General features: G+C 39.0%; 1 protein-coding gene across 2 annotated transcripts; it reads right to left on the bottom strand.

The window, feature by feature from the left end:
- Positions 1-12,094: 12,094 nt before the first annotated feature.
- LOC134538492 (exonuclease mut-7 homolog) lies at positions 12,095-67,164 on the bottom strand. Of its 2 annotated transcripts, XM_063379861.1 has the most exons (16): positions 67,027-67,147; positions 59,176-59,431; positions 57,886-58,058; positions 55,017-55,154; positions 49,143-49,357; positions 43,469-43,671; positions 42,039-42,220; positions 35,272-35,488; positions 30,300-30,444; positions 28,060-28,255; positions 27,122-27,268; positions 23,899-24,033; positions 19,863-20,014; positions 17,099-17,320; positions 14,710-14,844; positions 12,095-14,064 (listed from the first exon to the last, which is right to left on the bottom strand). In XM_063379861.1, the coding sequence occupies exons 3-16, from the start codon at positions 58,049-58,051 to the stop codon at positions 13,696-13,698; spliced, it is 2,622 nt and encodes an 873-aa protein (XP_063235931.1). In that variant the 5' UTR covers positions 58,052-58,058; positions 59,176-59,431; positions 67,027-67,147; the 3' UTR covers positions 12,095-13,695. The 2 variants fall into 2 exon arrangements, with proteins under 2 accessions (XP_063235931.1, XP_063235930.1); XM_063379860.1 differs by lacking the exon at positions 59,176-59,431 and having other exon boundaries at positions 67,027-67,164.
- Between the last annotated feature and the right edge of the window lie 4,925 nt (positions 67,165-72,089).

Raw genomic sequence — 72,089 nt, 5'->3', positions numbered from 1 at the left:
CATTATTTAAAAATTTACAGCGCTAGTAGTAGTTAAACCCCTCAATAACATTGTGTTAGATGGGAGTTTTGTATAAAATATTACAATATTCCTAATTCCACCCAATTATTGAATTTATCTCCCAGATTACTTTTTTTTGACCTAATCTGTACAAATGCCTTAAATTCTCCTGCATTTGTTTGTTTAGTTGAAGTGTTTAGAGAGAGAGAATGCCCAGCTCTTGATTTGCACCTGGCTGTAATCGGGGGGCACGGCAGTCAAGTCGAGCGCGAAGCAAACACTGCCGTACCATCCTTTACTGGAACAATTTAGCCGCTTTTTCAGGCCCCTATTTGAGAACCTCTGGATAAGACCAGAACGCAGAAATTTTCGTCATCCAGTAAGCTATAAAATCACATACTTAAAATAAAATTTCAAGACTGTAGGTCATTTAGTTCCGAAGTTAAGCGAAAGCAAAGTTTCGCATTTATGACACTCACTCACGATCATCAGAATAGAACTAGTACTTCCCATAAACTCAGAGAGCTGAAATTTGGTACAGAGTTAGGGTTTAATGGCCACATAAAGGGAAAACTATAAAAACTAGGATAATCGAAGATCTGGAGTACCTGGTGACCCTTATTTGAAAACAAGAGCCCAACCAAACTATTAAAGATCGACATACCGCCTTTACAAAAAATATTCAACTTTGTTTGCCTCTTCATTTGAAGTCAAAAATCGAAGGTCTGAAGTATCTGATGAAGAACCTTCAGCTTGTCTTAGCTGTATTAGAGATATGGTACATAAAAAAATCGACTGTCATTGCAAAAATCCAGCGTAATGGCACACATCTTCTAATTTAATCTAGCCTATTGCTTCCCACTGCTGGGCGAATGCCTCCCCTTCTGCTTTTAATACGCATATAAATAAAATTAAAGGAAAACTCTGGATAAGACTAGACTGGCTTTTATACTTATACTTACAAGTTTACAAGAAGAAATAGTCGAACGATTAACTTTATTCTACTCTAACATTACACAAATTAAATAAAAAAATTACACTAAATTATTAAAAAAAAGAAAGATTTGTAATAATAAAAAAAATTCTCTTAAAAATAAAAAAAATGTGTCAAATAAGAAAATCTAATAAAATAAATCAATATGCCCACGTTTTTACAAAAAGAAGTGAAATCCCACCAAAAACATTCTGTAAAAAAAATTAGCCAAGTCTCCATTGAGCTGCTTGTTTATCTCTAAAAAGTAATGAAATCTAGACAAAGTCGTGCCAAGTCTAAGGTTCCTTACTGCGATTTCTTTATTATTATAGTTAATGTTGTGTGACTTGGCCGTTGAAGGGTACACAAGGGTACAAAACCAGGTGCTCCATGACACAATTGCACCAATCTGTCGCCAGAACCGCTACCCACTGACGATGGAAAATTGCCACTTGGAAAACGTTGATTCAATAACCAGTCAATTGTAGGCTTGATAAAGCTGCGTATTTCAATAATACTTATGTGTAGGCGAGCCTGAAACAAACAGTATAAAAAATTATTTCTAGTACAGACACTTCTAATCATTGATAGAAGTCCGTCTGTACGTCTATTTTATGTTAGATCGGTGGTCGATTTGACGCTCCAAAAAGAAGAGTGCAGAAGTCAGCATTGTCAATGCTGAATGCATGTGTTGCAAAATCAACAACAGCCTAAAATGATACACTAGCGTCCAATTACCAATACCAGTATGGGCTATTATCTCGCTTAACAAACAGATATAACATTACGTGTAAACAAAATTGACTTGTACCCACTAACGTATAAAGAATGTTCAACGGCCAAGTCACACAACATTAACTATAATAATAAAGAAATCGCAGTAAGGACTAAGGAACCTTAGACTTGGCACGACTTTGTCTAGATTTCATTACTTTTAGAGATAAACAAGCAGCTCCATCGAGACTTGGTTAGTTTTTTTACAGAATGTTTTTGGTGGGATGAAAGTTACAGCTTAAAACCATAAGAGTTTTTTCTTTCTTTTTTATACCTACCTAATGATCTGGTTAAAAGAAAGAAAAGGCAAGCTGCAAAACAGGAAAATTTAGAGTTGAAATCTTGCTAAAGAAAGGGTGTGAGTCAGGGCTCACCGATTTGGCATAAACTGTGAGTAGAAGCAGATAGGTGTCCCTTTCAACATGCTGAAGTATCTCACCTGAGTGGGCTCTAAGAGTAGATAATTACTTGTTAGATTTTTCATAATATTTTTTATTTAAAAATAAAAATCCTGTAATTATTTTAAGTTAAATTAATATTGCAAGAAATAAAAAAATGAGTGTACTCAATGGGAACCAAACTTGAGTCTGCAAGTTGATAAGCCTTTTAATAAACAATAATTTAAAAATGTTTTATAAATATACTTTAAAGTCTGTAAAAAAAATTGGTTGTCTGTAAAGTTGGTTTACGGACGATAGTGCGATGCTCACTGCACGGCCACGAGGCCGTACTTGAAAATTAATAGTTTCAGATGTTATATACATATTTATAAAAATTTTGTTCACGGTAGGGGAATAATATTATTACGATTTTATAACACATACGCATCCCAAATACACCAAACTTATTTATGTGTTACAATATTTTTTAAAACATTGAGCAAAAAATCCTGGGTGTATTTTGAATTATGTGTAACTGTAAAACACCATTGTTGGTTCAAAACGTATTTGAATATTCAACATTACTTTTAAATAACCATACCGATTGTTCTGAAAATCGGTGGACGATCGTTAAATAACATAACATTAATAATTCAAAAGACGAAAATATGATTGAGAAGTCAAATCGATGGTTGTTCCAATCTAGTGGAAGAGAGATGCCACGCATGAGTACGATGAGCAAACAGGACATATCCGTAGTGGGACATCTGTAGTGGGACACTTTTTCGTGCGTGCAGCCGGCGTTCATCGATTTATTAGACGTCACGTCAAAAACTTTTTTTTTTGCTTCCTAGGGCACACTGGGGTGAGATATTTCAGGATGTTGCATGGGGCACCTACCTGCTTCTACTCACAGTTGAAGCCAAATCAGTGAGCCCAGACTCTAACCCTCCCCTTAGTAAGATTTAAAAAAAATCTCATTTGAAAGAATAACACTTGCTTGAAGATTAAATGATATAGCAAATGAAAATTCTTGATTTAAATATGCATTTAACGTTTAAAACATGCTTCTTAATGGGACATCCCAATTTTTCTGGGTTCTGCATTCTCTACACTCCAACTTTTAACCGACAACTGCGACAAAGTTACAAGTTACTGCAATGTATTTAACCCCGAAAAAGCTCCCAAATAAATGCTAAAGCAGTAACCAAAATTCAAACCACACAGTTTGAAAAAAATATGCCCACTTTTATACAAAACTCTCATTTAACACAATGTTAATAATGGGTTCAACTGCTACTAGCGCCATTAGTTCGCAAGCCGCTGTGAGCTTCACTAAGCCGACGGTTGCCAGACCTATCTCCATGACAGTGGTCAATGTACAATAATAAATAGCATGTAATGTGGCTCCCATGCAAAAAATTTCCCATATCCTTGGTATAACATAACAAAGAAACATCAATCATTAATAATTTTATTTTTACAAATGCTATTTTTACAATAATATAACAAAAATCTCTTTATGTGGGTTTAAATAGTGATATACATTAAATACAGCGTACTTATAATCTGTTCGTACAAATTACGCAAATCACTAAATCTATCAAAATAACATTTTCATTCCACAAAAAAAGAAAAAAAAATGTGTGTGTGTACTTACGTATTTTCGTTATTTTTTTTTATTTAAGACACTGAACTATTTTGAAATTTTTACTGAACATATATTAAATATGTATTCAATATTAATATAAACATGTGTAAAAAATTATTTGATCTAAAAATAAGTTAAATATTAATTAGAAATGAAAATCAATAACAATGCTTTTCATTTACTAAAATTTTTATTAAACAATGTAATATATTACAATTACACATGTTTCTATAAATATTGAATTTTGCATGTTTATTTTGTTTGAATTATTTATTGAAATTTATGTTCATTATTTTGGTACATTGATGCGTGCTGTTTTAACACGGTTGCTACAAGCTTGAAATTCCAAAATTCACTGACATTTTCAGGTTTCCAGATCTGATTCAAGTTTCCCTGACCTTCCAGAAACAAAATCATGCTGTAGCTCACTTGGTGTTGCTTTTTGGAGGAAAAAAAGACATGTGCTTTCAAATGTGTCACCTTAGAAAAATTAATGTCATTTTAGATAGATACATGTATTTGTACAAAATTGCAATAGATTCACCTAAAGTTACCAAATGTAGGCTATCAAACTTTATGTAAACATCCAGAAATTAGTCTCTTTGTGTTCACAGTTAAAAGATCAGGATTTCAGGAAAACAAAAATCAACGAAATTTTTAGTTAATTACCTGACTTTTCGAGGTATTTCCTGACTTAACATATTTTCCCAGTTTTCTATATCTGTAGCAACATTTTTTTTCATTAAGTACATCGAAACATCCCCTACAAAACAAAAACTGGAACATCACAACACAAACAAATTGCGTCAGGTCTAGTGGAAATTTTTTCTTTCATATACATTTTAAAATCATAATTCATTGTTATATCACAAGTTTTTGTAATGTCCAGGATCATGCCATCAGGATTATAGGTACTTGAGTACCTATGCAATCTGGAACTTTTAAAAAATTATCTTGACCAAATATTCTACTAATATTTAACATAACTACGCCACTATGCAAAAAACCTACAATTTCTCAGTTTAATAAATATTGTAGGGAAACCAAACTTTAGTATTTGGCATCAAATTAAAAGTAAAGTTTTTCAAAAAACTCCTGAAACAAACTAAGATAACCCAGTCGCTCGCTAACACTTGCCCTGATGAAGTTCAGCTGCCAGGTCATCTGCACGCAAAACAAAACGCCGAGATCGTCACAAAAATTAACGCAGAAAAACAAATTTGTGTCTTTTCGGGTTTTTTTTTTAATCATATGACCAGCCATGATAAATCAACAAAAATGCATTTTCAAATACATTTTGTGGATGCAATAACAACACACATGTTCTTCACCCGCCACCAGTGCCCTATTTCATAGAACTCGACAGGCGTGACATATGCGACAATTATGTCAAATTTTACAAATATGTCAATTTGTAATATTACAAGTGTATGTTTCATATAAAAAGAGGTTGACAGGCAAAAAATCTTAAATAGCTACAATTAAAAACAACTGTCTCATAAACACAACCGTATGTGACAATTAATTGTAGGTCAAATTTTTTTTGAGTGATATGGCCAAAAACAATCGCCTGCGGCCATGTGTATGTCAAAACATTAGTTGGCTTTCAAGTGGTGCATGCGATAATCGAACCCTGCCATACCTCAGCATTTCAAGAACAATCGATTTGTACCACAACAAAGTAAGCAGTACAATATTTATGCGACATATATAACCTTCACACATAGAGTACAATTAACAGTGTGGATAATATAAGTATTTTTAACCTCATTTGTGAGGAAAAGGAGGTGTTGTTTGGAAGATTTTTCATGCAATTTGACACATGAACAGAAAATGGACACATGGAAACGTGTAACTGAAAAAGCGAAAGCCATCGGAGCCTTAACAAAGGGATTGGAAGTATCTTAGGGATACTACATGGCAAAACTGGCGCAAGAGAACAATTGTAAGTACAAATTGTATGTGTACATGATTATTAATAGGTTACGTATGGACACAGAGGCATGTTATTCATGTGAATAATTTTTAGGTATAGCTACTCATTGTATACCGGCTAAACTATTGATAATAGAAGCAAGGTGTATTAATGAAATTGCTTCTTTTATTACGAAAAGTTGTCGCGAGAGACAAAAAGAGCATGTTACAGATGTTTATTATTAAGATTTTCAGAGATTTTCCAAGTCCCACAAGCAAAAAGAAATGTATGGACTTGTAATTCGTACACAGACACTAACATAACCTAAACCAACCTAACATCACATAATGTAACCTAACCAAAAGTAACCAAACCTTAACAAACCTAACATAAGCATACATAATCTAATGTAAATAAACCTATGTTAGGTTGGGTTAAGTTAGGTTATGTTTGGTGATGTTATGTTAAGTTAGTCTAGGTGTACAAATTACATGTAACATTTAGCTTGTTTTGATTGTGGAACAGAAAATCTACGAAAATTGGAAAAAAAATAAATATGTGCCACATGCACATTTTTACAGGTGACTCATTTTCGTAAGAAACAAGGCATTTTTCTTTAATAAATCCAGCTTATATTATCAATAGTTTAGCCGATATTCGTTGAGTAGGTAGACTTAACAATTACCTTCATGTGTTTGCAACAAGTAGCCGCTAATATAGTATGACACTTCATATTTAGCCTCAGTAGTCTAATTAATATGGTTTAAGAAATAAAAAATAAAAAAATTTGAGCTTTTGTATCTGCCTGTGCTAGTAATGGAACACTCCTTAGTGATATAGGATGTATATTATAATTCAATTACTAAAACCTAAATCTTTTTCATGCCCAGAAGAAAAAAGATATCAGAACAAAGACGGGAAGTTTAGGTGGGAAGAAATGTATTTATGACGAGGCAGATCTTATTATCTTGGACGTTATTGGAAAAGAATCACCTGTTATTGAAGGAATAATGGCTCCTGAATCTTCTCGGACTGACACTGCTGCAATTACATTTGCATACCACGAGGATTTAGGCAATCAGACTGGAGAAGTTATTGTAAATAATGCAGATGGTGTTGCTGAACCAACGTGTTCAAATGCATCTGACAATTTGAGCGGTACTCATCAAACACCATCTGCAAGCACAGGTGGCAACACAAGGAAAAGAAACATAAACTCTGCAAAGAAGGAATATGAATTGTTAAGAACAAAAGAAATTAAACTGTAAGCGTTATTACTGGTACAGAAACTCGAAGCAGCAAAACGAGAAACATATAAAATGGATCTAGAGTTACTGAAAATGGAGAAAGAAGCAGGCCTTCCGCCATCTGAATTTACAGCTCATTTGATAAATTCAACAACATTTCCTGTTAACACCGAAATGTTGCAATTTGGTGCTTCAGACAGTGTAATTGAAGATGCTATTGTCATTGTTAACAATACATGTGAAAATAACTAATATATTTATTCTACACATTAACATCTGATGTATATAATCTTGTGTAATGAAACCAAAATAATTAAACGAACATTTCAAGACAAACTTATGTTAATTTTCAATAGTTATGTATATTTTGTACCTAATTATTCGTTTCAGTTTTTGTAATAGTGGATAAATAATTGTTGATTTAATTATAATGGAAATGTCAGTGCATGATACAAAGCAAACTCATTGATATGTATATGGCTAGAAACAAAGAAACCACTTAATGTTCAAACGCATGTATCAGTTCTTGCAATACTGCAATAGCCTCTGGATGAGCTGCGTCAACATCCTCATGAGATTCCCCATCCTCGCCTTCTACATTTTCATAGTTTTCATATGGTTCATACACCTCTGATCCTAGGCGTTTCTCAATGTTATGCACAATTATACAAGACAAGATAATGTTACATGCTGACACTGGCTGCATTCTCAGAGCCAATGCAATGCGCACAAAAGTTGTTCTTGAACAGTAAGAGCATGATATATTTTTGTTTCTGTCCGCAACTGTTGCCCTAACCTATTTATAATGTATTCAGCTGTTATCTTGCTAATGAGGAATTTCTCTTTGAAGACAAAGTCACTGAAATTGAAGGTTAGGTTAATCCGTGGCCTAAAAACTCTTCGAACTCGTCTTTCTCTTTCTTCATCACTCCCGCTACTGCTAATGCTGCTACTACTGTCCATAATGTCCAATCAAATAAAATTAACCCATTATTTTAACACACTATTGCACTGCTGTTATTACCAATCATTAGGTTTACCTGTCACTTCCACTCTGACAATTCTACAAATTTGTAAAAGTGTTGAATACAATTTACATATCTGTGTTTCATAAAACAGTATTACCTGTCAGATGTGACACATTTGTCACATTTTTACCTGTCAGCTTTAAACTTTTATGAAACAGCTATGTCAAATTGTCATACATTTATACATATTTGTCATGACATATGTGTAGACTTGTCAAATTTTATGAAATGAACATATGTCTGACAATTCATTGTCACCTGTCACCTGTAGAATTGTAACGTTTATGAAATAGGGCCCAGAATGTGCTGGCGGCACGTACAGTTGTTTGCCACCGCTGCTCAGAGCGCACTCTTTTCATCCTTCATGCGTCGTGCACGCTCATCGTAAAACTTTGCTCTCAACATTTTTTCGTAACATGCTTAAAGAAATATAATTTGAAAGGACAGTTGTACTATACTACCCTGTTTTATCGCATAATTGTCACACCTATATTTTAGGGCGTCAAAATTTGGATAAAAAAACCTCTAGTGTAAACGTCGCATGATGTTTTTGGTCCCGCTATTAGATTCCGAGCGCTTCGTGTAGGTATCTTTTCAGTATAAAACAATGTGTTTTAAAGTATAAATCTAATTTTTATTCTGACATTACCACTTATTTAATTGATGGAAATACAAAGTTGTCTGATGCGTAAATTTTCTTTTTTAGACGTATTTAGATGTTACAACCTTTATCTGTTTGTCTGTGTCGCCGCGGTGTACCGCTTATAAAAATGTAGCCAGCGCTAGTTGGCATCATTCATGTTTGGTTATGTTGCTTCCCCTATAGAACGCGCACACGTAGTCGAATATCGATAGTGATATCTTGCCGACTGCATGCAACGCGCGCTCTCTGTCGAGTGCCGAGTTAACTACATTTTTTGACCCGTACTCTTTCGTGGTGTCTACTACGACGATAGTTATGCGTTAGTTCAGGCTCACATTCACATTTTGCTTTTCTATTTAAAGTTAAAGAAAGGCTTTTGTTGAATGACATATTAATTTAAATTGTTCGGCATGCTTTTATATACTCCACTTTTTAAATAAACGTACATTCCATGAATGGGTTTTGTTTTTAAGAATAACTTAACCTAACAAAAAAAATTTTTTCGCATAAAAATTGCACCTCTACTTTTCTAACTTGATTTTAGTACAAAAGGGGCGATGATTATGCAATAAAACAAAGTATAAAGTTTTATTTTTTAATACCTTTGCAAATTTATGGGTATTCATTTCTTAATAAACCAAATTAATTAAATTATTTGTTAGGATAAAATCCTCTGTTTATTAATGATCTAGAATGAAATAATCCAATGAACTTAGATATCTATTAATAATATTATAACAATATTAAAAAAAATATATTCATATATTTGCTTAAAGAAAAATTTGTTAAAACAAATAATGTGTAATTAACCCATTCGCTCACTTTATTTTTCACTACAAACTTGGCCCTTTTACACCAATTAATTTAGTCCAAAATCACAAAAATTATCATGAGAAAAATTACTGGTTGAATATTGTTTCGATTACAACATATTAAAATTTATTTTAAGAACCACTTATTAAAGAACTGTGCATTGATTAAATAAACATATCAAACCATAATTAAGATTCAATAATTGGTTTTTGTATGATACATCTCAAAACATTCTGGCACGTGAAGTGCAACCACACAGCGCTTGCATTCCCACCGTGTTTCACTCCTTTTATTATGAGCACTGCACACAAAACAACGTCTGGATGTGTTTTGCTTGCCAGGATTCGGTGGAATGAATCTTGGGAAATGAGCCCAGTGAGCAGCTTGAAGCCTCATTGGAGTGTCACCCGCAGATCTGCATCCCTGCTGTTGATAGTGATGTCCTTATAGTCAGTGATGCCATCAGTTCTTCCATGACATCAATTATGAATGCACTGTACTTGGCCTTTTTTCCAGTAACTGACATCCACAGCAAATAGTATGTGTTGTAAAGTGCCATGTCCATTACATAAAAGAAAACTTTTTTGTAACCTTTTACATACCGCCGCATGATGGGAAAGAATGCTAACTGTTGGTCCAAGTATTGTAGTTGATTACAACTCTCGGCTTCATGACAGCCATCTTTGTTTTTCCTGTCTACCTTTTTTGTCATAGCATAGTCAATTTCACTATTTCATGTAGACAACACCAAAACTGGTTTTTTGTCCATCCACTTTACAACGCTCATACTTTCACTGTACCTGATCATACTTTCCCCTCTGTGCAACTTTTGTTTGAATTCAGCATCTTTAGGAATGTTTTTTTCTGTTATGCCTAACAGTGCCAACAGCATTAGTTCCATGATTATGTAACTCTTCAAAAAGTTTTGGCGAACTGTACCAGTTATCCACAAACACTGTGTGACCAACCCCTTGATATTGTTCCATCAGCTTCATTACAATAGCTTCACTGGCTAGTGTAGCTTATTTGCCTTCTGTTTTCCCTGTGTAATTAGAAAAGGAAAAACAGTACCCAGTTTTTGAGTCACAAAGTTTGTATATTTTTATTCCAAACCTAGCTCGTTTTGAAGGATTATATTATACAAAACACAAACGGCCTCGAAACTTCCATCAGGCACTCGTCCAATGAAAGGTTTTCCCCTGGACAATATAGCTCAGGAAAGTTTTTCCTGAAATAATCTAGCACTGGTGCTATTTTACACAAACGATCATGTTTGTTCAGAGCATTGTTGTTTTGGAAGTGAAGATACCTGGATATGTCCGAAACCTCTTCAAAGACATAACTTCACGAATGCCTGGTGTACGAGTCATACCTTAGCCACTCCAATATGAACGAATGCTGTGTTTTTTTGCTTGTGCCATCATAACGCACAAAGTGAAGTATGCTTGTATTTCATCGCAAGTGGTGGGAAACCAATTATAATTTGGTTTTACTGCAATGCACTCTGTGGCATATTCATTGGTTTCAGTGCAGATTGACTGCCACAAATCATGTACAAACACTAACCGAAAACAGTCTAATTTTGTAGGGTTTGGTGGAAAATTGTGGGTGAGTAAAGCCACTGGATTTACACCAACATTACTTTGAAATTGTATTTTAGTTATAATTTTATTACCTTTTTCGTCGGACCATTTCCGACAACTGATAGGCGCAGATATGCCAGATTTTGACAGATTGTCGCCTTGGCCCCTCTCTTCTACTTCTGAAATGTTCACTGATGAAGTATAACTACTACCACTATTATCTGACATTTCCACATCAGAATCACTTTCATCCACCGCATTGCTAATGTCATCAAAAATCCGCTTACGTTTTGAACACATTGTCACGTGTCACCAAATGTCATCACAAAAACACGTGCTTGAATAAAAACAAATATATTTGTTTACAGCAAAGATTAGAATAAGACTTAATCACTAAAGCAAAGAATAATACTTAGGAAAAAGAGTAAACACGCATTCTAGTGAAAAATTGAGGAACTAAATTTGTAAAAAAAAGTTTAAAAATGCTATTGATTTCGGACGTCTGTCAGACCGACTCGTGCACGAAGGTCATTTTGGAATGCGATGGCTGACAGACCGATCTGTGCACGTATGGGTTAGAGAAAATCAATCATCGCCGTGGCGAGATCTGAACCACATTCCTTGAGGTCTTCAAGAGGCCACGCTAACGTAACGCTACCAACCTTGCTGAGGTTACAAAAGGAGAATGAGCATCAGAACATTGTAACGCCAGCATCCTTAGGTTTTTAAAAACTTGAGATTACTTTTTACTAGGACTATTTCAGTCAAGGGTAGTTTCACTATCAAAAAATTTCATTTGGCAAACCGATACATTTGGTATGTCCCCTAATGTTTATAAAATAAACTATACAGGTTCATTGTCCTGTGAAAATTTCATATGGTGTGCGCGCGCATCATTAAAATTTCATTATTTTTCCATAACATGTCTAAAGAAGTATAACTGAAAAAATGGTTTGTTTTTGTTTGCATCACATTCATCAATGTGTTAAGTCTATGTCAATATAAAATTTAAATAAAAATTATTCAACCATAACTCCCAATAAAAGTAGCATAGCCATCAAAGGGTAAAAAATAAAGGAGTGCAATATAATGGACAGGTATGTGATCAGTTTATTAACAAATATGGAAAATAACAGTGAACAAGGTCCCACTCGTCCATATGCCCCGTTAATCCAGACAGGATATTTTTTAAAAACAGTAGTATTTACTAATTTTTGCAGGTTAAAAACTTTAAGTCTTCTTATAAAATACAGTAGAACCCTGTTATAATGAATCTGAAGGGAGTAGTTTATATGTTCACTATAGAGGGGAAACTTTATATCTGGGAAAACTTTTCTATTGGCTATACATACTCAATATCAAAATCTTAACTACACATAGGCCTAAGACAAGAAAAGAATGAATGAAAATACTCAAAGCAACAGTTTTATGAGCAAATGCAGATATTTTTAATGCACTATACATGTACAAACTTTCTATTAATGGTTTTTCAACATCTGCGTATTTTCCTTTTTTCAGGCGTTTAATAGGTACTCTGTGACGTATTCGCAGCTTGAGAAAGAAGATTGTTCAGCTTGTTCAATATTGTACTTAATGTGGATGTAATTCCCAGTTCCTTTGCTATTAACACGTGCGGGACAGTGGGGTTTAAGTCTGTCTACCTTTTCAATAATGTCCAGTTTATCTCTCACAGATAATGCCTTACGTTTTTTTACCGCGTTTCTCACCCTTTTTATGTACGTATTTCTTATTGAAGCACATTTGCAGCTTAATAAAACAAAATTCTTTTTACCGTCAAAAGTAAATAAACGAAAAATAACGAGTCTGGCGCATCAAAGATCACTATGTATCATTTAGTATCGCAGTTGCTAAAGCTGGAACGAAATTTTCTCACTTTCTATGGAAAAATTTAGTCCACAGAGTTCTATCTAGTGGTAGTCTTATGAACTTTACTCGATCAAAATGTCCGAAACGTGAACGATAAAAATGATACGTAAAAATATTGAATTTGCTGCTATAATGTACATACATATGTGTGGCGGTAATTTATTTTTAATTTTGATAACATATTAAATGTACACGCGTTCGCCCATTCTTGAACTATGCAGGGAATACTATTTTTTATTTTCACCAAACTGATCACCATTTCTGGCTACACGTAGCATACCGAGGCCACTCGAATACGACTTGTTTATAATATGAACAGTAGGCAATCGAGTAGCGTATTGCGGAGAAAAACTTCAATGTGATCCAGAATAGACGTTTTGTGAAAAAACTTGTAATTATATGAAAATTTAGAGATAAATGTGCATTATGTCTGCAAAGTTTGTTCGTGGTACGCGGGAAAACGTATCAACATTGACAAAAGTTGTGCGCTATATCCAATAAATTAATACATAACCTCACATCATTTTGCCGGGACTGAGACGAAAATTCACAATAAACGGGAATTCATTATAGGCGGGTTCACTATAAACGGGTTCTACTGTAGTATTAAAACCAAAATTAAGTGCAGGAAAAGTTGCCTTACTGGAGAAAAAAATTAAAAAAAAAAAAAACTTGCATTACTCACAGGTTAGGGTAAATTCTGTTTAATCTGTACTTTAGTGACCCAGACTACTGTCCGGATGAGTGGAATACTGCTGATAAATGGCTGAAGCTAGTATAGTTAAAACGGTGTCACTGCCGCTAGGAGTGGGTCGCCGGGAAGACGCTGCCCGCGAAGTGCGCCAGGCAGCGGTCGTAGTGGCAGCCCACCCAGTACACCTTGCCGCAGGCGCTGCACACGCTGAAGTGCCGGACCCTGGCGAGCACCTCCGGGGCCAGCTCCTGCACCAGCACGGTGGCCCCCCGGGCGGTCACGCCTGTGTCCGGGTCCAGCCGCCCGCCGGCCAGCTTCAGGGCCGGGCCGGGCCGCCGCTCCGGCTCCGGGTCCCCGTCGCTGTCGCTGGAGCAGTCCTCCTCCTCCGCCGGCAGGTAGCGCAGGCCCGAGTGGCGCCACCGCAGCGCCTGCATCTCCGCCTGCGTCGCCTCCACGAACTCGTCCCCGTTGCACACCTGACAACCACCACCACGTGCAATCCAGTTATCATCATTTGTAGGGGCATGCGTACTTCGCGAAAAGATTCCGAGACCAGTTGAAAGTTAAAAAACACTGTAGCATCAGCTGTGTTTCGTGATTGGGTAGTTTCTTTCCGATTTATGTCGATCGTTTCATAACCAATCACAGTAATTCAGTGCGCGAGCAAACACGTCCTGAGTGGCCCGGTCAAATATGGCAACGACTTCTCTCGCAGACGGCCGCCAATCACAAGTATGAAACCGCTGGTGCGGGTACACCTTTTTGCAGTCTATAAGGCGGTCAGATTTTTTCGCGAAAAATACATGCCCCTAATAATTTGTTATAAAGTTTTTGTCATATTTAAGGTTAATAATGTTTGCAGGCTTTCACGGCCATTGTCTGTAGTAGCTTGGCTTCTGGGCTGTAGCCGTGTCCTTGGCAAATAATTCATCGACGTTTCGGTCGACATTGCAGTCACCATCATCAGGGAGCAGTTACCTACTGAGGTTCTTACCAGTTGTCCTGCCTTTATATACTCTTGCCTGCACCTTCCCCTCAGGCAAAAATTTGTTCCCCTCAAGTATTTTTTTTATTTATTTAAAAACTGGTCGGCTGTCCAGGCAAGTGCAGGGGCCCCTCACCTGGCACCTGCTGAATATGTCGCCCTCCGAGACGTGGACGTTGAAGTACTGCAGCACCTCCACCAGCTGGTCGTCCACCACGCTCTCGATGTTCCTGATCTGGTAGCAGTGGCCGGCAGGCACGTACTGCTTCAGCTGGAACAGCGCAGCGCATCCCGTATCTACCGCTCCCCGCCCACTTGCAAGCACACCGTCCGACTGGTAAACTGACACGTGTCGTGCACGAAGCTACAGACTCCGATTCCCTTCATCATCCTCCCCCACGTGTTCTTGGCCGCAGTGCCGGTCACCATCCCAACTCAGAGCTGCTGCGTGACCTCGAACCGCCGAGAAGGGTAATGCTTCTTCCATCCCTTCCCACCGACTCATCATGCACCGCCAATCAGCGTTGCCCTCTTTACCCTTACCCTTCCTCCCGGCCAGATACACGATCAAAGAATCAGTTGGCACTCCAGGGACAGCAGTCAGTGTTAATTAAACGGCCAGGCACCGGTTAATTGCCTCGACTAGTCGTTTACCTACTGGAACCTTGCGCACGCTCTGGCGGGGTTTTCCGTCGAGTTAACACCCCTGGAAGAGACTCCTTCGCGTCACCCGCACCACCGCTGTGCCTCCGGTAACTCCAGCCACCTCGTGGACCCCGACAGGCATCTCAACCCCTCGTAGTCCCTTCCAGAGGAAGGTAGCTCCAGAGTAGAGGGCCAGAAATAACACTGGAACGTCATTTCACATTTTTGCATAAAAAGCACTTGATCTTGTAATAAATTACTGGGTTTAAGCTGTGGAACTGAACACTCTTGGGTAGCACATACTCTCATGCAATATTTTAACATGTAGCTGGTGTTAAAAAAAAAAATTCCCTGATTACAATGTTAGTGTGTATCCCGTGGATAAATTCAGGCAAATGACTGAACTTTCACAGCACCAAGCAACGTTTTATGAAATAAAACAAACTGAGTTATAAAGAATTTTAAACGGTTTTATTTGCTCTATATTTGGTATTAAAACAGTTATTTTGTCATCAAGAACTAAATAGAAGGGTGTTAATTTTATATCATAGAAGAACATAAAAAAAATGCAAATATACTAAAAACTAATGATAAAGACAAATCATTTTTGTTCTCATTTGCTGTAATGATAAAATACTGTAATCAGATTACATAATTACTTTTTCCAACTTACAAAGAAAAAAGGCAAATTCTTTCAAATTTAGCTTAAAATCAAACTAATGGCATCATTGCTACAAACCTTTCAGGAATAAAATACAAAAACAAAAAAAAAGAGCAAGGATTGTGGCAAATGAACATGCTTGAAAAATAAATTACAAATAAACATTAAAAACCTGAATATAAGTATTGTAAGGGTGGTATTCTAAGATGTTTGGGTAAGGTATCGAATACACACTGCCTTGTTGGGACACAACCGTAACTAACTCGCGGGCCATATTCTAGAACATGTCCAAACCAAATCCCAGTAAGGAAACAAATCAGCAACTTTTTTAATAAACTGTGCGCTGCGCAAGGCTAGAAACTGGTTCCAATGCATTCTAGCAGATGTTTAGCATCCATCCATACAATTTTTACGACAAAAATCGCACAAAAAATGGAACTGTCTTTCTAATTTTCCAAATGGCATTAGGAAATGTCAAGTGAAAAATCGGTTTAGTGTTGCACTGTCTACTGCAAATACTCCTCATACTCATTGTACTAGATCTTGGCCTAAGTATGATAATAAATAATAATAATTTAGTAATAACTGTAGGACCACAGAATTATATTTTATCTCATCGTAATACATATCCTATAAAAGCTGTTACTATTGTTAACACGAGTTCACGAAAGTGACTACATACGAGTTAATTGAGTCAGATGAACGTCCACCATCTGGATGAAATCACCAGAGAAGTGAGCTAGGTCATAGATAGGACACCAAAAACCATTCCTTAAATATAAGGGACTGGCAGTGTCCCACCTCAGGGTTTGGGAGCAGTTTTGTGCACTTGGAATACGGTTCGGGTACAGGTGTAGCATACAACACCTAAACCCTTATTTTTCTAAAACACATACAGTAATAACATTATTGGTGAATTCAGCATGCACCACTGTCAAATAAAGCACTACGAATAATGTTCGCAGGCTTTCACTGCCATTGTCCGAAGTAGCTTGGCTTCTGGGTTGTAGCCGTGTCCTTGGCGAATAATTCACCTACTGTAGGTGATGATGGCGACTGGAATGTTGACCGAAACGTCGGTGTGAATTATTTGCCAAGGACACGGCTACAACCCAGAAGCCAAGCTACTTCAAAGCACTACGAAGTTCAGGAAAATGTTTACCATGCGCGATGTGTTTCCTCCCCAGCCGACTAGATCCACAACGCTAGCGACCCTCACCTTGTGGTAGGCAGCGCCCGCTGTGATGATCATCCTGCCCTCGCTCATGGCGACCTTGGCGCAAGTGTCGTGGCAGTCCGCGGAGCCGAGGATGACTGTGTCGACTCCGCAGCGACGCAGGACCCTACCCAGGCCTTGCAGCATCGAGTCGCACACCACGCGCAGCGACCGAGGCGAGATACTCTCCGTGAACGGCGCTGGGCCCACCACATCTTGCAGATTCTGGTTCCATACAAACATGCATCACAAATTTATTTTTTATTTTCTAAGCACATTAAACATCACAGATGAATTTTAAACTTCTGTGAATGTCAAGTTACTTATAATAAGCATAATATGTTGGACACACTGCATTACTAGAAAAACCTCCGAAATGCATAGAAAAGATGAATACTTAAACACATGGGGAAAAAAAGCTAACATTAACTGATGCTTAGAAAACAATACATATTTGTAGAAGGAATTCAGTACGAAAATAAAAAAAGACAGCACAGATGAACACAGTATTGCAACCAGTGCGGTACACATTGAAAAACAACGGCTCTGGACAGCACAGCGACACAGCTATGACAAAACAGTGGCAACGTTTCGGAAACTGGGGAACTGGTATCTGCTCTCATCATCATGCATGTATCATTTGATATATGTTAATGTTGGCTGGTGTTCTGTGTGTTTATGTGTTCATATTTTCTGACCATTCCGATGATTTTTAAATGACAACTAGCATAACCCAGCAATGGCGTATGTACAACATCCAGTAACACACTGTTGACTTCCTCAAGGTAGTTAGAAATTCTGACTTATTAACTGGATAAAATTGTATTTATAGGTCAAGTGCTAAATTCATTATTCATTCTAGGTTTTTTTCCCACTATTTTTATGGTTTTTCTAATAAATTTCGTAAAATGTAACTGCATCCTAATAAAAATACATGTAACTTAGCTAACGATGTTGGTTACATGAGATCATTTAATATTAAAAATATATCATTTAAAATTATGTAAAATATAAAGTATTCCTGTAAGACTATATTATTCTGTGAAAAAAGTGTATTTCCTTAACATAATTTAGTAGCTCTTGTATGTTGTTTAAACTATGGCAGTAGAAATCAACAGCAAACCATAAGGGCATAATTGAAATTACTTCAGTAGCAGCCAGGGATCAAAACAGTTTACGCATTAAAATTTTTACTACTAAAATAAACAATAGAATTTTCACAAGTATTTTGTTTGTTCAGTGCTTTAGAAGATTAACTGTTAAGTGATATAGTTCCCTCACCATCGCAAATGTCCCATCATTTTTTTTTCTTTCGAAAAATGTTAGCTGCAGTTCATTTATGTTTTCCACTGCTGTGTTCAAGTTCAAGACACATTCAGTGACTTTCAAAAGGTTAGAATCTTGCTGGACTCAGATAGTCAAGCTTATTTCATATCCGAAGAAGCTTTGTCACGTCTAGGACTGTCCCATCAGAAGAAAACTCTGCTTCTCAGGTTCCACTTAGTGTAGGCAGTAGCAGATGAGCACCAGAAACGTGATTCGCAGCTGACTGAATCTGTGTGAAATTCTCTAGGGTTCGCCCCACAGGCATGGGAAGTCTGCCTGCAGAAAGTCTCTCTCAGTCCGTTCTCCACACTGGTGTGGTACATGGAGACTGTTTCTATCGCCGTGGCAAAGGTAAGGAAGTTCTGTGTCTTGTCGTACACTTGCTTTTTGGTTCGTTCCACAACTGAGACAGTACACATAGAACTCGAATCAGACTTGCCTACAGATGCTTTCCTCGCTGCCTTTCAGCGTTCTGTTGCATGACATGGCCACTGTACCCACTTATACAAACACCGTGGCACTAATTTTTCTGGAGCAAACCGGACATTAACTGAACTAAGAGAGTTTAGTGTCACCTGGCACTAATCCACCGCCTGCCCCCTCACTTTGGCGGACTCTGGGAGGCAGGGATCAAAAGGGTAAACATACTTGTGTTCAAAACAATCTGTCTGCAAATCCTCACATACGAGGAGCTAACTACTGTTTTGGCTCAAGCGGAAGTCTTGAACTCGCGCCGCTTGTATCCCAGTTCAAATGATCCCAATGAGATGTAACAGGACTGTAACAGTGCATCCCAGCAAGGATGGAGTCATGCAAGTGGCTGAAGTCTGCATACCACAGGGCACAAAACCCTGGCCTCTATCGGCTCAGTAACTCGCCATGGGCGATACTGATGCATACAAAGTGTAATTTAATTGAGTGAAGATTAGAGAAGGGTGTGGAACTGTGTGTGTAAGTGTTTTGTTGAGCTGTGAACAACTTCAAGGTAGCAGGACGTCTGGGCCAAGACTCATGTTTGAATTTCCCGCTCGCCAGACTACAGTGGCGCTGCTGGTGGCAACACTTCAGAAACTCAGTTGAAAATATGGCGCTTCCACTGTAACATTGACTTGTGGGCCTCTGCGAAGTTATAATAAAATACAGTCTGAGCCCAGACAAACAGATACAAAGTAAAAGGAACCAACACAAATGCAAACATAAAACTCTAAAATTAGATTAAATTAAAAACATTATAATTTGATGTAAAAATACACATACATAAATTACAATAACAAACAACTATCTCGAGCATGGACAGAAGGAAGGACGAGCTAAAACATAACTATAATATTTAATCTCCAATTATTAAAGACAAATTCTTAAGTGAAATAACTAACACTTGAGCTATACAAAACAATTAAGTATTTAACAGCCCTACTACAGAAACTAAACTAGTATTTACCTGCTTCCGTATCTTCTTGTTCTTCTTTGAAACTGACTTTCTAACAAGATTGGCTGAAATCTCCTTGCAGATCTTTTCGATTGGAATATTCTGTTCGTGAGCACACTGGACCATAACATCATAAACTTCTAGCAAGCAGTACGCATCTAAAGCTGTGAAATGCAACACACATTTAGTTTACAAGTAATAAAGAGTACAAAATGGAAAACAAACATTTAAATATGAATTCAGACAAAATCTCACTGTTTTTAATACCAATAAATTAGAGTTGCAAATTGTATTGTCATAACCACATGTTAAAAAATAATAATAATTACTTGGACTAAGCTTTTGGAACTACGTATATTCCCACTCATAACAATACGAACATAATGGTATCAGACTGATACTGCTTACTACTATCTTCACCCAGTGAAGGAGAAAAAAAATCTTATAATTCTGGACACAAGCACATACATCTGTGCACGAGAATGCACCAAATACCGACCATGAAATGGAGTGTTTTTCTCTCCAACCAGCACAAAATCATTAAACAAATACTGTTTTAATCCTCCTTGGTGGTTCTTGCTTGAACAACAGTATTTATTTATTCATAACACTCACTTCATTCGTTACTGCTTAGATACATATGAACTTTAAGCTTATAGGTCCTGTGCAGGACAACGTAATACATAGTAAGTTTATAGAAGCAGTACGCTATGCGAGAAGATGAACATGCACGCGTATGACCACATGAGTACACAGTGTTGTAGTTTTCATGTTTTGAGTATGATCACTCGTAATAATAAATCAGACACGTGCATTCCTATAGCTCGTCCCACTCTTAGATTGCAGTACACGGCTTATGGCACGCGCTGTATGATAAATAAAATACGGTAATGGAAATTCTTGGTCGAGTAAGTTATGGGAAAAATCCGAACAATTGGTTCGAAATGGGGAAGATTTTTTGAAAAACAGAAAAATCGCAACAACTCCCATAATATAAATAATATCGCATCCGTTTTAACGTATGATAACTCGGAGTAGGTACCTAATGCCGAAAAATGTTTTCTAAATAAATTTTTGATACGACCAGCCATAACTGCATGGGTTCAAAAAAAATTTCACCGGACAAAAAAAAAGTAACTGCCTTAGTAGACACCTTATCAAATCTGTTTAAATTGTTTGTAAATATCATAATTATTTTCCAAAACTTTGTACCATGATCGCTATTAAATTCCTTCGTATTTATTTTATACATTTTACATATTATGTTCAAGAATCGATTAAAATATTTTTGTTGACTAAAGAAGCCATGTATTTGAAATTGCTTGTATGACAGAACCCCACTTATCTAAACACACGACCCTGTTTCCTCTTACGACGGCAGCGCGCGCTCTTGTACTGATAAGACATCTTTAACAGCTATTTCCACGGAAACTGTAGAAGCAATTCAGATGGAGCTGCTTTTAAAAACTAATTCAATTCATTGTGAACATTTTTCACGCTTTCGTCCCCCATCTATCTTTAATAGAAAAATTTTTTTCCGCTGGTCAACATTTAATGTGTCAGTTTGTGAGAAAATGCATTTCAATATATTAAAAAAATTATTTAAGTGAAACCTGTACAGTTTTTGTCTTAACATTTGTTCGGTGGCGTCCTAAGGCATTAATTTATTAATAAAAAAAATCTGAATGAAATACACATGTAGGTTTTATTTTTTTTGATGTGAAACATATCGGAATACTTCAAAACAGTTCGCAGCGAATAAGTTATGTTTTTTAATTTTTTCGGACACTTAAAATATTGTTAAGTATTCAAAATAAGCATTGCCTGATGTGTATTTCGATGCTATACAATATGAAAAAAGCTTGGTCCAAAAATTAAAATTTTAATTTTGTTTGATATTTGGCAACAACGCACGAAGTAACAAGGACAGTGCTAACGGCAATCGGCGTGTGTTAGAGAGAGAGAGAATGCGCCCATTTACTTCCACACTGCAATCTAAGAGTGGGATGCTCTATAGCAAATCTCCTTACTTGTGTCAGTTAAGAGAGAATGCAGTTTCCCCCAAATGCTAATTTTTGTCACTAATTAATTGTGAAAATTGCTACAAATTTCCTTTTTCAAAAAACAAATCCAACACTCAAGACATGGTAAAAATTAAAATGAACAGTAGAATAAACATTTTAATGAGTTAACAATTGAAGACGTCTAATAGTTTTAGACAGTGAGGTGGGAACGTAATAACATTGTTACTAAAGGAGAGATTCTTGGTTTGTTAACAGTTTTTGAATAGCTATTAATACACTTATACAAACAAATGAATTTAAGTATTCATTATTGTCAAAAGATTCTATTGGATGTCTGGCAATGACATTAAATACGTTAACTGAATCTTGGAAAATTTTTCAACATTTATATTAAAGTATCCTTGATATTCTGCATCTACGCAAATGAGAACGGTGTACTTTTCACTGAAGCTTAAATGCATCCACATAAAAAAAAATTACACAGACACAATATTTTGTACGGAACAATTATATTTTCTCTGTTATAAACAAGTATAAATGCTTTGACATGTGGTGCAAAGCATTTTGTTCAAACATGTTTATAAGGTTCCTGATAATAACATTTTCCTGCTGGCAACACTTTTATTTTACGCTACCAAATTTTTTTCAAAAGAAGGATAGTTTCTGGTGTTATAACATTTTATGTTTTAACATTTCCTGCTTACACTATAACAAAATAAACATTTAAAAAGGTAAAATCATTGATTGTAAACAAACTATGTATGTACCTACATAGTCATTTTCTTCACAATATTACAATCCTGCCACTTTGGAATATTTTTTTGGGTGTTTACTTTCAGGATGCATTGTTGCCACACTATAAAATCACAATAGGAAAGCACAAAAGTTATGTGCAGGGTTTCCGTTCCAGATATTATTATGAACTAAATGGACACCAGGCAATGGGACATGGGTTTTCAATAAAAAAAAATTAGTGCAAGATTGGAGTAAGCCAAAATCTGAGTCGCACACCTCATCCTCAAACTAAATTTTATAGTAAAATGTGATACTTCCCCCCCCCCCCCCCCCTTTTTCTTGTCAAGGAAATGTCAACAGAGTTATACTGCAGTCTGTACTACTCATGTAGGTGTTAGCAAAGTTCGAAGTTCGGTGAGAACATTAGATTGTTTACACAAAATACTATCAGACCAATAACATATTTACTAGCAGAGGATCAAACTAAAATTTGGGAAATAAAAATCCAACATTTTCATTATAAGGGTTGCCCTCAAATATGGGTCATCTGTCTTTAGTAAAATTCCATAGATACAAGTCCAAGTCCCAACTTATTAGGGTGTAAGAAATACGGCACTGGTATTAACACACTCCGCCCTCTTTTTTGTCTGCTTACTGTAGGAGGTGGGATTCTTGCGCCCACTTTTCTCTACTGTCCCTCTTATTTATGACCATCCTATTCACAGAACGACAAAGGAGAAGAATAATATTTTTTATAACTGTGTATCCTTTCCTTTTTTCCCCTGTCCTCTTCCCGAATAGATAAAACTGCATCAAGCTACCCTTTCTTGCTGTTTTCTATCATAAAACCTAGCTCACACTTCACAGTCCGTGAGAAATTTGTGTGGGGCTGTAGAGGCTGGAGCACCGTAAAAGTCTTAAAGGTCGCACTTCAAAGCACCAATAATGGCTCCAGTTTCTCATGGAAATGTTGCCTTTGAAAGCTAGGAAATCTCACACAAAAATAAACAATAATGTTGGGTCGGCGCCATTCATGGTACTTCTGACGCACTGCTGAGAAATTTTAACTGAACAATTTTTAATTACCTGAGATGTTATATTTATTGAAAATGAACACAAGATAGTTATTTACGCACATACTCAACAACATAATTCAACAGTAAATTTTTTTTTCTTACCTATGCGAAAAATCAACGTAAGAATCACACTGCAATTTTTTTGACCTAAAAATGCTACCCATACGCGAGTAGTGTATTAGAGCTTGCACACAGACTGAGATGACAACGTACCTGCGTACAGGATCTGACTCTGGCGAAGTGGGCGCTTCTCCCAGTTCGAGAACTGGTCCATCTTGTTGATTCGCTGGCCGAGACACAGCTCCACCAACCGAGCGAGGCTCTCCCTCCCTGCGTTCGTGTCGCTTCCTGCACACGTTCCTCCGTGCAACCTCAATCCACACGCAACGACAGCTGATAAAGGCTCAGTGACTAGAAAGTTTCTAATAGCTTAGTTGCTTGTTCAACACCAAGCGTCCACTGAGCTTTTACTTTACAAGATGGAAGTTGAATTCAGAACATTTTCGGCATCATCCTGATGAACAAACATTACATTTATGAGCAGTGATAATTTATTTTGTGGTATTGGTTTGGAAACAGCATGTACTGACCATCTGCCGGCAATACGATAAAAAATTACCATCTAGACCATAACGTTAAAGCACACAGCATAGCATAGAGCGATGCCTAGAGACCCCGAAAAATGGTGAAGCGCGAAATTCACGAAATAACGCGAAAATTTGATACTTTAAACGAATTTTGCGACTTTCCTTTGATTTTGACATAGTCGCGAAATTCACGCTTTTTCGCGTGAAATTCACGCTTTTTCGCACAAAATAATGTCCTTATGTCGTAAGTTCTATTTATTTACGCCATCATAAACATAGGCATGAAATAAACATAGACTGAAAGACTAGTGCCGTGATATTATCTTCATTTTGACACGTTAGTGAAATTCACGTATTTTTATTACTCTGTTTACAAACAGTAAATATTGCCATCGCAAATGAAAACAAAATGTAAAAATTGTCAACAATCGATATGTGCACACTACCAACATAACAAATTGACTCCACAGTTTTCGTGTTTTGAATAATGGTCGTTTCTGCCGCAAGGCGCACTGGTGTCGATTTTTCTAACCTAATTTAATCGCATCGAGCTAAGATGGCAGTAATTTTTGCGTGCACATATTTATGAGTGTTTACAACTACCGTCCACATTTTGTAAGTTTTGTGATACAATTGAATTTGTGGCTAAGATGCCGAAAACTTCGACAATGTTTGATCGCGAAAGAGAGATAAAATCGGATGATTTTATATTTTTGATCAGCGGGACAAAATTATGATGTGCAAGTTCTGCAACGTGCGGGTTGATTGTACACGCAAAGACAAGTGCAAAAAGCATGTGGCAAATGACACACACAAAACAAAACAAAAAAGACAATTATTTTGTCAAGCATTCTACCGTGTCTAAACAAATCTCGATAGGCAACAGCGTGAATAAAGCAAACAAGCTTTAAAGTGCAGAAAACAAGAATTTTTTTTCTGATTTTGTTAATATGATGCTGTAAGTTAACATTCCTTTGGAAAAAGCTGATCATCCAGCTATGAGGGAATGGTGTAACACCCATGTTGAAGGTTAGCCTTATTTATTTAGAAATGTTTTCCCCCTCTAATAAAAGTTCATAAGCATATGTAGGCCTACAATATTATCGATTAACTTACCTTTACTTTAAATAAATATGCAAGTACCTCAGATTAACAAACACATAAATAGGATGGATTGCATTGTGAAATGGTGAGCACACCACAATATATTTTTGACTGATTGATTGATTGATGGTTTGACTCTGTAATCCAGCAGTACCTAATCTAGAAAAGGTTAGGTTAGGTCTGGCTAAGAATTGTTTTGAATAAATTAGCCCATTAATATTTTCAGCGATAACCTTATAAATGCTACCTATTTATAAGTATATTGTAAGTTATGTATACATTTTAGGTGCAGGGGATTTGCCATCATCAGCCAACACTCATAGAGAAACTTATGTCCCAAAAATTGGCCAGGCAAATAAGGAAGCAGTAAGGCTATGAGGTTTTTTTTACACCGCCAATGGCATAATTTTTTCACAATTTTTTGCGGTCTCTACTGATTGCTTATTTTTACACCGATTTTTTGCACCGCTTGCTAATTTTTACACCGGTTTTTTGCACCGCTTTTGTCATTTTTTTGCACCGCTTTTGTCATTTTTTTACACCGAAATGAGCCAGTTTTATTTACCATTTTCTGGGGTCCTTAGCGATGCCCTGTAAATTGGCCAATTAGATTTTAGATAGGTACCTAAAACATAACTTATTTGTTCATGCTTTTAGGACATAAACACTCAAAAGAATTTGAAAAAAAAAATTAATTTTAAGGCTAAATAGAGATATTTGTCATCTTGAAATCATTCTCAATGTCATCGAGACTCACACGTGACTAGCCAAAATTTAAACCAGAAACATGGACCTATTTGTTTTAAATAATGGCGAAATCACACTAATTTAACAAAACATTTTTCCCTGCAATGCGCAAAAGTTCTCCGACATTTCCTGATTTTCTTTGACATTCTGAAATTCCCTGGTTTCCCAGTTTTCCCGGCTTGTACCCACCCTGGCCTTTCAGCTCAGTGGCCAGAGGTTCTGGTTGGCAAGACAAAGGTCCCTGAATGGATTCTTGGCCGAGACAAAGATCCCTGAATGGATTCTTGGCCGAGACAAAGATCCCTGAATGGATTCTTGGCCGAGACGGTATCTTTCTTTACTCAGGAAAATTTCCTTCCCAAGTTCAGGGCAAGGTGTGGTGTTGCCCCATCAATTCAATTCTTCAGAAGGCAAAGATGAACGATTGTGATATCATATCACCTAGTACGTCTTAGCCACACCATGACCATCTCCCCACGGTAATTAATAGTGACGAATAGGAATCCAAAATCAGCCGGATCAATGGCAATACAGCTTCGTATTTAGGGGAGGGGCGGAAGACCGGAGGGTTTTGGATGGTATGAAAACCCTCCAATCAAAAAGGGAGTTTGAAATTTTGAAAAATAATAGCCCCTTAAAAAAAACTGTTTAAACAGATTTCTGACATCTTGAAAAGTCATGATCAGAACTATTTTTGTTAATGTTTAAGAAAAGAACAAAAAAATATGAAGCACATTATAACTTTAAAAAAAAAAAAAAAAAAAAAAAAAAAAGTTTTAAAGTTTATGTGGGGAGACTAAAGAAGATTATATTTTGTTATCTCTCCAGTTTTTTTGTTATTTTTAAGGAGGTTACAGGATAAGGCAAGGGAGGGGGGAGAGACCCTCCCATAAGACAGCCACTGAGCCTGATCAACTTTTAGTACATCACCATTGACAGAAGGAATATAGATTGCTAATGTTCAAGAAAATCATAATAAACTGATAACTTTTTTTTACCTTGGTATGGGAAAACAAAATCAAATTCTTTGACCAGCCTGCTCCACACGGAGCACAAGTCGAGAAAGCTGGAACGGTTTATGTTTGTACTCTGCAGTTGTGGGATCGAAGACTCTATGACAGCCAGATCCGTTGATAGACCGAATCCTGGAATGACAAATTAATTTCTTCACACGCAGGGTAAAACCAAATATAAATCTAAAAACGGGAATTTTTATTTTTGTAAAATTCAACAACAGAACAAATACATACACCAACTTAACCTCCATATTAAATCTTAAAAGACATCTTAAAATTAAAAACTGACAGATTACATTCAAAACTTTTTTTTTAATGAACTATTATTTAGCAAAAAAAAAAAAAAGCAGCCTAAATTGTAACTACATTTATCATAACTTTTATAACTTTTTATTCATTAATAAAAAGTATACAATACTTAATTTACATCGGTGGACAACATCACCATAAAAATTAGCGATACAGCAGGGTAAAAATACTTAAACCGACTTTGGTGCAATCAAAAACGGTAGAAATTGCATTTCTAAACAGCTAACCTGACCTAAGAACCGTCAAAATGACGATATAATGGCAAACTACTTCAAACACCGTAATGCCATTTAACAGAATAAGAAAAATGTTAGGTATACGTATAAAAAAAAAGGCATTCTCAGGTTATGTATTATTAAGTGGATGAAGGTGTTATGTTACATTTTTTTTTAAACATTGCACCAAGACCAGGGATGAAGGTGTTATGATGCATTCTATGTATTGGTAAAGACACCTTCCCTCTAACTTCAAAAATAACACAGTTACGAGTTGATAAAGGTGCTATGTACACATGGAAAGTAGCAAACAAATAACTTTCGGAGCCTTTTTCTCAAAACAATAGTTTTGTAACATGACACCTCCTGTTGTTTTGGAACGTGGCGAGAAGGTACCCAGCTTGAGCAGGCCGCCGCAGCTCCAGCAGATGGCTCCGAAGGCGTCCCAGAGGCGGTGGGGGGCCTGTCCCAGGACCGTGGCGTCCAGGATGTAGACCCGGTCGTGAAGCGCCACCTGCATGAGCGCCAGGTCTGACTCCTGCATGCCGAGGCTGGGCTTCCACTCGCAGTCCATGCCCACCACCGCCGCGCCCTGCTCGCACACACACGCGCTGCTCTTCACCCCGTGCTACTTCACTACCACACAGAACAAACAACTGTCTTGCTTTCTGCACGATTACCCTCATTCTCAGGTAGAGCTTGTAACCTATTATCTTTCAGCAGGTGAGAGAAGAGTACAAGAGTGGCCAATACATACATACTTCACTACGATACAAAACAAACAATCGTAGAAACTTCAAACAACTGTCTTGCTTCCTGCGTGATAACTAGAGACCGGAAAAATCCGCGGGTTCAACGACCTCCGGGATGGACTCCGATATCCTCTACACACTCGGGCAAATGCCAACTGTTCGTTTGGCTGGCTGACTTGTTGAGTCGTCTCGACTGGGTGGCCCTGTGATTCGACACTTCCACGAGTGAGGGTCTCTGATTGCTCCTCAGTCCTCCAGATTAACAGTGGACAAATGGCCGAAGCAGCACTAAGGTATAATTATTTGGATTTTAGCACAACACGAAATGAACCCGCGAATTTTTCAGGTCTCTAATGTTAACTCATTCTCTGGTAAAGCTTGTAACCTATTAGTTCAACTTACCTTCCAGCAGGTGAGAGAAGAGTACACGAGTGGCCAATCTGATTGAAATTCTCGCAGAATTGGCTCAACATCAACATGCGATGCTTTTGAAAAAACGCTAACTTTTGGACCAAGCTCGTCATCCTTTTAACCTTTTTACTCGACAATCGTAAAACTTGCAGGCACACGTTTTGTATTTTCTTTCTCAACTGCTTCCAAAAAGACACAGAGATGAGGAAGCATGTCGATAGCTCTTTGTGCACCAGTGACATAATTTTCTAGCCAACGAACAGGGCAGTATTTCAAAGGGAAGAGGTCCTATTTTGTGTGGACAGTGTATAAAGCACGAAAAAATGGCACATCTTTCAAAAAAACTGTAGAATGCTCTAATGGTCTAAGAAACACTACCATATTCTAACCTGTTGCAAGCATGGCAGTTTTGAAAGCTTTATGCAATTTATGCAGACCACGACTTCCAATGTCCAACATTTCAGGATTTTCTTCAGATTCATCTTTCATTATGACCTTGAGATCCCTCAAAAAATGAAGATTAACATTTGGCCCATCCACAGAAACTTGAAGAATGTTCTTAAGTTTAAGGAGGGGGCAACGAATCCAAAAATGCTTTCAAAAGATCACTAGCCTTGCAACAGCCCAAAAATGCTGATGTGTAATAACAAGTGCATACCTCACCTTTTTCGGTGTGCAAGTATCGAACGTTCAAGTTCATTTTTTGACGCTGACTCAGCCTTATTTAGAGACTCACCAAATGCAAGCACAAACTGAAAGCACAGTGCTACAACTTCTTCTAGTTCTTGCTTGAAAAAAAAAGGTGCAAGCCCTTAATGTGTAACCTATTTTAGTTCTTTAAAGCTTAATCTATTTTATTATTATCTATTATAAATTTTGGTACAAAAGTCTTGATAAATAAATGATATTAATCAAATCAACGTTTTTGTGATTTCAGCTATATTTGATTAAAAATACTGATTAATTTCATGTTTTTAGTTGCATTTGTGGTATATTGATATGCTTTATTCGATGTTATTTTGGTTTTAAAGCAATTCATCATATAAACTTGTCCCTAAGGGATCGTCCATTAATCACATGAGGCTCGAAAAAGGGGGAGGGGGGAGGGGGGTCGGGAAAATCACGAAATATCACAAAGGGGGGAGAGGGGGGTGTAGAGAGATATCTTCGCGCGATTTCTACTTATAAGCCTTTCCTTTATTATTTTTATGCCAGTGAGAATAAACCTGCAACCTTAATGTGTGTCTGGACATTTTTATCACTGTTCTTAATTTTCCAGAATTAAATTAGATTATACCTATATTTAAAGATAATATTCTGAAATTTTTAAAAATATTTTGTACCAAAAAAATACACGTGATTTATGGGGAGGGGGGGGGGGGGGGGAGGTGTAAGTCAAAAAAACATCACGTGATTAATGGACGACCCCTAACCATAAGGTGATTGAGCACTTATTGATGACCTGAAACCCACCCGAACGTGGTCGAGGAACTGCTGGAAGCCTGGCCAGCTGTCCACCAGCACGATGCAGTCGCTGCTCAGCGGGAAGGTGTGGTACTCGAGGCGCTGGGCGTCCAGCTCATCGTCCCAGCTCTCTTCCGGCCCTGGGGCTCTGCCCCTGCCGGGGGACGCTCCACTTACACTTCACGACGCCGCCTCTCTCGACACGAGGATATTCACTACCTGTATTACTGTATGTTGTGGCTCTTCAAGACACTTTTTTGGTAGCTTTTTATCACGTTAAATCCTTTTTAAATATTCTACCTTCAGCATTTTTTTTTATGTAGGTATTTTTAATTTTTAGGTCATCTGTTTATTCATGTACTCTAGATTTAGTTATGTTTATTTAAACATTTCCATGGGGCGATCGCTGGGTGCGCTATGCGAGGACTGTGATGTCACCCGACTTCTGCCTAACTGTCTGCGTAGGCCGGCTCGGCGCACAGTATTCGAGACGATGAGCTCCGCGTACGGAAGTTTCGGAATCATACATGTTTTGAGATTATGGGCTACGTCTTGGGTGTACAACACAGTACACCTCTTCACCGCGCCTTTGTCGACCAAGGTAAACGACGGCCCTGTAGAACTAAGTGCCCCTTTCGGCATTTTTGCCAAGCTGTCAGTGCGGAGCTAGAGATTTTGTTTTGAACATCACAAGTAAATTTGTGGAAAGCTTGGCAACGTCTTTTATAGTTATGTAAATGTGGACGCAAAACTGTTTAGAGTAAATTGTGTGCTGTATATTTATTTTGGGCAAGTTTAATAGCAGACTTGGAAGTTCTGTTAAAAGATGTGAGCACCGAGCATAATGCCATATGGTACGTCTTGGCAGCATTTACGACTGTGAATTAATCCGTTAACATGGGAATCACAAGGAAAGATTATGTTGTATTCACGTAACATAAAGAATTTTTAGTTTAAGCTCAGATTTATGGTGCGACTTATATTCGATGGCGATCCTTATGGTGAAAATGTTAAAGATTTTTTGTCCAAAATTACAGATGCAACCCATACGCAGGGTCACCCTTCTGCGGGTAAAACAGTATTTTTATTAAGGATATCATTGCTGAACACTATTTCCCACACAGGCTTCTTACTAATACGGGCAATTGCAAAGTGGTTGGGGGTGGGAATTAAGTCTTCTACTACTGTAGGCAGCGATTTAACGACAAATACATTCACCATTATGTTTCAGGTATAAAGTGATGTGGCAAAGTAGTTAAACCAACAGATTCATATTTCAGATGAACCAGGTTCGAATTTAGTCCTACTAATCTTATTTTTGTTTTCCACATTTTTCTTAAATCCTGGATTGGATCCTTATACAGATCATGGCCACCTCCTTGGCCTGTGTAGTTGTGAGTTGTTTCTATTTCTAATTTCCTTGTTGTCGACAACACTTATAACAAAAATAAATTTTAAAACTGAATGTTAAAACAAAATTAGGGTTTATTATGTATTGAGCCAATAGGTTGGTACACTATTTAATTAAAACTACTGGAAACATTATTCAAACTGTTTACCACTAGGTCTGAGTACATATTAGAGACACAAAGATGTGCCAGCTATGTATGCCAAAACATATGTTTTTGACAGAAAAATGAGCAAATGAGCAGGTTGATAAAAGGCCCAAAAATACATCACACTTGCAAATAGTTTGAAAATAGGTATGTACAGTTGGGAAAGTAGTTGAATGAGGCAAAAATCAATCACATAGATAATTTTTTAAGTGTAAAGCTAGTAACTAAGTAGGCACTGATACTCTCTTATTAATGAATGGAAATAATGCCTTGTATAGCGTCCTAGTGATGAGCAGTGTAAATCAGGGGCACAAAAACAGGAGGGGGGGGGGGGGGGGGGCAAGGGTATTTTGCCCCCCTCCGAAACCATGAAGTGGGGGCAAACAGGGGCAAAGAAAGTGCTGTGTAATCAATTTTTAGATAATAAAACTGCTTAAATAGCACCATTTTCCCCCTTGAAATACAAATTTTCCCGGGGGAGGACCCCCGGACCCCCCCCGCTTCAATAGGAGGGATCGATGATTCTTTATAAAAAGGTATATTACCCCCACTTTGGAAATTTAGTTGTTGTGCCCCTGGTGTAAATGGAATCCAACAAAAATTGGGTTGGTTCCACTAGTCACATTCGGCCAAAGTAGCAATGTCCTTTAGAAAATCTCTTCCACAAGCATATCCTGCGTTTTATGAGTGTTAGGTGACATGGCAATGCCACTTCGGCACTTCTCTCCTAGGTCATGCACAAAAATGAACGGGTGAAGTGTCAGACGCTAGCCAGTATAGTGGTATGCATGACCACAAGCACCATCTGGGGTACTTAGCATAGGCAGTCTCTGCGCTACCACCACCATCCCGATCAAAGTCAAACACCGCAGTAGCTAAGTTGTAACCCTAGCAGCCAACAAATCATGCACGGTTATTACTCCAAGGTGAAAAGAAAATTCACGCACTTTTCGAAGAATTTCTAAAAGTTTGTCAAGAAGCCTGGCAAATGTTTTAATACACACACAGATAAAATGAAACCCACATTAATCATAAAAACAATTAATTCATACGAACATGAATAGGCAGTGTTTTATAGAATGTAGTCAATACTAATTTCAGTATAATAAAAGCTTTTCATACCAATTGATCTCGTAACTATTCTTTCCACATAGTAAAGCTAAACGTTTCCTGGAAGCGAACAACACCTATGTCCTCCAAAGGTATTGTGTATGATCTTTTTTCCTTTTCTGTTACAGAGAAACATCATACTGGCTAGTTTCCACAATTTAATTCATTCTAGATGATTCCTACTTTTCATGTGGCTTTTAGTTCACTTCTGACCATTGAACAAAAACAATTAGGTGCACACCTATCTTTACATGCCCATAACTAGTCTTCATTGACCTCTTTAAACATAAAAACCTGACTTTCTAGACTTTTGAGCGCAGAAATGAAAGATGCATAAATCATGGCATCATGAACACTACAAGATTCTGCATCACAAACAAATCAGAATTCTCACTGTCCACTTGCACACTGCTCACCAACACTAACCAAAATAACTGTATTGCTTTCTGTTATAACTACTCTTTATGTGTAAAATAACTAGGGATGGGTCGAATCCTATTTTTGGCCGAATCCGAATACTTAGTCAAATCCTTTAAGGATTTGTCGAATATCGAATCCGAATCCATGAAAAAAAAAATTATTTAAAATTTTTTTTTTCATTCAAATAATTGTTTTCTAGTACAAATGAACCTAAAACACTGGATTATTCCATTAAAAAAGGCATAAAACAAATACAAAGAACTTACTTGATGAAATATGGGCATGCGATGCTAGTTAATATGACCTAAAAATTTTTAAAAAAACCTACTTTAACACTACTCATGAGTTAATTTAAGTAATATGAACATCAGGTACTTAAGATAGTTACATTCAATGAGCACAGAAGCCTAATTTAAAAACCATAATAATGGAACATGCCTGATGTACACTTAGTAGGCCTACTACAGGTAAAATATGTAACGATCAATTCCGCTATTTACGTTTTTTACCCTCGTAACATAACCCCTAATCGCGACAATTAACAGTCACCACCATAGATCATATTGCAAACACAGGAAAAAGTTTTGGTCTTGCCATTTTTCTCATTAAGATATACACTATTTTTCTCCAGGATGTCAATAAAGTTATTTTCCCATATCAAACGTTTTATGTATTTTACAAGTTGAAATTTATTATTAGTTTGAATACTACCACTTACTGATTTAATGTGGAAATTTTTTTAAAGATATTTTCAAACGTGTTGAATTATGTCGTTGCATCTTAGCATCATTCACGTTTGGTTACGTTGATTCCCGTATAGAGTGCGCGCACGTAGTGGGCTATCGATAAATCGCCTATGATTGAATGCCCCGCGCGCGCTCTATCAAGTACTGAGTAAACTAGCTATTTTTTCGTTAGTATGTACTACGAAGATAATTATGCGTTAATTCCGTCTTTCGTCCGAGTTCCGTTTTTCTGTTTTAATTTTAACGAACTGTGTTTTTGATGCACGGTTTGATTATAAAATGTGCGACTATTATCCCTTAAAACACATATTTCACGTTTTTCCCGCATTGCTGGCACCGGCCCTGACCTTGACACAGTTGTCTCGCCGCGCCGCGTCATTTCAAAACATTCTTCGAGTGGCAAAGATGTAGGTTGGCGATTATACTGCAATCCCCACTTTCAGTTTTGGATATTTTGATAAAAATCATCGCATTATATTCAGGTAAATACGGTTATATCTACGGACATATTTCTCTTGTTCTTGGCTGAATGTTTACTAATGTGTGTGGTTTTCGCCAATTAGTTAATTGAATCCTCGCAGATTCGCCGAATCCTGGATTTGACTGGCCCATCCCTAAAAATAACCTATAATTCTAATGATATCCAGTTACAGGTCAGAAGCAATTTATAATGATAATGATCAAATGATAAAATATTGCTGCTAAAAATCAAACAACCACAACTTAACCAACGTACCCACGAGAATTACTATGACAACCATAATTTTGTCACGTATCAAAATCACTCACCATACATCGGTTCATTACTATCAATCTACTGTTAACAGACATTGTTGAATTTTGCAATGAAACATGTAAGCAAGTTGAAATGCATTTCAAAAGAGTGTGCACATGCGCATTGCATTCACGCACACACACACACATACACATATATTTTCCTTCTGCACTTGTCCAAGCTTAAATATAAAATTTAAATAAATTTTAAAAAAACTTTTAATGAAGTTGCTAAAATTCAAGTTTCAAAGCCACAAAAATTAAAGATTTTTGTTTTAGGTAATATGCAAGTATTTATAAAAAGCGTACAAACCCTGTAATGAACAACTAAAAAGTAAAAAAGCTGACAAAACACAAATGAACTGGAAGACAAACCTGGTGTGAACAAGGTTCTCTTGTAAAAGAGAAGGGCATTCACTCACAGAGGCAGACAGTGAGCCCGGCCAACTGCTCTCGGGAATGCCAAACTCATTGGCCCAGTGCAGGGCCTCCTTGAAGTCCCCGAAGCTGCACACTCGCTCCACCAGGTCCGCCCGCAGGTGGGGGTCCCTGCCCACGGCCTCCATCACCATCTCCCGCCAGCTGTCCAGGTCTGCAGGCCGTATCACACCACGCCATCGCACACGCTCTGTCTCTGTGCTGCCGTGAGCACCACACATCACACACGCACTCCTGCCGCCGTGAGTACCACACATCACACACATCACACACACTGTGTTGCCGTATCACACATCGCACACATCACACTGTGCTGCCGTGAGTACCACACATCACATCACATCACACACACACACACACACACACTGTGTTGTCGTGAGTACCACAGGTACTAGATGTTAGAACAGATATTAAGGCCCCTGCCTACCCGGGCACACATACAGTGAGTAGAGTCTCAGGGAAAAAAACAACGCAATTTGAAAACTGCTCAAGATATAGGAGTCAGGTCTGTTTACGAAAAGAATTGAAAATTCGCTGAGGGCCGAAAAGTGGTTTTAATTCCGGATTAATTTTTTTGAACTTTTTTTTTTTAGTAGGTCATTTTTAGGCATAAAAGAACTGGTACAGATTCTCGGAAGCACTTACGGAACTTGCATTACACCTTAATCTTCATTTCTCGCGATATAATGATATGGTCACCACCTCTCAACTTTCATAGTTGTCCTATGCACGACGAGAAGACTGCGCGCCAGTTCAGAGCCTTGCCATCCCGCCTCACTGACACACATGCAGCCCTGACTAGACGGGCCCCTTAAAGCTGTAACGCCCCTCGTGCCCAAAAATTATATTATTTTAATTAATTAAAAACACCTTGGAAACAGCTGGGCAAAATATTAAAAAAATTAAAATTAATTACCAGAGGGGACACGAGGCGGTGAACAAGACAAAATTTACACTCCCTGCACACTAGTAACTTGGGAGTTCGTGGATCAATATGTAGAAGAAGGTATATGATAAATAAATACGCTATATAAACAGCTTGGTCTATAGGTTTTCCTGGTTTATTTTTAAGAGGTTTTGTTTTAGCATTATTTCGACATAACAAAAATCTTAGTAATTAACAAAGTTAAGGGGGCGCCCCTACATTATTTAAAACAGTACATATTACACCTTAGCAAACAAATGATTACATTAACAAAAATTTCAAGTATAGCTTCAAAATTTGATTCTCCCAACGATTACATATATGTATATGAGTTTCCTTGATTTTACATGTTATTGAGGATTACGTTCTTAAAGCACTGCTCGCTGGTATCTTTTTAATGAATTTAGTTCCTTCTATGCAAGTGGAATATATATATAGCTCATATCACCCGGGTCTTCCCAGGATGACGTCGGATCGAGAGGAAAACTCTTCTAAGGGGGGAATCAGCTTGAGGTCCCGAAGATCATGCGAGGAGCAATTTCTCTGCCCCGAAACTTTGACCCTGTCTGAAACACAAGTCAAATTCAAAATGAATTAGACCTGCTTCCAGACAGTCATACACAGTCGGCGCGAAAGGCCAAAAAACGGGAATATGGGGAAAAAAAAGGGCCAGATTACTCACCCAACAGGGTGTGGAAACAGGGCTTCCGAGGTGTCTCGCGCCGACATCAGGATGACGCGCACTGAGAAATTGCGGATGCGCGAAGGAAACCAAATTTTAAAGAATTAAAAAAACATAAAAAAAAATTTACACACAACCTTTTCTAAAAACTACATCTGCCTGGCTACTGTAAAAATGGGATCACATCCCTTAAGCAACTGACTACATCTTTTATGCAACCGAAAATCGCTGTTCCCGCGAAAAGCCTCTTAGCGCAGAGGACGCCGAGAACACGTGGTCAGTAGTCGAGGTCAGAGTACTGAGTGCCCGCTATGGCGGACAAGGCTTCTAATTAAAACAGGTGCTAAAGCCCTAGGGAGGAGGGGGAAGGTTCGGTTCTAAGCCGAAAATTTCCGAAGCAGTCCGAGGCGGGCGTGACAAGAACACGACATGCGCGCTCTCTACCGGCCAGAACAGAAGGCAACAAACAATCGACTTCTACAGGCCGCGAGAAGAAAGCATAGTGCCTTATGGCGCCGCGGCGCTGCTCTCTAGCGGCCTAAATGGGAACTAACTGAGGCGGTGAGCTGACTTGCCACCAGGTGTCACGAGGGTGAGCTCTGCACGCTGGCGACCAGGCTCGCGGTTACTTTTTTTGCCGCTAGATGTCGTGGACGTCTCTGTCGGACCAGGGAGAAGGTCCTTGAATTAGGCCATCGTCTTGGCTAAGTTCACGTCAGGTCACTGCTCCCGACTTGATTTCTCAGAACTAAGGTGAGGTGGAGAGAGAGGAAGGGGGGACAGAAATAGCCACTAAGGTGGGAACGCAGGTCCACTGGAGACCCATTCGTGACGAGACTTGCTATTCTCAGCAAGCCTGTAAGAAGTAGCAGCTTGCAGCCCACAAGCTGCTCTATGCAATTTTGGTCATGGAGAGAAATAATATTACAAACTCGGGACGTGACTGCAGGCGAGAGAAATTTCAACCGAGCTGCCCACGTCCACATTAGACAGCAAAATATCAGTTAGGCCCCCTGAGAAAGAGGGCTTCGGTCCACTGGAACAAAGTTTAAACACGTGGCGTACACCGGCCTAACAAAGAGTAAATCACCCCCTTAACAACCAGATAAATTAAAAAATAAGATTTCCAAATTTTTTTTTTAAAATTATGGTAAAATTAAAAAAAGTGACGAAATGCCTAATTTCCGGCACAAAGCTGATCATTCATTCATATAATTATGCATAAATAAAAACATGGAAAAACCACACAAAACAGCAGTAAAAACAACAAAAACAAGTCATATATTTTTCCAATAATGACCTTCTTCAGATGTGTAAGACATAAAAAAAAAGACTGTGATTAATTTTTAATTGTTTTATGCATTTTATCATGGCCTATTTATTTTAGTATCTGTATAATGTTATGAACATGAGACGTGTCGTGCGCGCCTGGTATATTACGAGGGTCGTCGCTTCCCCCCTCCTTCCCTCCGCTCCCCTAGCGGTGCTCTGCCTTTACGGCGTTATCCGACACCTTGCAGCTGGGGAGTTCCGCGAGCTACAGACGCGTCTTGATAATTGTGGCGTTGGGTCGGCGCGGAATGACGCGACTGGCCTCAGCTGCGCTCGTGAATTCTAGAAGGTCGCCTGGGCCTATGTAAACCCAGGACGCCGGCCTCAGGAGGCAGTTGGGAGTTTTTCTGTGGCGAAGTTTCCAGGGCGATAGTGTCGTGGGTGCGACGGGAGCCCCGAGCGAAGTTCCGAGCGAAAAATTACCCTGATGCTGAGAAAATTTGAAAAGTTAAAGTTTTTATTTAAAGATTAATGGCATAAATTACATCTGACATTAAAAAAATGGTTGAAGTAACATTAGGCCTTAGAAATAAAATATTTTTCTGAAATACTTTTAATGACAATTGTCTATATCAATATGTATCAAGTTTCAGATACACTAACTCCATGGAAAAATAAAAGTGAATAATTGCCCTAAAATTTGTATTTATTTACTATGTTAAAAGCTATAAAAAATTGGACACTTTTTAAGAGTTTTTTTCATGTAAAAGGGTAGCCTTTTTCTTTTAAAAGGGTAGCCTATTTCTATTATTTTTGTATGATTTTTCTGAGAAAAAGCATGCCTTTATCTTGCATCCCAGTCATTTTTCACCATACGTGCCTGAATAGAATTTTTGTGTTGTAACAATAAGAAGTTTAAAAACTGTAGCTGATAATACAAGACTACACAAAATAAAACACACAAGTGTATGAAATGAAATTAATAAATATAATAATGGAAAAATGTTTTTAGTAGTAACTGATATGGTGGTAACACCTGAAAATTACTAAGAATGAACATCTATATAATAATCGTCCAATGGGGTCTTATCTATGTATGTATATAAAGGAAGTTGAAGCAGTGCAGGCACTGCTTAGCGTTCCTTCCCCTCATTTCCCCTCCCCTCTCCTCCTTTCCCCTTCCTCTCAGACTTCCCCTTCCTACCCCCCCTCTTCCTCCCTTCCCCGCCCCGCCACCAGCGCACTCTGCCGTGTATTGTTCCCGGCCTATATAACCTCGGCACCCGGGCTATTTGCCGCAGTCTTCCGGTCGTTTGACACGAGGGCTGCCACTTGGGGCTGGCGTCGCGTTGGTATGTACTCGGCTGTGAAACTTAACTTCTGTAATTTTCAGTAATTAGTATGTTTTCTTGTTCTTGTTTGCGTGTCGTGGCCGCGCTTTCACTTTTGGATTTTTGCCATGTTTAGTAATGTTCGTAATCTCTCTTGGACCCTTCAGGTCAGTGCTTAACTGGATTATTTGCCTTAGTTTCTTTTGCTCACGCCGAGTACTACCGGTAGCTTATGTAACAGTGTTTTTCTGCGGTTGTATATGGGCATGCCATGATGGCTTTGGACACTTCTTGTCAAGCCGCGTCGTAACGGTAATAGTAATTGTATGTAATTGTAAATGTAATCTCTTTCTTTCTTTCTTGTTGTTGCCTAGCGGCTCATATGATTGTGCTACGTTAAACGCGTCGTAAGCTTGCCCCATTTATCGCACCATTGTTTTAACTTGTATTCCCGCGGGAATCGAATTATTATATGCATATTATATGCATTGTATGCATTGTGACTAATAAACTGGCTTGCTTGTTATTTCACATTTTTGTGACTTTATTTCTTGCAGCACGAGCGCACCACTGCCGTGGTCGTATTGCAACGACCCCTTGTTGTTTGTGTTGATTTCCTGTTTCATTTGTAGGTGCAGCTACAAAGTGTATGAGTGTTTCATACAAAGCTACAGTTTTACAAAAGAGTTTGATAAAATATTGCACACTTGACCATCAAAACAAAAAGAAAGTCACTGTCTACACAATATTTTGAAAAACCATCCCCAACAACCGTTTCCCACCCCTTAAAAAGTGGACTTTTGGTACTTTATGAACAAATTTTACACACTTGACATTCAAAATAAGATGAAAGTGACAGTCAACATCTCTGCACTCCAGAAGGACAAATAAAAAACATTATGTACCCTCAAGCTTTGCAATAATAAAAGATTCTAAATATATAAAAAATAATTTTTGTTGGTTGTTTGCTATCCATTAACATCGTTGCTACAGGACTAGAAAACCGGGAAAACCGGGAAATGTCAGGGAAATTAAAATGGTCAGGGAATTCTGGGAAATGTCAGGGAAAATTCTACGAATTCTGGAAATTTTAAAGTTGCTTATAATTCAAACAAAGCTTTGTTTTGATGCGCTCGTACCGCTACCGAACGACTCCGCTAAAAGGCTGTTGCTTAAGGCACACGGCAACTGCAACTTTTTTTTCTTACTTGGTCTACGATTGTCCGTTGCAATAGGCTGTTACAACCACCCACCATAACTTCTGGCCAATCCAGGCACTCGTTTGTTCACTAGCGAACCCGGCCTTCATTTGTTCGTGTTTTGATCCTTTTTAATTTTCCCTTGAGACTTCGTGTTTTGTTCCGTTCCATGCAGTGAACTACAGAACGGGCATGGCGTCGTTTATCTTTTGAAGGCTATTTTCACGTGGAATGTGACTTCAAAGCTTATTACGTAAATTTAAAGGCGTTGTTTCAGGGGAAGTTAGTTTTTGATGCGATCATAAGAAAATAAAGTGCATTTTGATAAAGAAGCAATACCAATTCTCATTTTGAAAACTACCAAGCTGATACGAAAACACGTGGCTTTTGTGTGCGGTTATGTTTTTGTATTTTTCTAACTATTTTTTTAATTACTTTTTTTTTCAACCGTTATAATCCGTGAGTTCTGTTGCATGACACTTGCATTGTGTATAAAAAAATATGCATAACTGAACATGTTTTTCCCCAGAATCGTTAGTTAACATTGTAAGAATGTAAGAGTATTGCATGTTGTAATGCTGCTATTGTAATTCTCTAAGTAGGCCCGTTATATTGTTAGGTGTGAATTTGTAATAGTTTTTGTATTTGTGTAGTAATATTTTTTTTAAGAATTCATAAACAATAATTTTTTAACCTAACTTGAAAATATTAATATGTACTTTTTTTTTTAGCTTAGAGATGTCGAATAAAATTACTTTTAAGGAGAATTGGCTCAAGGAGTCACAGTTTCAGCATATCAAACCCTCTGCTAAAAACATAAATTCTGCGTACCGCACTTTGTGCTACAAAAGTATTCAACTCAGCAATATGGGCCGAAGAGCTCTCACCAGCCATGTCGAAGGAAAAAAACACATTCGCAATTCTGCCGTCAAAATAACACAATAAAAAAACCTTATTTTAACTCATGTTGAAATTTTTATATTACAATTAATCATATGCACGTTAATATTTATGGTATGTACTTCATAAGAAAGTCAGGGAATTTTTCTCTTAAATTTCTGGAAAACAGGGAAAAGTCAGGGAATTCTAAGATTCTATTTCTGTAGCAACCATGATACATCAACTCTACAGTTTTATTTTGTAAAATTTTGCACAGTTGACCCTGGATCAAAATAAGGTCTACCTAAGATTTAAAATAAAATAAAAAAATCCCCACGAATATGCCTCTTTACTCTGCATAAATCCCGGGCAACGTCGATTACTTCAGCTAGTTAATCAGTCTGCGTCATACTAACTCAGACTCTTGTCGTAGTATCTCTTGTACAGAAGGAAGCCGATGGCTCCTTCTGTCTTCTTCTGATGCAGGTTCGGACACATGTGGGCTGGCATTTTGAACACCTTTACAAAACGAGCAACCAGCTTGCTCAAAGGTTTGTGGTACAACTTCTCTTTCCTGACGTTTGGGATGTTTAGTTTCCTGAAAAGAATTAAACAAACCTTGTGTACAATAAATACATACTAAGGGTCTGTGAGTATTCAAAAAATTTGAATTTAAATTACATAATCATATATTTGATTTGGCATTGAAAGTCAAATAATTATTTGAATAATATGCTACCTATTTCGATACAGCAAGTGCGACTAATTCACCAAAAATTTTAACGAAAAGAGTTTAACATGTATGAAAACAAAGATGATGTATTCAGAAATTCTGAGTTGTTTTATACAATGCACATACATGGTTTCTATATGTAACTGATAGGGTCATTAGTATCGACACGTAGGCAAATCTTCCCATTGCCATGGTATGGGCTGTCTTGCCTTAATCCTAAATTTCAGAAAAGTTTCTTAACCACTTTTGGTAGAAAAATAGGTGTTAACCCAAATGCATTAAATTATTTACATCAACCACAGTTTGTAACTTCTAAACATATTTAAATAACTCCAAAGTGATACCAAAGTTATAATTAAACATCAGTTAGTTACATCTCCTCCCCTTGAATTTAATTTTTATTACGGACAAGGTAAGTTTTGCAACTCACCGAATCATTTACGTGTTAGACTTGTGCTGTCACAACTACTGTCATCACCTACTATTACTACGAGCAAACAATTTTGGTTGAAAAAGTATAACAAAAACATTACTTTTAATAGTTTTAGTTTTTAATGAAACAACAAAAATTGATGGCAAATTATAACAAAATAATTTAAAAAATCAGACTGCTGAACCTCGGCAAGATGGCATTCAGCACTTCTTGAGAACAGAGATAAACGGAAATAAATTACTAAAACAGCGACTGAAAATTAGTTTTTGACTGAGCTGCTGCTGCCCGTAACTTTGCCCACACACAAAACACTTCGCCCGACAGCTCACTGTTCAAGCAATGCTTCAATAGTGAAACGTCAGCGGGAATTGCCCCTAAAACCACGACGACATCACAAAAAATGAAAAAACTCAACGTGGCAAGACAGCAGGGTGAGGATGAGGAGACAGACCACTTTGCCTGCTGTTTGCTTTCAAATTTTGTTGGTGGGAATGATAGATTTTTATAGATTTTTTTGGATTTCAGTAGTGGTGATGGGTAGTATCCCCCCCCCCCTCATCGGCCCCCCTTCCTAAGTACATCCCTGCAAGAGTCAGAGCCATAAATTGCAGACACATTGCAATCAGGTGACCACCCAGCCCGTTCACAGCAGGTGCTGGTTTCATCACCGAGACACTCACAGGACGATCTTGTCCACCTCGTTCCTGATGTTCTTGTGGCCGAGCAGGCCGTCCAACTGAGCGACCGCCTGCCGCTGGTACTCCGCGCTGCCGTGCATCAGGTCCTCGGCTAGACTCAGCTTGTCTTGGAAGATCAGGGGCAGCACGATCTCCTCCACCGTGAAGTGGTCGTGTAGCCTCAGCAGCGCGATGCACTGGCTCGCCTGCACACCTTGACACGTTACCTTCCACAAACAATTCACACACTTTCATGTACACACTAAAGAGCAGTAGAGTTATTTTACTAACTTTGGGAGAGAGAAAAAAAATAGGTGCATGGCCATCATGAAACTTCACAGATTAGAGGCTGTACCGTAAATTAGGAATTTCGACACGTTTTTTTAAATGTGTTATTATTATTTTAAATTATTTTTGGAAATTTTATTTTTATTATAATCTGGTTACTAAAAGGGTGATTTACACATTGTTAGGCTGGTGTACTCTACGTAGTTAAACTTTGTGCCAGTGGACCGAGGCACCTGTTCTCAAGGATCTATCTGAGCTTTTGCTAGTCTAATGTAGTCGTTAGCAGCCCGGTTGAAATTTCTCCCGCCTACAGGCACGCACGGGGTCCGTAATTTTAGTTCGCTACATGACTAGATCTGCAGAGCGCAGCTTCTGGCGTGCAAGCTGTAGTTCTTAGAGGGCCGCCTAGATCAGCGAGCCTCAGGCACGACTGAGTATCCAGTGGACGCTCGTTCCCAGCCATCTCTGCGCTTTTCTGTCCACCCTCCCCTCTCTCTCCACCCCAATGGTTCGCAGAATTAAACCCAAGATCATTGCCCTGTGGTGAACCCCGCCAAGGTGGTGGCCTACTCCAAGGACATTCTCCCTGGCCCTACAGAGCCCTCCACACCTAGTGACAGAAAAAGTAACTTCGGCCCTGGTCGCCAGCGTGCAGAGCCCACGCTCGTGACCTCTGGTGGCGATTCAGCTCACTGCCTCCGTTAGTTCCCCTTTACGCCGCTAGAGAGCAGCTCTGCGGCGCCATATGCCCCTATGCTTTCAAATCGCGACCCGTAGAAGTCAATTGTTTGTTGCTTTCTGTGCCCGCCGGTAGAGTGAGCGGCAGTCGCTCTTTGGCGCAAACCACTGAAGTCGTGGCTACGACCACTCGGTCACCTCCGGATATGTTCGGTCCAGAGCCAAACCTTCCCCCTCCTTTTTCCCTAGGGCCGACCGCCCGTTTTAATTAGGAGCTTTGTCCACCATCGCGGCACTCAGGACTTTGCAACTGGCTACTAACCGCGCTGCAGGTCGGGCAGAACTTCTCGCCGTCTCTTGTCACGGCTACGACGGAAACCCCTTCAATTAAGGATGTAGTCCGCTGTTTTGGGGGATGTGATCCCAGTTGAACAGTAGCCAGTCAGAAGAAGTGATTAAAAAAAAGTCATGTTTGTTTTTACGCACGCACGCAAGCACGCACGCACACACTGAATTTCGATTTCTGCAGCGTCATCCGCGCATTTCTACGTCCGCGCCATTCTGATGTCGGCGCGAGACATCTCCTGAGCCCTGGAGCTACACCCTGTTTGGTGAGTTACCCCGGAATTCTTTTTCTCCCGAAATTCCCGTTTGTTGGCCTTTTCGTGCTGACTGTGTTTGACTGTCTGGAAGCAGGTCTAATTCGTTTGGAATTTGACTTGTTTCGGACAGGGTCCAAGTGCTGGGGGGACGAATTTGCTCCCAGCATGTCATTCGGGACCTCGAGCTCAGAGTCCCCTTAAGAAGAGAATCTTTCCCGACCCGTCATACTCTGAAGATCCGGGTGATATTAGAAATATATCTCTCCCTTAAAATGAACTAAATTTATTAAAATACAAACCAGCGAACAGTGACTTAATAACTCAATCCACGAGAATATGTAAAATCAATGAGACTATCATCTATGTAATCAGCGAAAGAATCTAATAGGGTGGAATATTTCAATTGTTTTATTTCTGTGATGATGTGTAATTAATATTGTCACGGTCTGAAAATTATATTACTTTTTTTTTCTTAAATTTATTTTACTTTTGTTTCTCGTTAGGTTAACGTGTTGGTGTACGTGCGCGTTTCCAGGCTCGGCCGGTTGATTTCGACACACGGGTAGTGGAATATAGGTTGCTGTGACGTTAGTTTGCAGGCACCGCGGGCTTTTGCGAGGTTGCGTGGTTTGCTAATTCTCGCGGGTCGCTGGCCAGGGCCCGCCGAGAGGTTGCAACACGCCGTTCCAGAAAAACCAGCTGTGTAACGTCGATTTTGTTTGTCTCTGTCATTTTCAGCTTCGTGTACTCATTTCGAGGACTCTGTCCTGATTAGTGTTGCCATCTTGCGTCCGAGTTTGGAAACGTAGACAGAAAAAAATCGGACAGCGCGAGAGGGGGAGGGAGAGCTCGCTCGCGCCTGCGCAGAAGGAATTGTCGACTACGCTTGTTTCTGTTTTTCCTTGCGGGAAGGAGGGACAGCCATTTTCCCCGTGGCTAAGTTTTCCCGGTGTACGTTTTTTTTTCCGGAGTGGCCTAGTTTTGTAGTTAAAACCTCCTTCCAGGGAGGGACCTAGGTTTTTTGCCTGGGGACCTCTCTGGAAGCCAGGTCCACGTCGGTTTGAAACAACTTTTCTCCGCCTCAAGTCAGAGGGTAAGTGGTTGGCCATGGCTCGTCCGCCACGGTCATTTCTCGGGCGGTCTTCGTCCCGATTCTAGATTCAATGTGGTAATTTAAAGTAACTTAGTTTTTAGTCTTATCTTGTATTTTTTTTTTATGATTTAAATGTAAACAGGCGCGGCACCAGGTTGATGCGAGCAGATATGTGCTGGGTTGTAGCACAATTAATCTGAGTGGGTGCTAATGACTAGAGGGCTGCCATGTTGTGTAGTATAGCGTGTTGTGTACGCTAACGTAATTAAAAGCATTGTAACTAAATCTTTAATCTCTTTGTTAAATTATTTATTATTAATTAATTTGTTGTCCTATTTATTATTAATTTATTTGTTAAATATTTGTTTAATTATTGTTATCCTAGTGAATAAAATCTGTGCTTGAATGGATTAATAATGTTTCTTTTCAGTGCATAAATCTCTGCCTAACTACCCCCCCCCCCCCCCCCCCCCCCAATGTTATAGGTTATTTATTGTTTTGTGTATAGGTGTACGCGGGACGTCTGACGGAGACCCGTCACAATATAATATAAATTGTTTTAATAATATTGGGCCGGTCCACCGTTAAGTAAGTTTGAAATCTTGTCTATACCTTTCTTGTGAAACTTAATTAATCTAAAACTATTGACAAACACGTTGAACGTAATTATGCTGAATAAACCGGGAAACCTATAGACCAACCTACCTATATTGTGATTTATTTGTTTCATATTCAGATTCACCTATTTCCTATTTAAACGATCCACTAGCTACCAGATTGACTGTGTGCAGGGAGTATAAATTTGTCTTGTTCATCACCTCGTGCCCCCTCTGGTAAATAACTTTAATTTTCTTAATATTTTTGAACCCAGCAGTTTCCAAGTTTTTTTTTTTTTTTTTTTTTTTAATTAAGTAAAAATAATCTAATATTGAGGCACGAGGGGCGTTTCAAGGGATAGAAAATTTTTAAGGTACTCTATCTAATATTTGAAACATGCATAACTATGCATTGAAAATAGACCTTTAGTTACTAGTGTCTGTTCATGTTTTCAATGGAATACAAGAAAGAATTAATGGGTTTATGACAGCTCAAATATTATACATAACCCTATTGGAAATGTCTATACAAATTGTCACAATTCTAATGCAACACCGCATCCAATCTCAGAGTTGAGAGTTTGGAGTTGTGAAAATATGCGTAAGTAAAAAAAAGTATTAGAAAGTATATAACCGGCTGTAAAGATGTTTCAGTTAAAAACATTTTTTTTTTTCAAACCCCATGCCATCTAGAAATATTTTTTACCTATGTTATGCATGTTAACTCTGTTACCTACTCACTTCTGTAAACCTGTGATTCTGTTATCTCTCTACCGGCTGTAATAAAAGTTTCACTAAAAAAATTGAAAAAAAAAAAAATGTTACATGTTTCTTTGCAAAAGCTAAACAAACAAGGAACCACCTATATTTCACTATTGCGATTGATCTGTAGCCTTTTTATCGTTCACAGATATTGAAATACTTGTCCTAACATGTTACCAACATAAACTCGGGTATACCTGGCTATGTTAACATTTGCGGGCAGACATGTTTCTCAGAATATTCAAAGCAGCGTAAAATGAATTAGTCTCAGAAAAGTTCTTGGAGTATTTTTCCTAAGTAAAATTTAAAATAATATGACTACATTGTCCTCCGTATGTCCGTAAGTCGTGCCCACCGCAAAAATCGTAAGACTGTTGGTAGGCACGTGACAAATGAAAAAAATTAAATAAATAAGTATTAAAAATTTTTCATTGAATATCTATCAACAAGTTTGTTGAAAGTATTTGTCTTCACGTGTTGTTACTATAGAACTATCTTGCCTGGTAAATTGGATACGTAACACAGGTTACATTAATAATGAAAACATCATGAAGATAGAATCAAAAAACTTAGCTTGCTTGGCTTCTGTATTTTTAAGTTTTTGTTTTTTTCTGTGAAATGGTTACATACTTTGTTATTAATGAATTTTGCATTCCTTTCACAAGGAAATATGGCAAGGGAAGGTAATATGATACATCATATATTATTTGAAGCAAATAATAGTCTGTATGATACCAACAGCTTTACATTCACATGTGCCTAATTCAAATCTAGGAACTTTACAAATCTGCCATAAATACAATGGAATGAGTTCAAACCTCTGGCATCAAACCCCAGCGCAAGTGTGAACAGGAACTCAAATCGTGGACATTTCCCATTGGCGACGTTCTATCTTAGAGACTGGACTCCGTATTATCGGAGATTGACACATCATAAAAACATACAACAAGCGTCCAAGATGCCAGAAAGACTAGGGATAATCTGGCCTTAGGAACTATTTCGTAATATTGAAGGATTTTTTTAAATGTTATCTGACAAGTTATTCAACAGTCACTAAGCCAATGCTAAAACATTAACCAGCACAAAATAATCAATTCCACTGATGCCTGCCTCTGAGAGGGTGTGACACAGGGGTGGCTGATAGGGGGATGGTTGGGATTGTTCGGAAAGGGGACTAGCTAGCGTGATGAAAAGGAGGAACTGCACGCTAGCCCGTGTCAAACAAGAAATGGAAGGGGCGTAACGCCAACAGTGGCGGTGATGTAGGCAGCAGTGTCGTTGCCCGATGAGGATACCCTGAGTGCAGGCTCCCAGGACGCTGCTAACTACGCAACACAGATGCAAATCCAAGCACAAAGTTGGCGATGAGTCTCGAAACCATCTGAACGCAGCCGTCCCGGTCGGGGGGTCCCACCTGCGCCCGAGGTGGCTGCTGAGTGGAGGGGGGTTTAAAGTCAGGGTCTACAACAGACCCTGAATGTTCGTCGTTTACACAGCAGCGAGTCATGGCCTTAGTGGACTCAGGGAAACACAGTGGGTAAGCATCACCATGTTACAGGTCCTATACACTCTAACAATGTTGACACACACAATAAACATACAGTATCTTATGCATACACTGTTAAATGACTTAAGGAACCAACACGAATGATACTCACTTCCTTGTAAACTTTGTGCTTGATCAGCTCACGGATGGGCTCTACGATAGCCTCCCTATCCTCGTCCAATCTGAACGTCTGCAGCATGAGTTGCAAGAGGCTGTAGTTCTTTTGTCTCACCGCAATGAAGAAAGCTCTCAGCTTGACGCCGACTGTCAGACAGGGCTTCAGCGCGTCTTGCCTGTCGACTGCCCAGTCCGTGTAGTATTCCATAACTGGAGCATCGACCACACGATCACAAACACATTTACTTTTAGCATAAGATAAACAAAGTTCAGTTACAACAGTAAAGAGACCATCAGTGTTTTATATAAAACATTGTTTATATGAAATACCTATTTGAGTTGGACAAACAGTTGATTGAAATTGACCTACTTGTACATCCACTGTATGTTTATGCTTACTAAGTATGGCTGTAAAAAAAATACACACGTCTCTCCCTTTAAATTGTTTGAAAACTTTATCTTTAGTGTATAAATAATATTGTAGAAAATATTTAAAATTATGTATCGATAACTGGATTTCTCCCGTGAGAGCAATGCTGGGTCAACAACTCCTTTAAAAAAAATATTGCGTAACATTTATTACAGACACTTAACCAAGATAATGATTACTCCAATATCACAAAGAAAAACAAAATGACATAGTGTACTTTGTACTATCTAGCGTGGCCAGTACAACTGGCACACAACACAATAGTTCTGTCATATGAAAATCAGGTAAGTTTGGAATCCAGATTTCAATCAAATTTGAATATTTTCAAAATTTCTCAGGTTTTTTTTTTTAACAGATAATCTACCGGACTAGTTTAAATTTGGGGCAGCAGTCAAACCTAACTCGGGACTTCTAGCCCTTCAGTTTGTGTTCCATTAATTACCTAAGTCAGATAAGTTTTTAACTTTACATTAATTTGGTGCTTAGCCAGTTCACCAGCAATTCCAATTATCAGTGTGTATGAGTTAGTAAGAACAGCAAGGCATCCTTTGTATGTGCAATATCAGTGGCCTCAATGAACTGCAATCAGGCCTACCTTAGCTGCTGCATATGGACCAAATATAACTGATATATATTTACGTTGCCGACTCATGGAATGGCACAGCTAAATTTCACTAATTCCGCACTATGTAACTGTATTTCTGCATACCAAAACAATTTTCACAAGTTATTTGGTCAAAATGAAGCCTCCCCTGACATGGGAGATGATTGTGTCAATGGACCAAAATTAACCTTTTTGATGTTCCAAAATACCAGCATGCAACAGGCCACGGCACTCCAAATATTCAATGGAACACTTTAAACGCTGCCCACCGAAACGGGGACCAACACATGCCGCGATCCCGAAACGTCAAACAATACCGTTGCCTGTTCGTAGTTTTACATAACACGAGGTTATATAAAAATAAAAATGGCTTTTAAATATGTTAAAACATATTTAGCAATGTTTTCAAAACAAAAAAATAAAATTAGCGTCTGAAAAATACGTTCTCACGATGTGAACAAAGCAACTTTTTGCTCCAAAATGGCCTCTTGGCAACGGGAACTGTTCAATAAATAAAGTTTGAATTTTCTGTGAAATTGTACATGGATATTACGGAAATGTACCCTTACACAATACACATTACAATACAGAAATAATAGACACAATGTTATATCCAGGTCTTCATAAAAGGGGACTAATATTTATAAAAGGTAGGTAACATTTCACAAATACAGAAAACAGCCAGTTATAAACACATTTAACATCCAACTAGGCATCAATACATTAGTGATATAGCTGCATTAGAAATTATTGTTTATTTTTAAAAAAAAAAAACTGCATTTAAATATTGAATAAGTTTAAAAAAACTTTGTTAATGTTATTTATCAGGTTTAAAAATGTCAGTATTAGTAGTACATAAAAAAAATAATGGGATGATTATACCATTTTTTTTTAAATCTAGAAGTAGGTAGGTTACTTATAGTATTCATATAAAAAGAAATACACATAACCCAAACCCCAAACAAGCTACCTCAAGAAAATAATAAGATCTGGTTTGGTTTACATTGGCATTTACTTAATGATTTCGTTGCTGTTATTTCTACTTTACAAACCTTATTCCACTGAAGATAACCCATGGCATTACAGCCGAAACAAAATACCAAGAAAATTGTTGGCCTTATTTGCTATACTTAAAACATTAAATATTGTTAAACAATAAACCAAATGGGAGGCCCCGGGGCGAGATATTATAATAAGTAACAATGGTTATATTTGACTGAATCAAAGGTCATTTGGTTTCTTAACTTTACAGGCCATTGAATATTTAGCGCGCAGGCTCTTCATAAGACAAATTATAAAAAAAATTACATTTACTCGTTAAATGAATAAAAGTGTCCTGAAACTGGTTGTTCAGAATTATAAATTATTTTGTGGTTTTTCCACTCAGGGAAAAATATGTTGAAAGCTGGAACTCTTGAGAAATTCTCCGATTGCAGGAGGCGATGAATTTCGGTGAACTAACTCATGAACTGCATGGGAGTTGAATTTGGAGCGGAATCTCTCATCCTAGTTCTTGATCCCCGCCTGCAACCAGTATTCCCATCAAATTAGGTTGGTTAACAGGCGGCTGATGTTGGGCGAAGTTAAGCCCACGAGAACAGGAAAAGAAAAGTGTGTGTGGGGCGACGAAATAACTTACCTAAGCTGCGGGGTGGAGTAGATCAGGTCGGTCCCTGGAGATGGCCAGGTGATGCGCGACGCGGAAGATTGCTGTCGCCATGAAGAATAATAAGTAAAGACAAAAAAACTATTTCAAAAAATAAACTATCTCGGGCAGCAAAAAAATTAAAAATTGAGTGCTAAGGCACATGGCCTTGTCGATAACCAACTACATGCTTTAGAGAAAGCCGTTCACGACTTTTCAGAAGCGCGTTGTCTCGGGCTGCGAAGAGAGATCCGCCCTTACCGCGTGCTGCCTGCCGAATCTTTTTGAAATGGCGTCGGGGCGCCTAATTAAAGTAAGCAACTGCCCCCCCAGCCAAAGAAGGGGGTGGTGGTGATTGCCCGAAGGTGTCCGGAGATGCCCGAAGGGGCGAAGCAGACTGCAACCTGTTCGCTGCGCTCTCACGCGAGTAGTAGGCGAACTAAAATCGCAATCGCACTGCGACTGCTGCCAAGGTCGATTGTGACAAGCTGTCTCTTATGGGAGGTATGAGTATTGCACTCTGGTGGCCAAGACGAGAACCTGTCTGGAGGGTCACAGAAACGTCCGCTAGAGTGCAGTGGGCGTGCTCGCGACCAGCGCTCAGAGCAAGGTTAGGGATTTTTCCCGCCGCTAGACTTCGCTGAGGGCTCCGTTTGACAAGTGGGAATGTCCTCGGGGAGGCAATGTCCCCGCCTGGGTTCACTGGGGGTCGATGCTCCGGGTTGTACTTCCCGTGAAGCCACCGGTGGGTGATGAGGGAAGGGGGGTTTAAATTTGCTAAGTCGCCTGGGAAAGGCGTCATGTGGACTGTCTCGAGGCGTCGCCGCTGGCTGTAACTTGGTCCAGAGGCGTGCTTGCAAAACCCTTACGTATGCTTGCCTCCGAGAAATGAAAGTTGCTAGCAGTGGGGTTGGGGTAGCGTTCGCTAACGCGAAAGTCGTTCCGTTACATAGGGAAGGCGTGACGCGAACCGCGGCCGGGATGCTGCGATCGCAAATCGTCAGAAAACAGTATCTGTTTGAAGCCTGCGAACAAGCGCAGGTGCACTGGGTTGCACAAGATTACGTCGGAGTGTACAGTAATGGAAACAAAATTTAATAAAATAAAAATTACAAATTTATTATTTGGTTTTCTTCTTTAAAAATTAAAAATTAAATTTAAATTCGTACATTTGTGCCTGAAAGTGGCACTGAAACGGCACATACTTCCCCCCTGAAAGACGGAGTCAGGGTGGCCAACTTGAGCCACCAAAAACCTAAGTGACTTACCCTGTACCAGGATCTACTGTAGTAAACTACTTACAACCGATAAGAATTCTTACACGTTTAAATAGAGCTAAAACTTACAGATAACTTATTTAAAAAGTGGCGCCACTTAAAACTAGACATCTTAATTGAATACTCCTTAACTTAAACATCTTATAAACTAGTACCATGGTTTTTTATATTACTTAAAATTATGACCTAGGGTTTTTGATAACAACACTGTGTGTTGAGTTTGGCATGCCGAAGAATTGGCGCTGTTCCTTGCAGAAGGAAAACAGTGAAGAGTGCCCTTACTTTAGGTTCGGGTGCACTTTCTTCAGCTGTTTTCCTTCTGCAAGGAACAGCGCCAATTCTTCGGCATGCCAAACTCAACACACAGTGTTGTTATCAAACCGCGGCCGGGATGCTGCGATCGCAAATCGTCAGCAAACAGTATCTGTTTGAAGCCTGCGAACAAGCGCAGGTGCACTGGGTTGCACAAGATTACGTCGGAGTGTACAGTAATGGAAACAAAATTTAATAAAATAAAAATTACAAATTTATTATTTGGTTTTCTTCTTTAAAAATTAAAAATTAAATTTAAATTCGTACATTTGTGCCTGAAAGTGGCACTGAAACGGCACAAGAGTGAAACCAAACATAAAAACAAAACATGGTACATCCACGAAAAAAGAATAGAAAAAGTAATTCCAATCAAAATTAAAATAAGCAACAACTAAAAAAAAATGTCTAGTGGTTACAAAACACACACAAAATTAAAAAAAAAAAGAAAAAAACAGGAAATACAGTGACAGTAATAGAGAGCAATGAACTTAATGAACTTAAGACAAAGAAAGACAGATGAAGTACTTTCTTTTTATTTCATCCCCTTTTCCAACTAACTACTTTGAGCAAAGAATTTATAATAGCATAGGGGATTAAAGTTCTGCATTCAGTAAAAGCCACACATTTCACATCATTGGCTACACAGTATTCAAAGGAGCAATTAGAGTTATTTAAAGGAAAATTACCTCCTGTCTCCTCCCTTTTAATTGTGAATATTTTTAAGATTATGTAGGATGTACAAAATATTAGAAAAAATATTCTTGAGTGTGCTTGGGTAAGTTTAGATTAGTATTTTATTTCTTCTTCTCTTTGTGACACAAGGGTGAGAGCAACTTCACGGCAGAAACGTTACGTACAATGAATCAATTTATATGCTGCTCATGAAATAAAAATAAAATGCCTAATTTGTTTCAGCATCTTCGTACCTTCTCGTTCAGAAGCTACAGCTTAAGACGACATCTGACATTGAGTGACGTCTCAGAGAAACATAGAAAAAACTGTCAAGAATGAACAATAATCGATAAGAAGCAAAATATTTTATCATAACAATAAACTCACAATGTCACAATATGATCATTGCTTCCTACTACAAAAAAGTGTGTAACCATCCAAAGAACAAGAAGAAATGTAAATTACATTAGAGCATAAAATTTTTCTTTTTTCATTAAAAACCTAACATATGACTGGCAAAGAGTACAAACAAATTTAACTACAATAATTATCATCTGCATTAGTGGTAGCTGCAAATTTTTTTTGGGATGGGGGGGTGGGGGGAAGAAATAAAATCTACTTGCTGAAAAGTCTGCATGATCAGAAGAAATCACATCTCTTCAGAATAACGACAGACCATTAGGGATCAGGATCTCCCCGGTTTACTTGCACATTAAATTCTCCAAGTTATGGTTACAATGTTGATAGCAATGGTATTTCAAAATGTTTAAACCTAAAAAACTCAATGGACAACCTTCTAAAGTATAGTTGGCTGATAGTCATTGTTTTAGGAATTAATTTTTTTTTTAGAAGACTGCAAAATAGGAGAGGATACAATCCGCATGTTTATGAGAAGTGGTACCTTAAATTTTAAGATGATTTGCACATACTTGTAAACGGCAGTGACTGTAGCTTTCCTGCTTGAAGATCATCACACTGCAGCATTAAAGAAAGAACAGCACTCGGTGGGTCCGCCACTGATGAGAAATAGTCGTACAGCATACGCCGAACCACATCACTTTTCTTCCCTGTGAAGATAATTTTATGATTCAGGAGACCGTTCCCTTACTTCAGACTAACAGGCTAACATCCACGGCACGGCCACAAACATCAGTCTGTCTGGGCCTGATTACGGAACAGATCTCGGTTCCCGAATGTCGCAACTGTCTTGTCTTAGGAGGCCTACTGTCTTCGCCTGTGCCGTCGTCATTGTTGTCCGCCTATGTTGCTGTCGTGTTGTCCAGATTATGTTTTTTGTATCATCGTTGGGTTCGTCTGTTCGTCGCTGTAATGTTCAAAGTTGTTTTTTGTCTGTATTTTCTGTTATTGTTACAACTGTCTTTGTCAACCCACTGTTTGTCTGTGCCATTTTTTTTTTGACTAATTCCTTCTACTATATTCTCTGTACTATCTATGCATTCGTACATTTGACATTGGCTGATTTTGGCTTGTTTGTGTATTCATCATTCCTGTCCATTCTTGTGGTTTCTCAGTGAAAACCAGCAATGGCTAGAGACCTGCAAAATTCGCGGTTTCGATGGCCTTCAGGATAGACTGCACATACCCATGTACACTCGGGCAAATAACGCAAGTTCATTGGCTGCCGACTTGTAAGTCGTCTCAGCTGGTTTGTCTGTGACTCAATCCTTCTTTGGTTGAGGGTTTATAACTGGTTGACATTCGTCCAGATGAACAGTAAGCCAATAGCAAAATTATCTAAGAGGCATATGTGTTTAAATTCTAGCCTATCACTGAATGAATCCGCGAATTTTGCAGGTCTCTAGCAATGGCGTATGTCCATAAAAATGTTTTTAAATATATCTTTCCCACTGCAAGAATCATTCAAAGAACAAACAGCAAATCCCTTTGACAAAAATGAAAAATTTATAAAAAAAATAAATATACATGCATGTATTTACTATACCTTATTATACCATATAATGGTTGCCACAGAATTCCCAGATCAAATTTCCCTGAAATTTCTACGCATCCTTGTTCTCAGCCCTCGACTGCTAAACCGTCGCACTCCCATGGCGAGGGTCATATTCTCAATTTCAACACCCGGCATGACTCATAATTATGAGTGCTGAGTCTGTAACCAGGTGGTTCGGAGCCCACTATAACCATGGAGGTCCCGACGTCTCAAGTCTCTCTGCATGGCCGTGCTTCATAAAACTGCGGTGCGGCTATCCTGACTGATGTTTTCCATCATTTCCCAAAATCACTGCAGGTAAAAGCTGGGATGGTTCCTTTCTACAGTCTTACACCAATTTCTTCCCCAATACCTGTACTTCTTGTGCCTAATGATAGTACTAAAAACGAGCAAAGTCGCCGCTCTCTGTGCATTGTTTTGTAACTGCCCACCACACAACATGGGTCACATGCCTTCAGGCATTTTTTACAGCTATGTATGATTTGTGTGAATCGGCTGTGCTTTAATATAAGTATTAAATGAGACTTACTACATGCATTCACCACTTTACCAGAATGGGAGAGTTGGGGTGATATATATAAGTCGTGTGGGGGAGCTGTGCAAGTCATAGGCACCAATAAAATAGATTGAGAACAATCTCATCAAGCCATGTGGGCGACGTCACACCTTGAGACTGTCTCTAGCCGTGTCTCTATACCCGATACGTAGAGACAAGATTTTATGGTTTTATTTTCTGGCCATTTTCATTTTTAAAGCTGGTTGTATTGGTGTTATTTTTTATGAAATCTGTTTATTAAAAAAGATAGCATATTACTGAACAAAAATTACACTTAATTGTTCCATGATAATTATTTCATCAAAATAGTGTCATTTTGACTGATACATAATGTACTTTTACAATATAATGATTTGTAATGAGCACTTTTAACTATTTGGAACAAATAAAATAAATCTGTTTGGTATTTTTGTGTTTGAAAAATGTACTAGCACCGTAACTTAAAAATGAGTAACTAATAACAGTTGCAAGGTTAAAAAGAAGTAAACTTTTAAGAATTTTTTTTTTATAAAATGTGGTACAACTTTCATTGAAATTAATATACCTCTTTAACCTTGATATCCACATATTCCGGACCAGTTTTGGAAAGAAAAATTATGTTGTTAGTAAATGAAAACTTGTTTTAAAGACAATAAATCACTTTCAAACAATTTTTTTTTTTTTTTTTTTTAATTTTTTTTTTGAAGAACTGTGGTCTTCCCGACAAGCTAGTTTTACTGACTGACAATGCGCCTTCACATCCGTAGTTTTGATAAACCAGCTGTAGTTATGACCCACGCAGAAGAAGTAGCAAACATAGATAAATTGATGGTTTATTCTGCGAGTCAAGCCGAAACGTCGCCAAACGAGCTTCTAAGCTAAAGCGGATGTGAGATCACACTGTTCGTAAGCGATACACAGAACTAAGGCAGCAAAACTCACAGCATTTTTTACTACCGACCAGCTTGTACCTACACTGTGTACAGTTTTTATTTAATTATTTTATTTTTTATTTATTTGTAATTTGTCACATGCCCACCAACAGTCGTAGACTTTAGTGGTGGGCACTACATGCAATAACAGGGACACAGTTATCACTACCAGTGTATGGACTCCCACCTCTGTCGGTACCGTAGGAGGGAAACATCTACAGATGGCCAGCATTATGTGTTTTCAGGTGAATCTGTGCCGTTAGTAATTTTAAAACTTCATTTAAATATTTTAGGTAAGTACATACATTCCCTGGATAACCGGGATCTGCCCCGGGTAAACGAGGTCCTGCCGCACTCACACGTCATCCACAAGCGCCGGAGGTCGTTCAGCCACCGCAGTGTCGGTGCGTCCAGGTCCTCCCGAGGGGGGAGGGAGAGGAAGCTCGGTCGCTGCACGTAGCCCGAAGCCGTCCCCCCGCTGTCGTAGTTCCCACCCAGCCGGAAGTCATCTTCTTGATAGGACATTTAAAGTCTGCAACAGACACGGCAAATATACCTTCCAGTTCTCATGACAAGCCAACACAACGAGATTAATTCTTAGATCATGAAAAATTATGAAAATAATTATGAAGCTGATTTTACAATAGGTACAAATGTGGTTTTTTTTACATTGTTTTTATTTACTATTCTTGTAAATAACTGATTTGTTAATAGGAGATACTTATGACTTAACATTTTCATTTTTTGTACTACGCAAAAAAACTACACACATTCAATTTTTTTTTACGTAACTTCCAAAGTCATGAAACATTATTTATCATGATCATACTGAAAACTGATTTTTTTTTTTTTTTTATAATTTGCATCAGGGCTGGGCTGTCACTTGTTTGGATGTAACTTATTACAATAACGTTTGCTTTATTTTTGTAAATAAAAATTATGAATTAACTGTATAATCACTACGCTTCGAAAGTAACACACTACAGTTACATTTACTTTTAAGATTACTTTTTGCGACACAATTCCGTAATTAAAATATTTACAAATCAAAGTAAGGAAACGTAAATAGAATATTTATCAAATTTATTATTTTGTTATAATAGAATCTATCTAGCTTTTGTAGTATCACAAAAGTTGCAAATCAAAGTTTTTGTCAATTGGCAACTATGATTGGGTCGGAGACACAAACCACCAGAACTTAACACTCTTTCAACAGATGTGCTGACTGCCAAAGGCATATTGTATTTTACAATTAGGTATCCTTTTTACTTTAGGTAGGGAACAGAATACAGACATACTAAATACAATCTTTATTTTGATAATAAGTGGATAACTAAAAATTTGCAGAAGGATGTCTGTTTTCACTTTCTCAAAAAATTCATCGTCACTGTTAGATGAATGTTGGCCATCAATGGTACAATCAAAGAGAAAGTGTTCATTTTTTGAAAGCACAGCATTTTTCTTCTACACATTGTTTGACTTGTCTCTTTAGTAAAGAAATATGTTGACAGTATCAGTAATGACAGGATGAACCAAGTAGCGAGTTAAAATTGTTGGCGAAGTACACTGGCAGTCACTACCATAAGCCCTAAGTTAGCTACTTTGCTACTAGAGTTTACATTTTTGCAGGTGTGGCACAGCTGGCCTACCCTCCGAAGCCGTACAGAGTGCGGCCCTGCCTCTTCAAGGCATACACGACGTCCATTGCGGTGACGGTCTTTCTCTTGGCGTGCTCTGTGTAGGTGACAGCATCACGGATCACGTTTTCCAGAACACTTTGAGCACGCCTCGTGTCTCCTCGTAGATGAGGCCCGAGATGCGCTTCACTCCACCGCGCCTGGCCAGCCTACGAATGGCCGGCTTGGTGATGCCCTGGATGTTGCCACGCAGCACCTTCCTGTGACGCTTGTAATAGTAGAGAAATACATGGATCGCCAGGAGTAAGTTGTGTAGCTAAGGTTGGCAAGAATGGACAGTGAAAAGATGGAAGCCAACAAGGAAGTGTGTGTATTCTATAATAGTATTTTATATCCAGTGCAATCGTAATAAAGAAGTATTGAACAAAGAATATGAGGTCTCTGTTTAATTACTATAAATAGGAAGTACAAGTGTAAATATAACATGGCGCAGTCGGAGAAGAGTCAACGTGTCACGAACGGCAAATAGACACCACGCGGTAACGATAAGGTATTGCAGAGCAGCGTGCCGAGCAACGCAGTCAACATCACCATGAATAATTTGAAACTGCCTAATCCATTGCAATTTACGGAAAATGCAGCGGAAAATTTTCGGAGGTTCAAGCAACAGTATGAATTGTATATGCTAGCGTCGGGGTCCACGAAGCAAACGGCGGAGGTGCAAACGGCGATTTTACTGACAATAATTGGTGAAGAAGGTTTGGAGCTTTACAATACATTTGAACTGACCGAGGCAGAAAAAAATGACCCAGTCAAAGTCTTAAGTGCTTTTGAGAACTATTGTGTTCCGCGAACCAATGTCAGTGTGGAACGGCATGTATTTTTCAACAGGGACCAGAAGGAAGGGGAAAATATTGATATGTATGTAACAGACCTGAAGAAACTAAGCCGGAATTGTGAGTTTGGGGATATGAGGGACAGCCTGATAAAAGACCGAATTATTGGGGGTCTGCAAGACAGGGAAATTAAAACCAAACTGTTAAACACAGACGACTTAACCTTAAACAAGTGTGTCCAGATATGCAAAAATGCAGAACTAACACAACTCCAGTTACAAACCGTATCCCGAGGGGAAAACGTGGCAAGTGTGTGCAAAATCAAACAAGCCAATATGTCTCAGCAAGCACAACCTTCAAGATCGGCGTATCAAAAACAATCCAGGTATTCGGGGCCTCCACAATCAAGATCAACAGAACTTTACAGAGATGGAGAGGAGAGCAGCAAGCAGATGCCACAGCGGTACGGAGGAAGAAATTGGAACCAGGTCGAGGGCAATGCTTTTAGCTGTTCGCGATGTGGTAAGAAGCATCCACCTATGAAGTGTCCAGCATATGGAAAGATGTGCAAGGTATGTAACAGACTAGGGCATTTTGGAATAGTGTGCAGATCAAACGTCAATTCCGTACATCAAGTGAATCAGCAAAGCGGGACAGTTGGGGTAAACAAAATGAGTGATCAGGACAGGGAATTTAACGGACAACAGAAATGGGACGGGAGTCAAGTACATGAACAAGTATTGTTATTAGGTCAAGTTTCATGTGTGCAGAGTGAAAGTGCAAACAGTAAGGAGGAATGGGTTGAAAAAGTGTTAATTAGGAATAGGTATGTCAAATTTAAATTAGACACTGGAGCACAGGTAAACATAATCACAACTGAGGAGGCAAGGCACCTAAAAATAAAAATGGTGCCCCCAACAGTAAAATTGGAGAATTATAGTGGTCTACCAATACCTGTAGTAGGAAAGTGTTTCTGTTATTGTAGATTTAAAGGAGGTAAGGAAGGTGTGGTGGAGTTTCAAGTTGTAGAAGGTAACAAGAACGCTCCTCCAGTGATCGGCCTACCCACTATAAAACAATATGATCTGGTGAGGAGAGTACTAACGGTAGGTACAGTTGAAAATAATGGAGCACAGAAATGTTCTAAACAGGGCACCATGGAAAGAGGAACAGGTAGCTCAGGGTTCATAGATAGTTTAGATAGCAATGCATTGCCTGACAGCGTTAGTGAAGTGTTACAGGAATATAAGGAATTGTTCGAAGGAATTGGGGTATTTAACTATACATACAAAATAAAGGTAAGGGATGGAGCAGAACCACACGTTGCAAAACCTAGAAAAATACCATTTCACTTGCTAGATGCACTGAAACAGGAACTAGATAAAATGGAGCAGTTAGGAATTGTCAAACCAGTGACAAAACCGACACAATGGGTTAACTCCCTCGTGGTGGTCAGGAAACCGGATAATAGTCTCAGAATTTGTATAGATCCATTTAAATTAAATAAGGAAATAGAAAGAGAATACTTTCAATTGCCCACATTCGAAGAGTTAGTCTCACGAATGCCGGAAGCGAAGGTGTTCACAACATTGGATGGTTTCAAGGGTTTCTGGCATATCAAATTAGATGAGGAAAGTCAGGATGTAACAACATTTAATACACCATTTGGGAGATACCAATTCACTAGGCTTCCATATGGGTTAAGATCGGCCCCAGAAGTATTTCACAAATGCTTTACAACCATTTTTGCAGGCATATCAGGGGTGGAAATTTACATAGATGATTTGATTATATGGGGGAAAGATCAAGCGGAACATGACTTGAGGTTACAACAGGTACTACAAAGAGCTAAAGAAAATGGAGTAAAATTCAACAAGTCAAAATGCAGGATCAGTTCTTCAGAGGTAACTTATGTTGGGCACAAAATCAGTTCCAACGGCATAAGCCCTGATGAGGCAAAAGTCGAAGCAATTAGGAACATGCCCACACCTAAAAATAAGAAAGAATTAGCCACTTTTTTGGGAATGATCACGTATGTATCAAAGTTCATCCCTCAGGTAAATAAAATTAGTCATCCCCTGAGAGAAGTTAATAAACTGCATGCAGCGTGGCAGTGGAATGATCACCATGAGCAGGCCTTTAGGGAACTTAAGCAAGTGTTAACAAAAAACCCAGTACTACAGTACTATGACAGAAATAAGCCGATAGTTTTATCAGTCGATGCGTCTAGTCATAGCCTAGGAGCAGTTATCCTTCAAAAGCAGTTGCCAGTAGTATATGCAAACAAAACACTTAACAAAAGTGAAGAAAATTATGCACAGATTGAAAAAGAGTGTCTTGCAATACTCTATGGTTGTGAGCGCTTTCACCAATATCTGTATGGAACCAAGTTTGTAGTACAGACAGATCACTTACCTCTCATTTCTATTTTTAAAAAACCCTTAAATGAGTGTCCGTTGCGATTGCAAAGAATGCGCTTGAGGTTACAACCATATGAGTTTACCCTGGAGCATGTCCCGGGTAAAGATCTCATCATCGCAGATGCTTTGTCGAGGCTAGGGGAAAAGAAATCACAGAATAGTGATGTTTGCCAAGAAATAGAAGCACACGTAGGGCTAGTAATAGCTAAGCTGCCAGTCACACAACGTAGACTAGAACAGTTTAAAGTAGAGACAGGTAAGGATCCAGAATTGCAGGCAGTAATACAGCTGGTTAAAAAGGGTTGGCCAAAAGACAAGAAAGAGTGTGCGGATGTCACAAAACCTTACTTCATGGTGCAGGGTGAGTTAAACGTAGTTGATGACTTGTTATTTAAGGGAGAGCAAATTGTAGTTCCTAAGGCCCTACGGAAGGAGATGCTGAATCGGGTGCATTATAATCATTTAGGTATATCTAAGTGTAAACATCGTGCCAGACAACATTTGTACTGGCCTAACATGGGTCAAGAAGTAGAGAATGTGGTGAATAATTGTGTAATTTGTTTGAGGAGCCCAAAGAAAAATGTCAAGCAACCAATGTACATGAGAGAGGTACCAGGTGGTCCGTGGCTGGCTGTAGGCACGGATATTTTCGCTCTCTTCCAAAAGAATTATGTGTTGGTGGTGGATTACTTTACTAAGTTTGTGGAAATAGAAGAACTCCGAGATATGTCTAGCGAGGGTACCATAGATAAATTAAAATCAGTTTTTTCTCGGTATGGGATACCGAACGTTGTGTATAGTGATAATGGCCCACAGTATGCCAATGCGAAATTCAAACAATTTGCAGAGGAATGGCAGTTTAACCATGTCACCTCCAGTCCACAATATGCACAGTCAAACGGGCTAGCAGAAAGACACATACAGACAGTTAAGCGGATGTTAAAGAAAGTCGGGGTAGAGAACAAGGATGTCAAGTTAGCAATGCTGGAATTAAACAACACTCCGCTAGAGGGAAACTGGAAAACGCCAGCAGAAATGATGTTTGGTCGTCAACCAAACACCATGCTGACAGTGGGTAGAGATAGTCTGGAGGTACATCAGGCAGACAAGGCAAAGCTCATTAGCAGACAAAACAAACAACAGGAGTATTACAATAGGGGATCAAGAAGGCTCAAGCCTTTCAAGCCAGGCGATAATGTATTCTATAGCAGACAAGGGGATCAGGAAAGGACCATGGGGCAGGTACTGGGGTACTCCTCCAAAAGACCACGATCTTATGTGATTATGACCCCTGAGGGCAAGCAGGTTGAAAGAAATAGAGTTCACATACATAAAGGAACTAACAATTTTGAGTTCAGAGTTAAGAACAGGATCGACGAGGGGGAAGGAGGTGAGACAAACAGGCAGGCGAGGGGAAGAAGGGAAAGTATAGACGAGGACTTTAAAGGATGGGATCATGAGAGTAGGGAGTTTAAGGAAACAATACGGTGGGATCAACATAACAATCAGATGTTACACCACGATGACAGTCAGTTAGCCACAGCTCAACCTGCCACCACTCTCACAACACAAAGTGGACGTCATGTACATAGACCTAAGTATTTGGAAGAGTACTGTTAAGAAAGGGAGATGTAATAGTAGAGAAATACATGGATCGCCAGGAGTAAGTTGTGTAGCTAAGGTTGGCAAGAATGGACAGTGAAAAGATGGAAGCCAACAAGGAAGTGTGTGTATTCTATAATAGTATTTTATATCCAGTGCAATCGTAATAAAGAAGTATTGAACAAAGAATATGAGGTCTCTGTTTAATTACTATAAATAGGAAGTACAAGTGTAAATATAACAACGCTTAGCACCACCTTTCCCCAGACCTTTTCCGCCCTTTCCGCGCCCGGTCATGTTTGCGTGCTCCTGTTTCAGCTGGGAATCACCGACTCTAGGCTAAATTGCCAGTTGTACCCTATAATTCAACTGCTCTAGTTTGGAATGGCAGAGTTTCTCTCTAATGCACATACTCTGGGCTAGCCTCGTATTTGTACCCCCCAATTCAACTGCTCTAGTTTGGAATGGCAGAGTAATCTCTAATTCACCTGAAATAGGCTAAAATGGCAGAGTTACTCTCTAATTCACCTGCACTAGACCTGATTGGCTGTTGTACCCTATAATTCAACTGTCAATAGGCTAGTCCGGCAGAGTTACTCTATATTTCACCTGCACTATGCTGCAGTGGCAGTTACCCTCTTGCACTAGGCATACAAATTCATTTTTGTTCATCAGGTTACGTGCTAAACAAAAATCCCTGTCAAGGGTTGACGCTGGGGTTTGGATGCACAGTAGGAACTTACATATTTTTATTTTTTATTTCTATTTACCTTCCACTGTGTCACAAAATACAAATACAAAATATGCACGTACTTATACATCAAGAGCCACAGAACAAAGTTTCTGCGCTGAAAAACATGGTTTCAGCCACATCAATGCACAGGCAACCCAACATAACAGAGCAACTGTAAAAAAAATTGAGGCGGTCACGTCAATGCACAGGTATTGTAATATAAACTATAAACGGCGAACTCTAAAAAACAAGGAGGAATATAAAGACACTGTTTTCAGGGTAAATAAAGGAACGTCCCTAGTGTTTGAAAAAAATTATTTTCAATTGTTATTACTATTTCTGAAAAGCCGTGACATAAATATTTTACCAAAGAAAGCTTTTAAGACTATTTAATTATTTTATGTTCAGAAAACTGCAACCAATTAAAATTTTACATTTAATTTTGCCACAAAAAGAGTGTATTGATCACCGCTGGGTAGTTTCCTATGGTAGCACTTATCCAAAAATACAGTAAAAAAATTCCAAAAATTGTGTTTTTGAGTAGATCTACTGCTCGTCCTGTGAAATGTGAAATATTTACAATTTACCTCACCTACCTGGCCAATCGTACGCACCAATTAGCAGTATTTAAAATGTAGCTATTATAAACAATTTTTTACACCTTTTTACTGCATTTTAAATACAGTGAATCTAACCAAACATAGGCAGTATTTTAAATGCAGTTAACCTAACCTGACCAACCATTCAACAAATGATTTTACAGTACTTTCAAAATTGCCAAAATTACCTAACCAACAGATCAAAGCGATTAAATACCAAATATTACTTGAATTATTGTGATGCAGATTGGCGGTTTTGTTAAGCAACTACTTGAGTAAAGTTTAAAATTATATTAATTACGGAAACAGTTTTTTACATTGGTTTTAGGTTTGTGTGTGAATGCAACTAGAAAGAAAGGTTATAAAGATTACTACCAGTTAATTGCATATGAAGTTATTTAAATATGTGTTGTTTGTAATTTTCAGAAGTACCTTATTTTATTCACATAGTCAGATGAAAACAGAATCACCTAATTGCATTCGTTGTTCATGGAATTTTAATGATTTTGCAATCAATATTTTTCTGGTTTTAAAGGCTTTTACCCCACAATTTCCCTCAACATCATTATCTTGCCCACAAATGAATTTCTCATAATTAAGTAAGAATTTCAAAATAATTTCTGGGTAAATACAGGAACTATTATAGTGCTCTAATTTGAATTTGGTTGTTTTACGCTAAGTGAAAACATCTATTTTCTGGGAGCAGAAATTTGTGGTAGTTCGTAGTGGATTTGTGGATTCTGCAACATTCTATTTACTGATTACCAAACATTGCTTGTGTTTCTGTGAGTGTCATGCGATGTGTGCACATTGGTATGGTGAGCAAAATCCTAATTACATTGGGTACTTGGCTGCATTCTTATTTCATCAAAAGTTCTAGATTATCGCAAACATTTACATTTTATGCTAACAGTGAAAGAGATTTAGGGCACATCTGAAATAGATAAGTGTTCACAATTATAAGTTTTTTTTGTTACATGCAAATACCGTGATCATGGCATTGGAATATTATGGCATGATCTTGTATGTATTGTGCATGATGCTTGCTGTTTTAATTCAGTACCTCTCGATGGCATGGTATTGTACGAAACGTGGTAGTGGCAAATGGCCTTTAAGTCTGCAAAAATTATGTTTTTTTAGCTAACTTAAAATGAGTAAATATTTATATAAAATTAGTGCATTCCCTGTAGCATCAATGCTATGGCGATTTTAACAATTTTTCAATCAATATTTTTCTGGTTTTTCCTGGCTTATAAATCACAATTGCCCTCAAATTCACTACCCAGCCCACAAGCAAATTTCTCAGAATCCAGTAGGAATTTCCAAATGTTTTCGTGGTACATACAGGAACATTTGTAGTAGACTAAAACACAATTTTCTCGAATTGTTTACCTTAAGTTTTTAATATAGAAAATAACCAATAATAATATTGCAATAATATTTGTTTTTGGTGTTATTATTTATATGAATTTTGAATGATAGTATTTGTCCAATGCTTTGAGCAAAATATTACGAATATAAAAAATACTGGATGCAAAACAAACGCTAAATTCGTCAGCAATATTACTTGAAATAGTAATAAAACGCCACCGTGACCAAGTGTTTACAAATAAATTATTTTGTAGAAGCACATGATGATAGGAAGAGACTGCATTCGCTGATAAAATATTTACCGCTCCAACAATTCCCAAAAGAATAGAGAAAATATAATGTTTAAAAACGTCAGATTTTAAGTGAACACCAATTTAAAAACAAAAATGTAAATAAGTAGCTTATTTATAACTTGTGAACATATCACAGATATAGCTACACACCATAGACATAGACGCCGGGAGCATGGTCATATAAATGCATCCTTTGCCTTTCTGTGTCTCATCGGCTAAGTGAAGCTCGAGGTTGTCGTCCCGCTAACCCTCCCTCGTGGTTCGACGCCCGGCTGCTCAGTTGTCCTGGGTAGAGTGGGGTTCGGCCAGTGTGGCCAAGGAGGGTCAAGCTCAGACATATAATTATTCACCACTAGTCTGTGACGAACACCCGGTTTATTAATGTCGTAGGCTGGTCGACTAGTCCCTGACAATGCTGCTGTTCTGCCGGCTACTCAGGGTTCGGTAGAGGGGGGTTCGGACCGCGTGGCCAAAGGAATTAGTCTCCAGAGATGAAATGAGAACAACTCAACTAAAGTTTGATGGTCCTTTATACTCAAGACGCTGAACACTTTACATGGGGCCGCCGCGTTTCCGCCTGTGACTATTTCTATGTGGGTCGAAACCCGGTTCCGCGCACTAATCTGCTTAATAAAATTACGGGACGTCCCGCCCGTAACGACTATTACTCCCACAGTAAGGAATAGAATTCTTATGACCCGCGCGCGATAGGATGTCTGTCTGACGGTACAGCACACTGGCCAGAAAGTAATGAACAGCACAGAACCTATGACGGTGACTGATCAGTTTGAAAAATGAACCGCGACTCGCCAAAATTGAGAGCAGAACTCACGTGGGTGCTAATAACAAGATGAGAGCTCACGACTGAATAGCAAATTAACAAACTTGACTGCAAAGTTGAAAAAACGTCTCCGCACGGCAAAAGTCTAGAACCTCTGCTAATACGCCCGCTTTTCTCACCGTCCCGGAGCAGCGTCACCAACACGTCCGTCGCCTCTCGTGCCGGGTCCACGACTGCCCTCCCACTCCCCTGCCGCGCCTGAGCGCCCGCGTCTACCCCCTTCTCCGCGAGCCCGCGGAACACGCTGATTGGTCACAGGCGGAAGCCGCGGCCTTGGCGCCCGGTGAACAATTAAAACTTATAAAATACAAAACCCTTCAATACAAAATTAATAAAATAAAATATAAGCAAAAATATGTACAAAAATGTAAAACAAAAATATATTTACAATAAATAATATGTCAAATCCTGTAAAGAAAACAAACGTCGCACGTCACCGTCACTTGCGTCGCACAACACACTCAAGAGATGGCGCTAGCGAGTCATAACGGCCTGAAGGAGCTGGGGAGACACTTGGGTCGACGTCATTAACACAGGACCCTGTACATGGGGCTGTCCCAGCCCCGCCTGCGAAAGCCTAGTTTCACGCACAGCGACACGAGGGTCCTTCTCCTGACCGGATACTTGGCATTACTTTCAGGATAATCTGCACCGTACTATATACGAATTTAAGCCTGTGTTACATTAGGGGGTCCCTACGCGCAATACATGTCCTAACACCCCTCTGGTTTCAGTGACTCTACGTCGTGTGTCCCGGCAATGTCCAGAGAAGTGGCACGATACACACACTAGGTTGCAAACCACTATGTACAAATGCGGATACTTCAATCCGATATGCCTATATATACACACTGAACAGCCCTCGCGCTACTGGTGCCTTCTAGCTCTATGTTTTATAGTTCGGCGACATCCGGAAGTGTGGCGCAATGCTGACACACTATGCTACAAGCTGTTATGTACAAACGTGAATGCCCCGCAAACTTCTATGTACAAATGCAAATGCCCCCAGTCCTCGCCACATGTATACGAACAAGATGAGACTCGTGCTACGACTGTATGCTGCCGCTATGCTCACGTCGCGATGCCGACGTCCACTTACTGACTCGTTGGCTCACTGCTCAGCGACCGTCTCGAGGCACGACTGCCTCCTGTCACGTGACTGCTTCTCGTGCCCGCCCGGTGATGACTAACTCCCTCGCGCTCTGGCGCGATGCGCGGCTTTTCATCCTTCCCCCTCCACGCGTCAAGCGCCGACCCTGACGTGTCGGAGACGGATGTGACGTAGTCGCCCAATGAATAATGGTAATAGTACAAAACATAAACACTTCAATGATAAAAATAAATTTGTACAATAAAATTAGATTAATAAAGAATATTTACAATATTCGTCCCACTGTAAATACAGTGTCCATCCTTTCCAAAGAAAGTTTATCTTCCGCTGTTGGTTCCCCTGACGCACGAAATCCCCCCCCCCTGCCCTAGACTCACCGCACTACACTGTTCGGCGCACTCGTGACACAGGGCAGGAGAAGGTGTTGGTGTGGCATAACGGGCTGTGAGAGCTAGGTGGACACTTTGACGCTACTCCCGCTGCCTGTCTAAGTTTTTTAAGCAGTTATTGATTTGAAAAGTGATCTCAGGGTTTTTAACGGGGGTTCGGCCTCGTGGCTGCAGGCAGGAGCGCGTCGTAGTTCGAAACCTACCCGGGCTGTTCAGGCCACCCAGGACGCCTTATGAATAAATAATAAACTGGTTGACACGACACTGCACTTTATTGAGAACCGTTACACACACTGGTCCAAGTACTGGCCGCGTCTGTTGTCTGACCGTCGTGGCACGCGAGTATCTATTCGTAGACGATACGCGCGGCCAGGATAGTTTGCCAAGTGGTATGTGCGGACTTCTACAGTGGCCGATTATCAACGTGAAAGACGTGGCGTATAGTCACGGAGTTGCAATGTTGCCGCAGCTCATGCAGAGATTGACGTTATTATGTACGACAGCACGTACGAATGAATGTTCTATAGTTAGTTGCAATCCAGCCTGTTGCAAAATATTAAAAGTCCCGAAAAGTACGTGGGTTCGGATAGATAAGACATACAAGTTACAGTCACTAATTAAACAGTTAAGACGTGATTAGAATGCACATTACAAGTTACACATTTAAATACGGTGAAAGTTAGATATGTAAATTAATGAGTAAGAACTCGACACACGTGGCTGGCTGAGAGCCTTCGATGATAACGATTACTTGGCTGTGGAAGCCGTAAAACTGCGTACCTCAATTACGCTGTCCTTAAAATCTGGACATGGAAATACATAATAAAAGCAAAACTCCCTGTTGGGATAAAATGATTAGTTAACGAGTCGCACGAAATAACGTGCGACTGAGTGGGGTCTGCGCATAACTGGTAAAAGGATTTGAAGAACATACACTATTGCTGAGACTTGGATGTAGCGCGAAAGTTGAAGGCTCTGCGTTCGCGGAGAGACCGACCCCTGCGAGCTCCCGACGGTAGCTGAGCGAGGAGGAGCCGCGCACCTCCACTCCAAGGCACGTGAAGCACGGGAAAAAAGCTCCGACCAGATTTGGACTTAAAAGACATATTTCACAATATATGGTTTTTGGACAATTGTACATAATTTCCCTTGAATTAATTATCTTTTAAATTGTTATTAAAATGGTTGTTTTTGATTTGAAAGAATAATTAATGATTTAGTTTAGCGCATTGCCACACCCGGCCGGGCGCTGTAATCGACTTGGTGTTCGTCGCGGTGCACTTACACTCACTCTGCGGACATCACGCTCGGGCGTGTTCGATGCACTTAAGAGTAAGTGTTGTTGTGACATAATGGCCTGTGCGAACCAGAGGGAGCATCGGCGGTTGGCGTCAACTTGGGTCGACGTCAAGGTGGCATGCACACTAACAGCTCTAGTTTAAAGTTTGAATATATTTAATTCCTATTAAAATGTATTTGACACCGGTCCGGCTGCCTCCCCGTCAAAGCTATCAAGTTTTTGCGGAATGGGTCTCGGGTTTTGGGTTCGGCCAAGTGGCGGGAGGCAGGGACGTGTCCGTAGAGGTGATCCTTGGGCTGTTTAGGCCACCGAAGATACCTTACACTACAAATGATACGCTCCGCTACGTGAAGTGTGGTTTTTATTACATATCAACCTTTACATTGTGCTATCCATCCCCTGGCCGCGACTGATCGGGGCTAGTGAGCTCTGCGCATGTACCGCTGTCTGGTGATGACCATGCTTATAATGGTGAGAGGGGGAGTTTGATGAGAACAGTACGTGGCGGACTTTGCTGCAGTTATGTCGCTAGGCGCGCGAAGGCTGCTAAGACCTGCGCGGTGATGCACGGCCGGTGGGGGTCGTAACTCATGCTCTAGATGAGGTTGCGAATTGGCGCGAAGGTGGCCTCTCAACATTGCGCGAAGACGACTAGCCTCTCCGAGCTCCCGGTGGATACTGACGATCTGGTGTAGCACGGCGCTACAACATGCCTACTAATTCCGCGCCAAAAGCGCAGCGCGCGGGAAACAGACGCGGCCAAGTTTAGGACATATTCACACATTGAACAATCGCATTAATAAGTAAAAATGTTTGACGAACTATACATTACATAGTTTATGTCTGTGAGAGAAAACATGTGCCCTTGAATGCTATAGTCCGGCGGAAGCACATTGCCAGACCCGGCGGAGAGCTTCCGCCGATGTGGCCGGTAGTGGTGCTACCTGCGGGTCTTTCGGTGTACTCAAATTCGTTGCACCATGTTGCACGCACGCGTGTTTGTGGCACACGGCTTTGAGAGGTGTCGGAGAGGCATCGCGGCCTGTGCGACTAAGAGGCGAACTATCGGCTGACGTCATATTATTATACTGGAAAATGCAAAATGTAATGTTTCTTTTGATAGTAATTAAAAAACAGAGTAGATGCTAAAATTTTCATAAATGTATTCAGAATCCCACTTTGTTATGTAAGTTTACTGTTTAAACATATTTAATGTCTGTAATTAATAGTTTAATTTTGCGAGACACATTAAAATGAAAGTGTGAATAAAAAAAGAACCTAGTAAGTGTCAAACCCGAGCCTGCAGTCTATCAGTTCCTGCATTTTACCACGTTTTTAAAATTTGTTTTTGACGTGACAATGTCTAATAAATCGATAAACGCTGGCTGCATGCACGAAAAAGTGTCCCGTAACGCACATTGTCCCATTACG

This window comes from Bacillus rossius, chromosome 13, assembly GCF_032445375.1.
Source record: "Bacillus rossius redtenbacheri isolate Brsri chromosome 13, Brsri_v3, whole genome shotgun sequence".
Taxonomy (NCBI): Eukaryota; Metazoa; Arthropoda; class Insecta; order Phasmatodea; family Bacillidae; genus Bacillus; species Bacillus rossius.
This window is presented reverse-complemented; position numbering and strand designations above follow the sequence as displayed.

Bases quoted from the DNA above. Each gene is read 5' to 3' on its own strand.
- LOC134538492 (XM_063379860.1), bottom strand. From the start codon at position 58,051: ATGTCCTATCAAGAAGATGACTTCCGGCTGGGTGGGAACTACGACAGC. The intron at 55,155-57,885 runs GTGAGTGCGGCA...TTATCTTCACAG, and splicing joins CCGGCGCTTGTGGATGACGT to GGAAGAAAAGTGATGTGGTT. The intron at 30,445-35,271 runs GTTTGTCTTCCA...GTCCCCCGGCAG, and splicing joins GAGAACCTTGTTCACACCAG to GGGCAGAGCCCCAGGGCCGG.